The following is a 70,427-nucleotide window of genomic DNA, read 5'->3' as shown; positions in this document are numbered from 1 at the left end:
ACAGTAGTATTTTGGGAAAATGTCCACCTTAAACCATCATATTATTTCAGAAATAAAGTCCAAACCCTTAGCTTTAGCCTATAGCCTTGATAGACGGAGGCTAACCAAACTTCCCAGAAAACGAAGGAAAATTACTATCTTCCAGTAACTTACACTGGCACAGTTCTCAGTTTTCCCTTAGCAAGTGCTTATTGGAGGATTTCTGCTTCTGTATTTTATAGCGTTTAGCAAGCAAACGGCAAGTGACTGTGGACAGAAGCAGCGTGGCTGAAGGACACCATCACCTAACACAACTTCTGTGCAAAAAGAAGGAAAGAGGGCTGCGTCGGCAATCTCTATCGCACCGCAGTTGAATCAAACGACGTCATCCCCTTCTCAGTTTTTAACGTCATTTAATGTTTTGTGTGGCAAAGAAAATACAGGATTTCCTGTTCTGCAGCCACTGTACTGGGCTGCAGATGCCGGCAGGATTCCAGTGCTCCGAAAACATGTGGAGGTTTAACGAGGAGTCGCTGGGGCTGGGATTGCTGTGAAAATCGGTAGGAAATAAAAGCAAAAAGCTCACTCTTGCTCTCTAGCATGGATGTCAGCCCCCGGAAGGATGGGAGTCACAGGAAGGTAAGTTTGATTTCTGCTGTGTGTTTTTAGTAGACTGAAGTTAGTGCAGTTCTGAGCAACATTATAACTTTCTTTTTTTTAGTCCTTCCTCAGGAGATCTAATCAGGCAGAAGCTGGTGCAACATCCCCAGCAGCTTCTGACCATGCCCGTGTATTTCTGCCTCGCTCGGCTCCGCGGGGTGGGCGAGCGAGCGGAGCTCGCTGCATCCGAGCAGGCTGCTGTGTGCGGCAGCACGCGGGGAAAGCCCGTTTTACCCAAAATACTTCCATTTTGTTGTTCCTGACAGAAGCTGCCATAACCGATCAACTCTGTTTACATGTTTCCTGTTAGTGCCTGGATTAAACAAACAAAATTATTGCTTAAAACACAAGTACCAGAAAGCCTCCGCTACTTCAAATCAGGAGCTTATTGCAAGCCAAAAGTGGATTTTTTTTTTATATTTTTTTTTCCCCCTAGACTGCTTTTCCCTCCAGCATCCCAGGCTGGAGCAGGGTTGAACAGAGACAGCTCTGCCCCGGCCCCCCCGCTGCACCCCAGCTCCGGGGCTCCCAGAGCCGGGGGCTCTCCCCAGCCATGCCTGGAGCACAGCTTGATCCCGGTTTGTCCAAACAACCCACGGAAAAGATGAGGGCGAGTTTGCCAGTGAATCTGGGAGTAGTAAATGCAGTACCGCAGCGATGGAGGGCTGGGTGGGGCGCAGAGTGATTCAGAGTAACCGGGCAATTTCCAACAACGACAGCCACGTACGCCTCCAGTAACAGATACTACTAACATACTCAGAAAAAGAAACAAGGGTGTTTCAATAGCTGCCTTAACCTCCTAATTAATTGCAGAGTTACTTGATGCTTAATGAATGGCAGTGCTACATCTGCAACCAGCGGTCTTACCCCTCTGGCAGCGATACCAGCCTCCCCCCTGTAATTTCAGCATGCAGCTGGATAAAACTCAGCTTTACCACTGAAGAAAAGCCCCCCTGGCTCCCACCCATCTGTAAATCCATGCGTGGATGAAGTAGGAAAACAATCAAGGAATGGCAGGGAGTATTTCGTACAAGCTTTGTAAAGGCGCTGAACAAAACCCCTGCCAAAGCCCACGGGAGCATCCCTGTCCCGACATCGGCATCACTGACGGCAAAACACGGGGGGAGCTGGAGGGGCTTGGGGCAAGGCACAGGCGGGAGGGAAGGCTCCTCACAGGGCGAAAACTGAAAAACAATGATAAATTAAAAAATCTGCTCTTTCAGGAAGCATTGTAGGAATGAGCACCGGCCTGAACCCAGACCGGCGGGCAGCTCCCCACCGCTTTCTTGCCTGGTGCCCTGACAAGTCCTGTCACCTAAAAACTGGAAGTGTTGGGTACCAGAAGCGACACCCAGCCCTCCTGCCGAGAAATAGGCACTCCCAGGGAAAGCAAAAAAAAAAAAAAAATGGAGAAAACCAGCAAGGAGGCTCCCTGTGGTCACATCTGCAGGGACAAGGTTTAGGATTCGGGCTGAGATGTGTGGCAGGGAGGAGATGCTGGGACAGGGACACTGGGCACCCTGCAATCTTTTTCACAAGCCCAGGCCAGCAAGTGCCACCTCTGTCGCTGGAAGGCCATGACAAGAGCTGGGAATAGCTGCATTGCCCACACTCCCTGGCAGTTTTCCCTCCCTATTTTCTGCAGGGATGTGGAGACAAGGTGTCCTTGTCACCACTTTTCCAGGGTTAAACATGCTTGGTGCAAAGGGCACCAGCCGAGAGCGGGGCCGGCGCTGAGCACGAGCCCCTCGTGGGTTTTCAGGCAGGCGAGGCGCTTGCAGGGATGCTGCAGGGACCGAAGGGTTTTCTTTCCCCGCTGTCCCCTCATGCCAGACGTCCCCGCTCCCCTGCCCCGTCCCGGCAGAGAAATCGGAAACCTCTGGCCCAGGGCTGCCGGCTCAAGCACAGTGAGCAGCCAAGAAGTGCATTAGCCCAGCAGCCTATTTGTGGCCTGGGTTTCACTTTAGCCTTGCTTTTTTTGTAGCCAAATCCTGGAGAAATCAGCAAACGGGAGAAGGCAGTTTGGCAAGGGCTCGGTTCAGAAAGCAGGGCGCAAGCACTGCCCATGCACAGAAATGTGGGAAAATGCACCGACGAAGTGCAAGTGGTAGACAGCTAGCCGAGAGGCTGCTGGCTATGTATATGTGTGGCTATACATATACACACATATATCTATATATAAAACCTTCCTCCTGAAGCTGAAAACACGACAACCCCCCTGAAGAGCTGCCTAGGTGAGGAGGAGCAGGGTATGGGAGCCTTCACCCTGCACCTCAAAGCAACGCCGGGCTCTGCGCAGAAGCCCGGTCCCTGCTGCGGGCAATTAGCTTTTAGAAATCCATCCCTGTGGCACACACCAGGCTCAGGGCTGTGGGGAACAGCACCACTGGCTGCTTCGTAATTAAATACCGCTGTTGAGGGGCTCGGTGGCAACGGCAAGAGGTGCTCAGGGCTCTGCCAGATCAGGCTCTGGTCTCCTGGAAGGGAAGGGCAGGCTGCCTGATACCTTGCAGGCAGCTACAGGCTCTGGTTTTTTTCCAAGGGGAAAATTGCACTGTTTTATTGCAGACGATGCTACAGGCCCTTGGTTTATAACCTGCTGCTGCTGAATCGCCTCTTCCCAAAAAGAGCAGACCGTTTCCCCGCGGATGGCAAAATCCATCACCTCTCCGGAGAGCCGCCCGAGTACCTGTGAACTCCCCATGACCCGCTAATACCCTCAGCGCTGGCTGGATGAGGTGAAACGGGTAAATGGATGAAAAGAATTTCTGCTCTAACTAAAAGACAGATGTATTTATCTTCCTTCATGTCCTGAACTGTTGCTGGAGGATAATTTCTGTTGCTACAACACGATGTCTGCACAATGTGCCATGAGTGCCAGAATTGAGTTAGCAGGACCGGCAGAGCAACTGGCATATGTTCAGCCAGCTATTAGCTTATAAATCCAGCCTGAAATCTGGAGCCAGAGCTCCGATAGATCTGTCCGCACCTCTCCCACTGGCCTCTGCTCCGGTCAGCTGCCTGCCAGCACCATCATTTGCTAATGCTAATTATTGCCCTCACTGCCGATTCATATCAGACCACTGCGTGGATCTGAAAAGACAACGTCTAGATCCATTTAAAGTCCCTATTTATTTACAGTCGTACCGAAATTGCTTGTAGAACTATCAGAGAGCACCAATTTGACAGGAGTTTGACAGAAAACTATATGCAATTAAAAGTGGTCTTGAAAAAGCCCGGAGAGCTGAAGAAGCTCTCTGGCATTAGCAATAAAGAGATTAATGCTACGGAGCTCAATTGCAATGCCACTGTCATTGTGGCATCGCCTTAGGGGGTGGCAGGATCCGTAATCCCGCAGAGCACGTCTGAAAGGAACTGCGTGGAAGACGCCTGGGATTGCTGGCTATGAGCGGGGTCTGGCTCCGCACCCTTCCCAACACCCCCCCCACCCTCTTGCACGTACGCCTGTGCGCACACACTGTACACACACCTACACGCAACTTATTCTTCTGTACTGAAGCACATTTACTCCATGTGGGGAAATACTGGGAAGTTTGGGGCTTTACAGCATCCGTTTTCACTCCCTACAGGAACCCTCCACCCATCTGAATCACCCCATGAGGGAAGAGGCTCAGCCAAGATGGAGAGCAATGGGTCCTCTGGGAACTGTACCGGTCCCCAGATGTCCTTCCAGTCCACCCTGTACGCAATCACTTACACCCTCATATTCATCCCCGGCCTCCTGGCCAACAGCGCTGCCCTGTGGGTCCTGTGCCGCTTCATCAGCAAGAAGAGCAAAGCTGTCGTCTTCATGATCAACCTGGCCGTGGCCGACCTGGCTCACATCCTCTCGCTGCCCTTACGGATGTACTACTACATAAACAACACCTGGCCGTTTGGAAGTTTTCTTTGCCAACTGTGCTTCTACCTGAAGTATCTCAACATGTACGCCAGCATTTGTTTCCTCACCTGCATCAGCCTCCAGCGGTACCTCTTCCTCCTCCATCCCTTCAAAGCCAAGGACTGGAAGCAGCGGTACGACGCAGCCATCAGCGCTGCCGTCTGGCTCGTCGTCGGGATGGCATGCTTAGCCCTGCCCGCAGTGAGGAGCGCAGACTCGTCCAACAGCACAAACACGTGCTTCTCGGACCTGGGGGTGAAGCAGTTGAGCCCGGGGGCCTCCATCACGCTGGTGACGGTGGCAGAGGTGTTTGGGTTTGTCATCCCCTTCTGCATCATTGCCTGCTGCACTTGGAAGATGTGGCAGTCCTTGCGGGAGTGTACAACGCAGCTGCAAAACACCAGCGAGAAGCAGAAGGCTTTGCGCATGGTCTTGATGTGCGCGGCCGTCTTCTTCATCTGCTTCACCCCCTACCACATCAACTTCCTGTTCTTCATGCTGGTGAGAGAGCACATCATCCAGAACTGTGCCATTCACAGCAGTGCGCTCTTCTTCCACCCCATCTCCCTCTGCCTGGCAAGCCTCAACTCCTGCCTGGATCCGGTCCTCTACTACTTCATGACCTCCGAGTTCCAGGACCAGCTGCTGCACCACAGCTGTGCCGCCCTGCGGGCTCGGTTCGTGCGCCGCAGGAGCAGCCTCTCCGTCACCGAAACCAGCCATGACATTCGTATGAAGAGGAGAAATCTTCTGCGCTTTAAGTTTTGGTCTCTTCCCAAGTTCTTCAGCCGAATAAACAGCATGGAAATCCCCCCCATGCCACCTGACGAGCTTCTGCTGGAGTCCATCTCTTGAAACATAAGCCACTTCTCCCCATGTAGGTGCTTCTCATAGCTTGAGTGGACATTGCATTAGGTCTCCAAATAAGTCTTGAATTACCCTTGTGTGCAACAGATGCTGGGATCTGACCTAGAAGGACATTTTGATGAAAAAAAGGTTTGCTCGTTTTGTTGTCACCATTGGGGACTGTTTGCCTTACAGCGCTCTCCATTGCGTTATTGTTAAAATACCTGAAGCCGTTGCTGATGCCAGTATTTTTCCCGTGCTGAACTGCAGCCAGGGTTGGGTCCCTCATTTCTGTTGTTTCAGTGCTTCTACATATTTGTCATTTTTGAAAATCCTTCTGAATCCCAACTTGTAAGTGGGCAGCTCAGCCTCAGCACAGTTCAGGGAGGCAGCACCAGGGGAGTTTCAGCCCCGACTGCAGCTACCTGCAGCCCACGATGACTTACAGCATCCACCATGCTCATGTGAGGCTCTAGACCACGACAGTTAATTATCTCCATGGAAACTGAACCTCTTTCCATTGAAAAAAAATAATCAATCATCTGGACCTAATCTAGCCTAATCTGGACTGCAAGACTATAACTTTACCAACACATATCAAGCAAAAAGTATTAACCTATGTCCACATCAGTGTTAAAGGGAGTTTTCAAACAAACTGGGGTCCACTCACGCTATTAAAAAGGCACCTAGAGCTGAGCGAGGGAGTCTGCCTGGCTCCCAGAAGCTACGGGATGCTCAGCTAACTATGGGGGGATGAATACTTGGAAGACAGACCATGACTGGATATGCCATGAGCAAAGAGGAGGAAGGATGAAGGATGCCTCCCAGGACACGTCTGCTCGCAGAGACCCGCGGCGAGCTGCAGAAGGGAGGACTACAAGCTGGCATTGTCGTCTCTTGTGCTGTTATTAGGAGTCTTGTGCTATTTGGCGTTTTGCTAAAGCCTGTCATCATAGATCAAGATGTTACCCGAGCCTCTTAGTTTTGCTTTAAAAACCAGAAAAGATCCCAGCCCTCGCTGGGTACCGAGAAAAGTTTACAAAACTGACCCAAGTGCATCCTGAAGACTTCAAGCTTGGAAGGAAATAAAATGATCTCAACACATATTTTGGCATCGTGGGTATTATTTTAAGTGCTTGTAAATAGTCACATTATGCACCACGTCTGCTCTCAAAGCAACGGTACAATCCGCAGAGGGGGGAAACCCCAGTTTGGGGCTCAGAGAGGCCCCGTTGCCCCCAGGGCCCCTCGCACAGCAGCCAGCGCTGGGGCTGCAAGGTTTCCTCCTTGTGGGCTAAGGCATCGACGGCCACAACGCCAAAAAACCCTCGGGAGCTATGTAAGCAAACGTAGGCAGAGGGGGGTTGATAGAAAACAGCTTTGCTGATGATCGGACGCACATTTCCAACCCATGCAGCGTTTCTGGGAAGCGCGGGGCAGGCGGTGGTTTACCCTCGCATTGCCAAGGCTGGTCTCAGAAAGATGAGGGGATATCCAGACAACCTGGAGGAATTTGCTTTGGTACTTACAGTGTGCCAGAGACAGGCAAAAAAACCACTGAGAAAGGCAGAAAACACGCTGCCCTGCAGCTCTATCCCAAATCTCCTCCTCCTCCTCTCACAAAAAATAACAAAAGGACACGTGTTCCTCGTTTGCTTGGCGGGGGGGAGGGATGAAAAAGTTTTCAGGGCTGAAAAAAGCTGCTTCAGATGGCACAAACCCAGCAGAGTGCACAGGCAAAACAGGAAACCCAAGCAAAACCTCGCCAGTGATGTGGCTGGCAAGACCTAGAGGTCCTTTCCAACCTTAATGATTCTATTCTAGTTTTACTTTCACTAAACAAAACGTAATCCAGCCAGGAAACGTGAAATTATTACTCTCCCCTTGATTGGTTTGGTGTGGACTTAGTAGTGTAGGTTAATGGTTGGACTGGATGATCTTAAAGGTCTTTTCCAACCTAAACGATTCTACGATTCTATGACCCGGCTCCGGGCCGCCGCCACGGGCAGGACAAGTCACGCCACCGGCACCTTAACCGGGAGCATGGTTTTAGCCCGCGAGTGCCTTTCAGGAGCGGTACAACCCTGAGTAGCTGGTGTGGACATCTACGTAGCCCTCACTAACCCCGGTGAGATATTTATAAGTCCTGCTGGCTGACCACAAAGCCCGTATTCCAGCTCTGACCTTACTGGCAGCGCCAGCTCTAGGTTTCCCAGTAGCACCAGTTACAGATGGGATTTTGCCAGCTTTTCAGATTGCACAGCTTTTCTGCTATTTCTGCACTGCAGCTTCCCCCTTCCAAAAAGAAAAACAGGAAAAAGAAAGCAAAACAGAAACTCTCACTAATCTGTCACACAGAGACGCAGCAGCAACCCTTACTCGGGCTGCCGCTGCCACCCCTTGGGCTTGCCTGCACCGCAGGTTGCATTGGAAAAACAGCAGAAAAATCCTTTCTGGGTTATATGTACAGGATAGCAAGGATTTTGGTGGGTTTTACCCAGACAAAACCCTGAGGAAATACCCTTTTTCAGTGCAGACCAGTGCTTTCTGCCCTTCAGAGGCCATAAGACACCTGCCAGCTCCCCCCGTTTTATCACAGCCCACCAAGATCCGCTACCACAAACACCCTGGCTGGGCACCAGCACCCAAACCACGGGGATCTGGGGTCAGTGGGAGCTCTGCTGCCTGGACGCTGCAGCGAGGGGGGGACAGATGGACAGGGATGCTGCTGGTCCCCAGCGCAGAGATGCGGGAGCAGCGGGTTTCACCAGTTCGGGTACCTTGTGGGGCAGCAGGTCAGCGTGGGCTAGGGGGGCATGTCTGGCTCTACGGTGCTCCTAAGAAGATTTAGGTAAAAAGCAGCCACATCGAGGATTTGCTTTGCCAAGGCCAAGGTGTGAGCTAACGTCTTACAGTGGAAAAACGCAAGGTTGAAGAGAAGGGAGAGCAAGGGACTGGGAGCTGGTGCGTGTCTGGGGGAAGAGGACAGGGTGAATTAAGAGCTTTTCAGGATTTCTTTCTCAAAGCCATTACCTGCGGCATTAAACCTCTTATTCACACAGCAAAATCAGCCAGTTCTAACCCCAGTGCTGCGCTTTAGCCTCATTAATTTCCAGGTAATATATTACAGACCCTGGCCACGCTCTCGCCAGCGGGTCCGGTGGCAGCAGCACCAAGAGCACGTCCCTTACCCAGGGCACTCGTCCCCACGTACCGTCCTCAGCCCTTCCGCAGAAGATGGGCCCCAGCCAGCCCGGCAGCTCACACTGATAAGCCACTGGTGGCTATTTTGGCTGCGAGGATTTCCTCCCCAGCGAGGTGTGCTGGCAGGAGGGCTTCCGAAACACCCTCACGGCAAGGGTGAGAGGCTGCAGCGGCAGGGAGAGCAGCAAAGCTGGCAGCTCAGCCGGATGTCTGCTGGTACCCGCATATCCTGAGCTTTTCACATGCAATTAATTATTCTATATGGCTTAATCCTTTATGACTGGCTTTGACTAGAACCGCTTAGTTGCCTTTATATGCGTGTCCATCCATATATGTACACACACCGCACACATACTGCGCTTACGTGTAGCTAAAATTATGCAGTACTTGGGAATATCCAAGACATCTCTTGTGCACAACGCTTTCTAGGGCACCGCAAGGAAGGAGGGAAGGCTGCTTTTCTCTTTGTTAAAAATACCTTTTTCCTCCCTCCATGACCGCATGCTTCCAGTCCAGCCCCAAAGTGACTTTGCCTCTGGAAAACCACTCAGCCTCAGCTCTCGGCAGAGCTCGCACCACCTACCCGCTAGCGAGACTCAGACAATTTTTGGCACGGTGCTAATAGCCACCGCTGCTGGCGATGAGCTGCTGCTCCACCCGCCCACCTCGCGCCTCAAAGAGAGGGGAAAGTGCTGTGCCTGGCAAAGGAACAAACACAACAACTTCAGTTCTGAGTGCAACCTAAACGCACAGAAAGCAAATTTTGCTGCTTTAAACCAACCCGAGCCAGGGAGCGGTTCTCCAGACAGTCATGATTTCATCAGACCCGAGTCCAATTTTTTGATTCACAGGCTCAGCCAGGAACACCCTGCGAAGCCCAAGTCACTGGCGTTTGATGGGTGTCCTGGTTTCGGCTGGGATAGAGTTAATTTTCTTCCTAGTAGCAGGCACAGTGCTGTGTTTTGGATTTAGTAGGAGAATAACGCTGATAACACGCTGATGGTTCAGTTGTTGCTAAGTACTGCTTATGCCAGTCAAGGACTTTTCAGCTTCCCATGCTCTGCCAGGGGCACAAGGAGCTGGGAGGGGGCACAGCCAGAAGAGTTGATCCCAACTGCCCCAAGGGCCATTCCATACCATACGGCGTCATGGGCAGTATAGAAACTGGGGGCTTGGCCGGGGAGCAGCGATCGCTGCTCGGGAACTGGCTGGGCATCGGTTGGCGGGTGGGGAGCAATTGCATTGGGCATCACTTGCTATGTATATTATTATTACTATTATTATTATATTGTTATTATTATTATTTTACTTTATTTTATTTCAGTTATTAAACTGTTCTTATCTCACCCCAGGAGTGTTTCTCACTCTTACTCCTCCGATTCTCTCCCCCATCCCATCGGGGCAGGGGGAGTGAGCGAGCGGCTGCGTGGTGCTGAGCTGCTGCCTGGGGCTGAACCACGACAATGAACAGCACCATTTTAGAGACCCAGGACCGTCCGTCAGTCCCTCGTGCACTGCAGGGTCCTGGTTGCGGCACGAGGGAAAGGGTTTTGGGAACTCTGTGTCAACGCCGCAGCCGCGTTCAGCACTGTGAGGGTCAGCTCTCCCCGAGAAACAGCCAAAGCCTCCAGCTTGCGGCAGTCAGCAAGCCCCTTCCAGCAGGAATTGCCACGCCGACCACTCAGTCCTGCTCCTCTTAACGGGAATTTTTGTTTTTTAAAGAAAATTTCCCTGCTGTAGGTGGATAGGGCAGGGACCGAGGCTGGGGAGGAAAATCCAGAACTTTTTAGCCCCCAGCCTGGTGAAAGCAGCACGGCTGCATCCCTGGCTCCACGCGAGCCCCGCTGATGCTGGGAGCTGCGGGCGAGAGCCCCTTCGCAAACACGCTCCTGCCCGGTGCGTGCCCTTCCCCGCGCTCCTCCTGGGTCATCACCGAGCAAAACATCACCGGCCACGTGGAGAGAAGGCAGACATGCAACCTGTTCTCAGGAATTATTTCCATTAAAGCCTGTCAGTGCAGACCAGAAAGACCTCGGCGGTTTGTCTGAGGATTGTCTATAAGGTCATGAACACAAGCTTAGATGAACTGAAAATTTTTGTAAGAAATTCTAAGTATAAGATAAAATATAAGTAATATAAGAGAAAAATACAAGTATTAGATAGAATTTTATCTTATACTGCAAAATAACTGCTTTGTGATTTGGTGCCCAGCTCTCCGTTCTCCTGATTTTTGGCGGCCTCAACTACGGCAGGTTTGGGGAGGGTCCGGCCAGCGCTGCCACTGCGCGGCCCGTGCCAGGGGACAGCACGACTCGGGGACCGGCGTTTGGCTGCTGGTAAAGGTGAGCCGGGGAAAGCACCCTCAGGTTCCCACCCACGCACCCCGCGAAGGGGCTGAGCCGGTGCTGCCACACACGACGGCTCCTGGAGTGACGGGAAACGGGATGGATGGCGGCGGCGAGGCACGCCGGCTGCGCGCAGAGCGCGGCGCCAGCAAAACAGGATATGGTTACGCTCCAAAAGGTGTTTTTCAAACAAAAAGTCTATCTGTACAGTAAATACACTCGCTGCCCCAAGCGCAGGCTATGCTTTCTTATAAATAGGCTGGCTTCTGCGGAAATGAAACTGCAATATTGAGCATCCACCACATGTTTGATTAGGAAAAGAGGTCATCTTCAGGGCCCAGGTGCTGTTGAGCCTTGCGGGGTGGTACCGCCGCTATTCTCGGTACCGGCCTCCACGCTGCTGCCTATTAAAGCGGTGTCCAACCCATCCCCCTTGGCCCCCCGGCTCCCTTTGCGGAGGCAGGGGAATGCCAGGGTCACGCAGGGAAGGGCTGGCGGGACCGGAGCAGAGCCTGGGGAATGCCAGGTTTCACATCACATGATTTTGGGGTGGGGGTGTGAGGAAATAAAAGGTTTTTCTTTAAATCGCTGCGGTGAAAGCACTTTGCAAAGCGTGAGAGCGCATGGCAGAGGCAGCTGCTGGGAGGCATTGGCAAGCACAGGGAAAGTTCTGCATCCCAAATCCCAGTGCAATTATGGAAACGCTCCAGGACTAATGTGAACCGCGCTGGCATCCCCCCGCCCCGAGGTCTCAGCACATCTCCCAGGAGACTCCGCAACAGCAACAAGCCCTGTTTAAGCAATAAATCCCAAACCTCCGCTGCTTCTAGTCCAAAAGCATCAGCAGATTAATCCATCCCTGCACCCAAGGGGACAGCTCTGCGGCAAAGATCCCACAGTGCTGAAAGCTCTAGCTCCCGCGCAAGATTAATTAAAGCACATTAAGTAATCAGCAGGCTTCAAAAAATGGCTAGAAGCTTTAACTAGTAGGATTATTAGCTGCTGAAACAGCCACGCTCCCGCGTGTTTTGGGAGGTACAAGCTGCAAAGCCCCAGCGAGGAGCTGTGCCACCGCAGGGATGACAAACCTGGCACACTTTGAGGCTGTAAGAGCCCGTCATGTGCCCAAGAGATTAATTTCCTATAAACCACAATAAAAAGAAGTCGAGCGTGCTGCAAAGCCCTGCTATAAGCTGGAATTGTTATATGGATAAATCAATAATGTTTTAAAGGAGTAGGTGTCACTGAGGCCCTGGTAGCGGCTGCAAATGTGCGGGGACGGGGGGCACCGCCGCGGACCGCACCGACCGGCCCCCGGGCATCCGTGCGACACCTCCGCAGAGCTGCAAACCTCTCCGTAAGCCGTGCTGCGAAATAAGTCCTGTTCTCCTAGGCAGACACGGAAGAAACAAGAATAAATGAAAATAAAGGGGCTGCAAATAAATTATTTGAAGTAGAATTGCTATGGCAGTGGTTAAAAAAAATAGTCACTTTTTCAAAATAACTGATTGAATCAAGAATCCTTGATCCCTCTTGATCTTAAATTTTTTTTTTAATACTTCGTGAGCTAGAGTCCCCAGATGGATAACTGCAGAAGTGCTGCTTTCCACAGCCATAGAAGCGCTGGGTGCGCGGCGAGCAAGCAGCCGTGCCGCAGCCAGCACCGCCCTCTGCCGATGGCCAGCGCCCGCCCGGCGCCGAGGCCACGGTGATGGGCGACGCCGCTTCGGGCACAATTCATTCGGAAGAGTCGAGTCCTCGGTTCTGGCACTGGTTTGGCTCCGCATGAGCCAAAAAAAAAAAAAAAAGTTTCTTATTCGAGAAAATAACGACCCTGGAGAACCTCCTGCTTTTTGGGGCAACCCAAAGCGGACCGCGGTCAGCTTCAGCACGGCTTTGTGAAGCCCCCCCGCAAAGCGTTGGGTGCAGGAACCTGCAGCGCGGCAGTAAAAATGTCCAGATGAGAGCGAAGGAACCTTTGCCAGAAAGCTGGGGAAGGGAGAGGAAAATAATGGATGAAGCATCTCTCTTCATCAGCCTCGTTAGCTGCATGTCCTTAGCAGAAGGGGACTCTTGCCTGTGGGAGCCTGCTCGCAGGCTTCAGCACCCTTCAGCACCCCCAGCACCCTTCAGCCGGGTGCTGGCGGGACGTCGAGCCCCCGGGCCCCCACCACCGGCAGCGGGGGAGGCAGCAGCCTCGCAGCAAACGGCGACTGCCGCGCCGCATCGGCACTTTCCAAAACACCCCGAAACCAACAGCACCTTTACAGGTACATACAAATAACCACAAGAAAAGAAAGCAAAAGGGTCAGGTCCAGCTGGGACCAAGGGGCAGGAGGAGCAGCGCCGAACGCGCTGCCGGCCGGGGAGGGCCCCGCTCCCCTCCTGCGCGGGCGCAGGCTGCAGCTCCCGGCAGTTGCACTTTTGCTTTGCATGTTGAGAGGGGAGGGGACCTGCTGCCAGCACCCGCAGGGTCACACCAGAGCAACCCGCCAAGACGGCAAAGGTAGGACTGGTATTCTTTTATCCCCCGTTATCTTTGGTTCAAGCTAACGGGTTTAAATTGTATTTTTTTTTTTTTTTTTAATTATTGCAACGTAGACTTGGCGCCTCTTCTTACTCGCACTAGAAGTGCTGGGAGGGGATGGGGCCACCCCACCAAGAGGCAGGAGGGTGCAGTGTTGACCACCAACCCCCGTGAGCCTCCAAAAGTAAATGAGTAGAAGCAAGGAGATGCAGGCTAAGCCCAGGCGCGGGAGCTCATATCTCCATTTATTAGAAGAGCGAGCTCCTGTAAGTGCTCACGAGACGCTCTGTGTGTCTGAGGGAGAGGAGGGGTACGGCTTAAGCCCAAATAGCCAGCCATGAAGCTTCAAACCGGATTTTCTACGCCAGCAAGCAGAAGTTGCGTTTAAGAATAACACCAACTGCGGCGATTCTGAACCTTTGCAAAACCCACAGCTGCTTGTGAAGGGATTTGTCTATAAGTGGACTTTTTGAGGCTGTACAGCCCCATCTCCACAAGCGCGGGGACAACTGGTCCGATTTACTCGTTCCTTGGGGTCTCGCTTGGGTTCGCCCCACTGTATTTGTCCAGTGGATTTTTCTTAACTGGCCCCTTCCTCGCAAGAGGCAGTAACGCTGACTTTCCGCTGGCAATTTTCCACCGCTCTGCAGGAACCGGGGGAGGGCGGAGGCTGCTCGATGCCCGCGCCGCTGCTCAGAGCCTGCTGAGCGCAGGCACGTGGCCGCGCATCCCGGGGGGGCGTGGGCCAACCCTTTGGGTGGAAAACTCATGGCTTTGGGGCTCGGTACTACGCACGTCTAGCGGGGAGGTCAGGGTGGGAGAAGAGGGGTGGGGGATTAGGCTAATACGGAACACTGCTGCTCCGGGTTTATTTTCCCTTTTTAACCAGGATAAATATTGACAAGGGAGGACAAGAGCTTTTGCAAAGGATTAAAAGACACAAGCAGTGTATTTCACATGGCGTTAAACCAGAGCGTTTATTTTTGTCCTGCGTATTCTTGGAATTTACCCAGCCAAAATCCCCCCGGCGTCCCCGGCTGCCTGCCCGCCTGACTCACCGCCCACCACCGCGGCAGAGCCCCCCTTCCCCGTGAGCTCCCCCGGGGCTCCAGCCCCACAGCTCCTTCCCAAAATTTCAGGCCCAGGGAGGGAGCCTCCCTCCAACAGACGCCGGCAGCCCTGCTGCTCCTCCCAGCACGGAGGTGGGTGGAAAGGCAGGGAGCACGGGCAAGGCAGAGGGCAGGCATGCCACAGGAACACTCCGTTACCTTAATAACGAGCAAATGAGAAATTAATGAAAGGACAAATAGGAAGACAGCTTTTCGTTCTGCTGTGCCAATGCCCCATGGTCCTGCCCTGTAAAGGCTTGGCTGTTTCACTGCTTTTTTTTTTCCCCCTTGGAACAAATATTCACCACCTTTAGTGACTCACGTTTCAGGTAACCACCGAAATGGGATGGGATGAGCAGGCACTTGCTCTGGTACTCTGCAGCTGAGTCAGAACGCAAGAGCCACTCTCGTCCATATTGCTTTGCAAATGCAGCATTAGGAAGTCTATTCTGGCAACTCGGAGGACGCCTAGCAGCAAATATATTGTGGCAACTCAGAGTGTGCCCAGTGCGGAACAGCTGCCGGGCGAGGGGGGATGCTCTGGAGGCCGCGGGTACCCGGGCGGGAGGTGACGGGACCCCGGAGGGGCACCGGCCTCCGGGCTGGGGTAAGGCGGGCAGGGAACGCGGCGGGTCAGGGCTCCTGCGGTGTCAGGGCAAGCACAGCAAAACACAGGAGGCCCCGAGGATGCCTAACGAAAGCGCTGTGGCCTCTGCGGGCAGATGCTAGCAAAGAAGATACGAAGAGAGAAATCTTCACGGTTAGCACAGCAAGAGGCGACGTCGCTCCTATTGAAGGAGATCTGAAACCCAAATATCTACAAGAAAACTGCTTCAACGGAGAAAAGCCTTTATCACCCCCTGACATTATTAAAAGAACTAAAAAGCAGTCCCATGCAATGATCAGTTTGTATTTCTATCATTTCGATTCTCGGTTAATAACTATTCATTATTACTACTAGCAGTTATCTCACCAAAATAAGCCAGCAGCACTTCAGGTGACATGGAAAACAAGCGGTTACTGGGAGAAGCCCGACACAGGGCACGGCTGCCCTGCTCTGGTCCCCGGTCCGGCTCCCACAGCCCCGGCTGACCGCGCAGGGAGGGACCGTGCCGCCACCGCACCCCCTCTGCTTAGAATCATAGGATGCTTTGGGTTCATAGAATCATAGGATGCTCTGGGTTGGAAGGGACCTTGAGAGATCATCTAGCCCAACCCCTGCAGTGAGCAGGGATTGCACCCGTGACCTTGGCATTATTAGCACCACGCTCTAACCAACTTGCACACCTTCAGCAGCAAACTAAATTTCTATTTGAAGTCACCCCTGTGCGCATTCTCCTTTTATTTTAGGCCGTAGAGAAGGAGGAAAAACAGAAGAGAGGTGCCAGTCAGCAGCGCGCCCAAGCCTCCCCCCGAAAGGGTAAGTCAGCAGGGTGCCAGGTGCAGCGCCCGCTGTGGCTCTGCCCGTGTCACCTCTGCCACGGGCGGTACGTGTGTTTTTTAGAGCATAGATGCCAGCCCCACGCCAAGCACGGGGTGCCAACGCACCCGCTGCTCACCTGAGCCAGCGGCGGTCCTTGCAAGAACAGTGCTCGGTGGCAGGATCCAGCCAGGCTGATCTTGTCCCCCGGTTCTGTGAGGGAGCAGGAGGTGTTGGGCAGCACCCTGAGTTCCCAAAGGACCTGAGCTCCAAGAGGGGACCAGGCATGATGCTGCAGCAGGGGCAGCTCCAGCAAACAGTGCCTGGCCACAGGCTGCTTTCCCCCAGGCTGGTTTAAGAGCATCTCCTCCACCGAGCTGGGTTTTAAGAGCTGCTGTGGCTTTGCTTCCTGGGGTAAAAATCCACAGGATTTGCTAACGAGGGTCCTGGGTTGGCCGGGTGGTTATAACCACGCTCAGGTGAGGAGCCTGATTGCTCACGGAGGGCGTGATGGGCTCTGCTGTGCCTGCAGGGCAGAGCCCCGCTGCATCCCAGGCCCACGCGCGCTGTGGCTCTAAGTGACTGCTCCCACGTCCCCAGCTCCTGCACTTGATCATACGGAGCGTGGAATCGTCGCATCATTTGGGTTGGAAAAGACCTTTAAGATCATCAAGTCCAACCGTTAACCTAACATTACCAAGTCCACCACTAAACCGAGTCCACTTCAGAGGAGAGCATATGCATATATGGCTGCCCTTCAGCATACAGAAAATACTTTACACAATACGTGCCCAGCTTTAACAAGTGTTAACAGGCCCTGGTTGTAAAGGCCAGCTACCGAGCTTACCGGGTGTTTCTGACTCATTAAGTGCAAACAAGAAGTCTCCATCCAGCGCCCTGACGTGGCTGACTCTGGGGTCTCCTGGGCAAAATAAAGGAGAAACCATTCGGGGGGAGAAGGAAGCCATGGCTGGGGAGAATCTCGCACCTCCCGCCACAGCCAGCCCCCCGCGCCAAGGGGAAGCGAGCGCAGAGCATGTGAAACAAAATTTCCTCTTTCTGGAGCTTTTTTTAGCATCCTGCTGGTTTTTACATAGCACATTTGGCTGAACTTTGCAATGTTACTGCTCGGGATTTCCAAAGCGCGGTTTCTCACATTGCTGTGCTTTTATCCCCGCTCCGAGGGTGGCCGCTCTTGCAGGGGCATTTCTGGGTGCCCTGGGAGAGCACCCTCACTGCTTCCCAGCCTTAGCTGGGCTTTCTGGCACCCCTCGTGCTGCGGGTTTGCAGCCCCAGGGAGAGGCAGAAGGTGCTGCCAGCGCATCCCTGCCCCGGGGCCGGGCTGGAGGGAACGGAGGATGCTGTTGCAGGAAAGTTGCTGTGCAGTGGGGACGGGGAAATGCAGGCGCTGGGGGGGCAGCAGGAAAACTGCTAGTGTGCACGTGTGTGTGCACGTGTGTGTGCACCGGGCTGTGAACAGATGGGCTGGGACTGCACCTTGTCCTTCCCCTTGTGAGTCTCACGGCCCAGCAATGGAGGTAGGGTGGATTTATCCACCTGGGAATGCAGCCAGAGGAAAAGCACCGTGATTCAGCCACCCTGCCTGGGTGATAGGAGTCCCTGGGCAAGAGATGAGAGGAAAGACAAGCTTGTTTAAAATAAAAATTAAAAAAAAAAAAATCACTGGAAGGAAGAGCTGGGTGATGTGGGTTTAGGGCTTTATCTTGCAAAGGCCCCTGTAGATGCTCCCCAGCCAGGCGTAGCCCTGCCCGAGCATCTGCGTCTGCAGGAGCGGGACGCCTGTACGGGCAGCGAGCGATGGCACCGTGAAGTCACCCGCGCTCCTCGCTGCTGGTGCTTCAGAGCAAACTTCAGGCAAGAGGTTGAGACATTCTGGGTGAAAAAAAGTGAACATGAACTCTCGCGAGCCACCCTCGCGCTGCCGGGCAGGCTGCCCACATCCTGCGGGACGGCACTGGTGTCTGGGAAGCCAAGAGGGACAGAGGAGCTCTGCGGGAGGGAGCGGATGCGCCCGGCCACTGGAGCCCTGCTCCCGCTGCCTGAGCACAGCCCAGGGACCTACAGCGCCGTTGTTTTGCTCGGACACCCCAGGACCTGGATGGGAAGCCTGGACACGTCACGCTGAGGCGTTTGCTCCAGTAAAGACATGCACGTCTTCACAGGGCCTCCGCATCGCCATGGAAAACCAAGATGAAGGAGAGCATCCCTCCCATCCTCTGTAAGTCCCAGTCCCCACTAAGCAGCTCGGGATGCTTTCCCAGCACAGCCTGCTCTGCCTGTATCTATACTCAGCATTTTTCTGAGCCCAGCAAGACAGTTTCCGACCACTCGGGGAGGATGTACTGGTTTTGGTCAACACATTTGGCTCGATCCCAGCACAGAGGAGAAGAGAGGAACCCGCCCGAAGCGGGCGCTGCTGTCAGGAAGCCCCAAAGAGGTTAACCAGCTGCTGAGGGCGAGCTCTGAAGCCCCAGGGAACCCCAGGGCATGAGAGGTACTGCCAAAAACCAGCCACATCCACAGCCCCCTCCCAGTTCCTTGTGCCAGTCAAGCGCTAGCAAACGGAAACTGAAGCCCTCAGCCCAAATTACCACCAGTGACAGATAAAACCTAACGAGTAGGTGAGCACCCGTTCGTTTTCCTGCATGATGATATTACTGACATTTCTAGAATTAGTCGTGCAGGTTTGTGCATCGGAAGTTGGGCGGAGAATTAATAAAAGAATTGGAAAGTCTTTGAACAGAAGGCTAATTAACTCTATGGCTTATTAATTCTCGCTTCTGAAGTTTAACGGGATTATTTCACATGCTGTTTTGCTCTACCGGTTATGTTAGATGCTGGCTCCCTGAAGAAAGGAAGACATCTCAGTCTCATTGGACTCGTTACTCAATGGTATGCAAGAGAAACTACACAAATAGACACAGAAAAGCTGCCTCCGCTGAACCGTTTCCTTTTGTAGAAGATTTTCTGTTTCCACCCAAAGCTACTTCAAAGTTTCAGTGCAATCACACTGGCAAGTGTTGAACATCAGCTTTGTTAATAAATGTTCCCATTTTAACACCTATACCTCAAAGCACAGGAAAAAACATCAGGGATTGCAGCAGGATATAATTTTGCCTTTGTAAATGTGCCTTTGGCATCTTGGTTGGTACCTACAAACTTTTCCCACTTAGACCTGTAGGTTAATTCTTCATGCTGAAGCAAAAGGCAAACCTGAGAGAGTTTGGAAAGAAACCTGAATTTCCTCTATATTATCAGATCTGGTTTGGTTTGGTTTTTTTTTTTTTTTTTTTTGCCTGACAGATTCAGATAAGTCCACCTACAGTCACCTTAGTGATGATATCTGGTATTTCCAACAGCCACAGCAGTCACATGCGCAAGACGGGTTAAAGAAAGGCTTAGAAAAAGCAGTTGTGAGAAAGCCACATTCCATATAATGCAGGTAGTTCTGCAGCAAAAAGTGTTTAGTAAGTGGGCCAGTTGTCCCTGCTTGCATGCAAGTATGGTTTATACGCTATTTATGAAAGGTAAATGAAAAGGTTGACCCCGGTTCGGTGCAAGCCACCAACTTGGGACTTCCACTCCGTGCCGCAGCAGTGGAGGCTGCACTGGTGGAAAATGTTCATTTCTCAGGCGCGTGTGTCAGGCTCATATGTAAAAAGGAGCAGATTTCATTCTCTCATCTTCTCGCCTGTCTGCAGCCGTGATGCTGGTGGGAAGTTTCTGAAGGGCTTTCCTGGGAAGAGCAGGGGAGTGTTAAACTCACGAGCGCTGTGCGAGGCGAGAGCGTCCCTCTGCCCGCGGCAGGGCAGCGAGGAGGGATGCAGGCACGGCGCTCGCCGGAGCGACTCTGCGCTGGCCGTGCGCTTGGGCATGGGGAGACCGACGCAACTGGAGGCAAAGGGAGATTCGGATGGAAAAGCTGGAGCTGGGAAAGACGCAGCTGCAGAAACCCGGCAGCAAGTTAAATACGCCCTGCCATCGGGGGTGGCTTCTGCTTGGCAGTACAGCACAGGAGGCTGGTTTGTAGCAGCAATTAAATGCATTTTCTATTTATTCCTCAGTGGTTTTGCGCCTCCCTTCACTGGATGAGGCATGGTACTTCTTAGGCAGGAAAAGAGCTGACCACCACAGATGCCACTAGCAATAGGTTTCTGCTAGAGATGCTCTTGCAAGCTTTCCTGTACCTTTTGCTTTGTGAGACCCTGTGTCTCCCCGCAGCATTATAACTGCACCTTTCTGTCTTTCAGCTGCAGGGCCACGCCAGTTGTCAAGCTCCTGTGTTGAGAAAAGTGGCTGAAATGCCACCCAAAAGGTGACAGAGGTGCAGCTCTGGTGACAAACTGTCGACTGCTTTGGCACACGACGATGCATTTCTCGGTGTGGATCCCCTCCCTGTCAAACCTGCAAGCAACTAGAGTAAGGTCTGGCAACTTCTGACAAAGAGCATGAGCAAAGCACACGAGCTGGACTTTAATGAACTCACTCAACCCACAATGAAGCTCCACCTCAGAGCGGACACGATGATCTGGTAACCGAAGCCTCACACACGGATGCTAGGGCTGAACCTTTTTATTTAAGCGCCAACAACCCGGACAACCCGCCTGCAGGACGCGCGTGAGGAACATGTTATCATGCTGGGGCTGAGCACGGATCTGGAGCACAACCATGACGAACAATTCGACCTGCACTGAAACAGACCTCAAGCCCTACTATGCGATTACGTACACTTTCATCCTGATCCCCGGACTAATAGGAAACACGTTAGCTTTGTGGGTCTTTTACGGGTACATGAAAGAGACTAAAAGGGCTGTAATATTTATGATCAATCTAGCCATCGCTGACTTATCGCAAGTTCTGTCCTTGCCCCTGAGGATCTTCTACTACTTGACCGGGACGTGGGAATTTGGAGGAGGTCTCTGCATTTTTTGCTTCTACCTGAAGTACGTCAATATGTACGCAAGCATCTACTTCTTGGTTTGCATCAGCGTGAGACGATATTTGTTTCTTATGCACCCATTCAAATTCAGTGACTGCAAACGCGTCTGTGATGTGTATATCAGCATCGCTGGGTGGGTCGTGGTCTGCGTCGGCTGTTTGCCTTTCCCACTTCTCAGACTTCACAACAATTTTAGCAACACGTGTTTTGTGGATCTCCCCGTAAAGGACGTTGACCTTTCCAGCTCCATTGCAATGATGACAATAGGTGAATTGGTGGGGTTTGTAACACCCCTACTCATCATCCTATACTGCTCGTGGAAGACTATCTTATCACTAAAAGAAGAAAATTCTGTTTCACATGACCTCGGAGAGAAAAAAAAGGCTTTAAAGATGATCCTCACCTGTGCTCTGGTATTTCTGATTTGCTTTGCACCTTACCATATCAGCTTTCCACTAGATTTCTTTGTCAAAACCAAGAAGATTAAAAACGGGTGTGTCCAGAAGGTCATCTCGGTCTTTCACGTTGTAGCTTTGTGCCTTGCCAGCTTGAACTCCTGTGTGGACCCAGTCATCTACTACTTCACTACAGATGAGTTCAGGAGACGCCTTTCCAGGCAGGATTTGCAGGACAGCATTCAGCTCCACAACCTCAGTTACGTGAGGAAGCACTCCAGAGATGTGCTCAGGGAGGACGCCTCGGACTACTAGCGTTGGCCCTCCCCAAACGGTTGCCAGGACTTCAAACGTTCACTGTATTTTGGGGTTTGGCCCATTTTTTTTTTCCCCCAGGACACTGAGAGCGATGACTCAGAGAAGTTTCTGCTGATTTCAGTGAGGGTTGGAGAAAAACAAACAAAACCTCTTCCAAACCCAAACCTGACTGAAAATACGTTGATTTCATACTTTGGTTGCAAATTTTCTCTGAACATAAGTAACACTGTGTAATTCCCACAGGCCCTACTTCTAAGCCGGGCAGCCAGGAGCAGGCAGCTTTGGCAGCAGGAGGAGGACGCGGACCCGTGGCGAGAGGTGATGCTGTGCCCCATTGTCACCGGTTGGGCCATTACCCAGCCATGTCCTGATCACGCACCTTGGCTTCAGCAAGAGGCAGCAAAGATTTTGCGCTCTTGCTATGCAGGAAGAATTTGATTACTAGTAGGTGACACAGTGTCATGTATTTCTGAAGCAAAAGACAACCCAGCAGTGACTAATTTCTACGGAGAGTGTCAAGAGCCTGCCTTGGGCCATGTTGACTGTGGGGCAAGGAGCATAAGCTGGCCCCAAAGGACTTGCCATTTAAATAATCAACCAAGCCTCCATTTTGGGGTGTAGCAAATGACACAGCCCCAAATCACAAAGTCATTGAAGCGTCCAGACACTATTTTTCTGCCATCAGTTCCCATTTGCGGCTTGCAAGCCATACAGTTTGAAGCCATCTGACTGCATTGGATAAGCTTTAACCACGGGGCTGTGCTTCAAGGGGGTTTATTCAGGCTAGACGTCCATCCAGCCTTTCGGGCTCTCTTCAACCATGGGGCAAATTATTTCCCTTTCACTGATAACTAACCCTGCGCCGTCACATCTACTCTTCATTAACAGCAGCTCGATCAAAACACAGTCAGAGGAACCAAACCTTCCTGAAGTTTACTGTAATGGGAACTCGCTATAAGCAGAGTCAAAGGTGCCATCCAACAGATGACAAGAGATTTTTTTAAGAAAGGCTCAAACGTGGATGTATTTTTAATAATAATTTCTTTGAAATCAAACAACAGAAGCTTTGGGCTTGACTGGTATTTCATCTGCACCTTGTTGTAAAATGTATTTTTCTGTGAACATTTGAAACGTTACCTTTTGAAATGTAAACATACTGTGACAGTATTAGGTTTTATTTAATGCAAATGTTGTTTTATAGATTTAATTTATGGAAAAAATATATATTTTGTAGAAAAATAATGTGAATCTCACAGAGTGTTGGAACACAGAAAGACTTTTTTTTTCTTTTTAAAAAACCCTTCTGTATAATAAAACAAAACTCCACCACCTCATCCCTACAGGAGCCTGAGCCAGTGTGTCTGCGTCTGAGTGTGCCGGCTGAGTAAGCGCTGCTAATTCACGGAAACCACGAAACACATTGTAATTCGTTCACAGCAATGAAAAAAATTTTTTTTTTTTTAATTTCCTGTTCTATATGATAAAAAAATCCTTTTTAAAAAGAATTTTCAAATGTAATTCTCGGCCCACTCTCCCCTCTGTAACTGCCTGCATCACCAAAACACGCTTCCCTGGACCACCGCGGGCAGCCCTCGGATTGCCCACGCCTCTCGAGCACCTGCACAACGCTTTAGGTGCCTTTTCAAAATTATTTTCGCCTCCTTCTTGCACCGGGGAGAAAAGCAAAAGGCTGGCTCGCAAAAGGACCAAAACACACCGCCGCAAGCTGCAGCAGCTCATCGGCCCCCACGAGAGCTTTACTGAGACAAGGCCAATTGCTGTAGCTGGCGGCCAGCACGGGCACAAGCCCATCGCCACCCTTTCTGGCCGCTGTCCCCGGCCACGTGGGACAGGAGCAGGATGGCCACGTACAACCCCCCCGAGCTATTTTTAGCTCCCGAGGGGAAAAGATGTTACACAAAGCGGTGTCAGAAGTTCAGAAATTGTTCAATGAGAAAAACCTCAATAAGCTTAAGTTTTTCCCACCTAGAAAATACTGTGGGTGCAACGCGAGCCGTTTCCCCTGCTGCCGTAGCAGTGCGGTTTATTCATATTAGTATTAACGGTCTCTTTTTACAGGAAGTCGGGTGTAATAGTCGCGGTAGCTCACACGGGCCAAATTCAGGAGAGACCTGCCTGCCTCCCCTGCCACGGCACCGCTGCTCCAGCTGGGATTCGCTGGGGCCGCGCTCTCCGTCGCAGAGGTCTCACAGACCCTTGGCTGATGTTGCCGTGAACATCTGGAGAATCCAGATATTACTCAGATTAAGAGGAGGTGTATTTTCATGCCCTGTGCTCGGGATCCACGATACCAGCCCACGCTTGAGCCCCGGAGCAGTCGCACACCAGCAGAGAGATGCTCTGCTGCGTTTCTGCCCCCCAAGAAAGCCTCAAGTGGGGTGGCACATGGCACACAGGAGGTTTAGAGAAGACAAGTAATGCCCAGCCACTGCAGCAGCAGGGAGCAATTGCTGTTTGATCACTTTTCGGCCCAGCTTTGAGCTCTGTGCTAGGCAAGATCCAATTCTTCACCTGGGCTTTGCTCAGCTCTGGCTGCAGTTCTCCGTTAGCCTGTTCAAAGCCAGCAGAAGCTGACATTCCCACATAAATCTTTTCTCCAGAAAGCCTTTTGAGTAATAAATCTGGTCTGCAGCACTGGACTGGGAATCTGAATGAGAATACTGAGAGAAAAAAAAAAAAAAAACCACAAACAAAAAAAACCCCAAACCAAAAAAACCCCCAAAACCCCCCAAACCATCCCCTTTATTCTGCAGGAAGTATTTCCTCCGGTTGCTCAAGCACCTCTGCCCCGAGAGGGCTGTTATTGCCAAGAAGCCAAGCACCGAAGCCTTTGCCAAGGATCTCGCCAGGCAGACTTTGTGCTGAAGCGACAAGTGGCTTTTTGACCCAGGCAGTTAGTTTTAATTTGTGCTAGGCCAAAAGAAAAGGTATATTCTCTTTTTTTTCGCAGCAGTTACGTTTCAGGAGAGTTATTCTGTATCTGGCAGGGAAAGAAGCCTCTTTCAAGGACTCTGCCTGAAGCTGGAAGGCAGGGGCACACCGAGGGCAGGCTGCATCCCTCCCGATCCCAAAAAAAGCCATTTGTGGCAATAGTGCAGACCCAGGGTAGGTCTCAGGGGATGCTTGGGGACCTTAAGCTGTTCAGATACAGCATCAAGGCAAGGGTTTTTTGGGAAGTATTATTTATACCCAACACGAGGCGAATGATGACACAGTTCTGGGTGGAAGCAGAGCTCTCGGCGTGTTTCCGAAGGCCGCGCGGCGCAGCCCCCCGTTTCCATCGACTCCCACACAGCCGCACGCCTCCGAACCCACACGGCACGAAGCGCAGGCGCTGCCTGCAACAGCTGCAGACAATTTCATCACACCTCGGGCGCCGCTCCTCACAGCTTCCTTTGTGTCATTGTCATCGTAGATGAGACATGACAGGGTTGGGTTGTGTTGGTTTTTTTTCTTTCTTGTTGCATGTTGAGACTTAAAACTGTTCTTGCAAGCGAAAGCTGCTACGGAAGTGGGAAAGCACGCGCCTGCCCCTCTTCCCGTTCTCCTTTTTACACCTTCGCAAGGTGGTTGCGTTGAGCCAGAGCAGGGACCACCGCAGCGGCTCCCTTGCCGCTGGTGTTGGGCTTGGGGAGAGCGTTGCAACACTGGGCTGTAGGCAGCAATCCTGCCCGGGCACAGCTGTCCTCAGCCGCTGCTTGCGGGGCTTCCTGCAGCTGCACTGAAAGCAATCAATCTCCAGAGCTACGGAAAGCTCTTTTCCAACCTGCTTACCGACATACATCTGAACCCGCCGACCCCGGGGGCAACGAATTCCCTATTTTAGTTATACGTACATTGCTTAGAAACGTATCGCTGTTGCTTTGAGCCGGCCACCTGACAGCATCTTTCGGTGTCCCTTCCTCTTGCACCACAAGAGACCAGTTCCCTTTTCACCTCCTCTGCAGGGCTCGTGCCTCAGCGGGGGCGAGCCCTCACCCACGCTCAGGACCCCCAGCCACCTCCCGGTGGGAGCAGGGCCACGTGCTGACGGCCACAGCGCAGGTCCCCCACGGCCACAGCCCGTCACATTTCCAATGTCCTCTTCATCTCCTCTGCCACCACCAGCCATTGCCCACGAGCTATCCAGTAACTCAAAATATCTCCCTTCTTTGTGAAAACAGCTGATTTAAAGCTCCTCTTACCTAAGAAGAGTTTTTCTTTCCCCTTATGCAACTTCTCTTTTACCAGCACTAGATTTTATTTGCTATTTTGTCATCTCGTTGCTCAATGTCCTTAGACTCGTAGAATGCTTTGGGTGGGAAGGGACCCTTAGAGCCCACCCAGCCCAGCCCCTGCAGTGCCAGGGACAGCTTTAACCAGCCCAGGGTGCTCACAGCCCCGTCCAGCCTGGCCTGGGATGTTCCCAGGGATGGGGCCTCCACCGCCTCTCTGGGCAACCTCTGCCAGTGCTTCACCACCCTCAGTGTAAAACATTTCTTCCTTATGTCCAGTCTAAATCTATTCTTCTTTAGTTTAAACCCATTCCTCCTTGTCCTGTCCCAACAGACCTGGCTAAAAGCTTGCCCCCCCCTTCCTGCAGCCCCTCTCAGCGCTGCCAGGCCGCACTCAGGCCTCCCCGCAGCCCCCTCCTCTCCAGGCTGAGCACCCCCAGCCCCCCCAGCCTGGCCCCGCAGCAGAGGGGCTCCGGCCCTCGGGGCATTTCTGTGGCCTCCCCTGGCCCCGCTCCAGCAGCTCCGTGTCCTTGTGCCGAGGGCCCAGAGCTGGGCGCAGGGCTGCAGGGGGGTCTGCCCAGAGCGGGGCAGGGGGCAGAATCCCCTCCCTCGCCCCGCTGCCCACGCTGCTGGGGATGCAGCCCGGGATGGGGTTGGCTTTCTGGGCTGCCAGCGCACATTGCCCGCTCACGTCCAGCTTTTCATCCCCAGCACCCCCAAGCCCTTCTCCGCAGGGCTGCTCTCCATCCCTGCATCCCCCAGCCTGTGTTAATACCGAAGAAGACTCCCCATTTCTCTGTAGCCGGTGTTAAGTTTTCCTGCTCTAGCTAAGGCTGCACCAGCAGCACATTTTTACACTAATTCACTGTTTACTTCCCTTTTCACTTTGCTGTTAGAGGCTAAAAATTAGTATCGCCCCCAGCGTCACAAAAACAGCTCATTGGCCATAAAGGCACGCAGAGCATCAAACACAGCGCTGCTGGACATCACCCCTCAAACCTCAGTAAATTAAAAAAAAAAAAAAAAAAAACACCCACACAGCGAGTGACCCAGATACAAGTCAATCCCATCCAGTACAAAAACAAAACAACAAAAAAAAGATAAAATCTTGTCAGAGATGGTTTGGTAAATACCCTGACAAAAAGAGAGCAGATAAGCTGGAGCTGTCTGGACAGCGCCTGGCTCACGCTGCCAGTTAAGCCAGGGCAGAGGAGCTCCAGCATTTGGGCTGGTAAGCTGAGCTCTGTGTAAATATGAGCTACATGATATACATTAGTGGTCAAAAGATCTGATTTTGAAAAAGATCCAGCTGCTTAAAGCCATCAAGAATAAAATAATAGTAATCACTGAATCATAGAATGCTTTGGGTTGGAAGGGACCTTTAGAGGTCATCTAGCCCAACCCCCCTGCAGTGAGCAGGGACAGCTTTAATAAAACACCAGAACACATCTGCAACAGCTGCTTTGTTACCACCACTCACCACTGTAATGAGTTTGTGGGGACCAGCAACCTCCATCGGATTCACCTGTTTCACTCACCCTTCTCTCTACCACAGCGATTTGCACTTCAGAATTTAACTGCATGGGTAACACTGCTGACATAAATAGAGGAAGACTCTATGAATTGCTCAAAATTCGAAGAAAAATAAGCCACAAAGGAAAGTATTTGGGAAACTCAGGGTGAAAACATGACACTCCAGCTGAAACAAAGTCAGAGGTACAGGGGTCTTTGTTTTGCTTATCATCAGTTCTTTTTAATGTTTTCTGCTCTACTACAAATTACCCCAAAAAACTTTTCATACTTTTTATATCATTCTGTATTTCCTGAGACTGAACTCCATGCAAAAACTCCTGCTGATGCCAGCAGACTCATTAGTTTCCATTACTGAAAACACTGGCCTTCCCAGGAGGAAACAGGGACAGACACGACCGTATTTTTGGATTAGGTCAGCCGATGTGAGGTGACTTTGGTTCAATCTCCTGAAGGTTCAACCCTTGGCCAAGGGCCTGCTCCACCAGAGCCAGGGCAACCACAGGAGAGAAGCGATAGAAATGTCCCCCTCTCATCATGCTTCTAGTAGCTACAAGGGGAATGACCGCATATCTTGTTGGTCCGGCGGGCTCCTGAGCCTTGCACTGCATTTTGGAATAATCTCTCTAACAGAGACTGCTTTTGGACACCAATATATCTTCTTTCAGGATGGTCATCATCCTCTTCCTCAGAGAGCAACCTTCAGCCAACAGGAAAGGGTGCCCGATCCAGAGTCAAGCGTACCCAGCTGATACACTAAGGGCTAGATTTAATGTCGGGCTGGGGTTTCTAAGAGTTTGGCATCGCCTGAATCTCTCTGGGAGGAGTGTACCCTGGTTCTAAAACACGGGGAAGGGATAAAGCTGTCATTGCCCCTCTCTGTAAGTACTGTCCTTGGCTAAGAAGGAAGAAAAATGGTTAAAATTCCTCCTTAATTTAAGAGGAGATTCGAACGCCCGTTTCTTCCTTGCTAGGAAGATGCCCTTGGCTAGTCCGTATGATATGAGGACAGCCTCTGCTCCTCCATCAAAGCAGTGGGAGAAAAAAGAAAAGACCGCAGCCCAGTAGGCTGGTCCTGGGTACAGGGAGCAGACACGAACATAACTTCTGGTGGTTAGCGCTGTCTCCTCAAAGGGGAAGACCTGGGTGCTGGTTCCTGCTTCCAGCTCTATTTCTGTATATTACGTCAAACCAACACGGGATATACTCCGCAAATATCACCAGCTGCTGGTGGGGTTTAGGTGGGGTTTTTTTGGTGGCAGTTAGCGCTCCATTTTAAGGTATCTCCACCCTGTCTGCGTGTGGGTGATGATTGAGCAATGGCTACCCCTAGGACAGACAGTCTGGCAACGTGCCCCAATGTCCCCGGAGCCCATTTCAGCAGGAGTTAGACCTCAAAAAAAAGTCCTCATCCCAGTCAGAGCCAGCGCTCAGTTCTGGGCATACACAGAGGTGCCAACATGAAGTTAAAAGGAGAGGAAAAATGAAGCCTCTCGGAGGTTAGGTACCTCCATGGTCAGCAAGTGGCTGAGCTACAATGATCAAGATTATAATTTTTGATGCCAGTCTGCTTAAGTTTCCTTCCACCCCCACTTTTTTCCCCCCTAAACCTAGAATTCAAAGGGAAAAAAAAAAAAAACCAGACCAACCAACAAAGGCAGGATGAACAGAAACGATATAACCGATTGCCATAACGTATTGTGAGAACAAACCTCTTAACTCATCTGCCTACCCATTTTCCCAGTGGGCTCAGCAGTGATGTAAGAAGGGAATATCTTGGCGGGGCTCCAGCTGAGTGAAGGTCATGGCTTTTACCAACCGGAACGTGCAGCCGCCAGCGGTCGGCTCCAAACACCGCATGGCCAGCTTCGCCTCCCTGCTTGGCCTCCCAGGAGTCCCAAGAGAAAAATTCTATTTTAAAGCTTTTAATCCACCCAAACTTTTGTCTTGGCTGACTCGTTTCTCTAATCTGCTGTCAGCCTGTTTATCAGTCCTGTGATTCAGCGCCATTATCTTGCACAAAGTCCGCTATTACACGACATCGTCAACATTTAAAGAAATGGTAACTCCTTGTGGTCAGACAGAGGTCTGCACAGCTAGAGAGAAAGTTCCCAGGAGACCTATGTAAAACAGAAGCTAAAACTCATATGGCTTTGAGTTTCTAGCTTAATGAGAGGTTTCTCGTTGAAGTGAATTAACGCTAACCATCAAAGCCCCACATCCCAGCCTGTTCCTGTTGGTTAACAGTCTATAAAACCCAGAGCAGCACCCTCACAAGCCCAAAGACAAGAGCAGCACCGCTGCCCAGGCCGGCGCGGTGCCATTCCTGCGAGTTCACCCAAAGCTTCTCCCTCTGGGTTCGTTTGCCCCTCACTGACCCATCCCCAGGGCCTCCCATGGGACATCAAACTCTGGTGGCATCTAGCTCAAAAGCTCTTTGGCTGCTTTGTGGTTCAGTGGAATCTTCTACAGCAGCCACCAGTTTGGGTCAGGGCCACGTTCTCTCGACAGGGCAGCAAAGGAGGTATTGACCCTCCAGCCCCTCGTTATTATACTCAAAGAAAGCCACGGGCTACAACAGGCTCCAGGGGACACGTGGCTGCAGGACAGAGCTGTCATAAATTTTGCTACAAATTCCAGGAAGTCTCCTACAACCAAGCAAGTTGAGCAGTTCCCTTTTACCGGTAAGAGGGATGTAGCACAGCCCTGCTCAGGGATTAGATTGCCCCTCCATGCCTCGGCCCCGGGTGCTCTCCCCACCGGGGCCGGGGCACCACGCTGCACTTCTGCCCCTCGCACAGGAGGGATGCAAGCACCGGAGCTGCCATGGATGGGGACGCAGGATGGTTTGGTGTGGGGCAAATAATCCCACTACTCACTGGGATACAAGACAGCCCCAAACAACCGCCTCACCTCCCATAGGTGCACAACACTTTGCAGTCATGTAACGTGGGCAATGCCGCAAGGCACTTATTTTTAAGGTCTTCTCCCATTACCCAAGAGCTCTTTGGTTGGCGATTGGTACAAAACCCACAAGTTCGGCATACGGGAAGATTGTTTCTGGAAATCGAAACCACTTTGGAGATGCACTGCTCCCCAGGTAGCGCTGCCAGCACCCACCACGGCAGCACGACACCAAAGCCAACTTGACACCAGACTGGTTGGATGTTTAGAAGTTGAAAACAAATAAAAAACCTGACTGTAAGCTATGGAAATAAGTGGGCTGAATATGGCACACGAACCCTGAAGTAAACACAGAAGAAATCCCAGATTCAAGCCCCACTGGCGACTTTGTTACTGAGGGGTTTTTGCCCTCAGACAGCTGTTGTGCTAAAGCACATCCATGCACTTCTGAAGCTTACTCGGAATTGTATTTAGCAACTGGAAAAGTATTCCTACACTGGCTCAAGGCCAGGTCTAAGACCAACGCTGGGCCAAAACACGCACAGGCTTCCTCAGCGCAGTGCCGAGCCCTCGGGGCCTTGGCAGTTACCATTTGCAAGGGCTTCATGAGGGCGAGTTTGCCTCCATTTGCATCAAAAAACCTAAGTAGCCCTTGGCAGAAATACCAGATAGGGGACCACAACCCTCTCTGCTCAAAGGCAAAAGGATGAATGCAAAAGCTGCGCTGCAAGGCTGAGATTTTACAGCTTTGAAGAACGCATCCCTGTTCTTCAGCGTGATAGCCACAACCAGCGTGACCTCTTCTGTGTGGAACAGTGTGAGAAAGCAACGGGGCAAACCAGGTCCCCTCCAACCATCTCCCCTATGAGGGGGGGATGCTTTTCTGTAGGAGGTGGGGGCTCAGCCCCAGAACACAGGTCCCAACTCACCTAAACATCGGTGTTCAGTTGTAGGTCCCAGCTCTGCACCAAGGACCCATCTTTTCTTCGTAGCACTGGAGTTTTTTGCCTAGTTGTTTTTGTTTGTTTGGTTGGTTTAAAAAAAAAATGTAAATGACAACACAGAAGAGAACAAAAAAAACCAAATGATGCTGAGGAAACAAAAAAAAAAAAAAGAGTTTTGCAGAGGGAAACCATTAGCTCCATTAAAAACCAATAGATATTGTAAGTCTGCAAATAGATATTGCAGGTATCCAGTATATCTGCAAATAGGATATTTATAGAAGAAATATGAAAGTTGTTGAGATCTGGAGCTCACTTCTTTCTCTTATGCTCAAGGCACTCAAACTTTGTTTTCCCTCCAGTTAGTACGAGTCATTTCCCTACTGAAAAATCAAGGGTCTTCATCTACAGTGAAAAGAGGGCCTCAGAAATACACCAGCAGTCAGCAAAGTTCTAGGTGCAAGCTCTCCTCAACCCATGTACACTTCTACTTCCTACCAACCTCCACCCAAGCAAACCTTTACTATAGACAACGCTTTCAGGCAGTCAGTAACAGAAGGAGACTGTGTCTCTGGGGTGTCGTTCCTGCCTCTCAGCCTTCCAGATATCCACCTGATTCAGTGGTACTTTGTGAATTGTCACAAGCAGTTGACGCCGAAGGTTTGACAAGAGCAGAAAACTCAGCCATCAAGGAAAGAGCATACACTGCAGCACAGATGCACAAGATAAGCAGAAATGCTTTCATTTCTATTCAGAAATATTTCAACGTTACAGCTCAGCTCACAACCAGGCATGGGCTATGGTTTACTTTGTGTGAAACTCTGATCCCACCTTCTCCCCCCCTTCCTTTTTTTTTTTTTTTTTTTTTAAAATGTGAGTTGAGGAGGCAAAGCCGTAACTGCTTCCAACTTCACACTGGGCAATAAGGCACACTGGTAAGGGTAGGGTAGCCCAAATGGTGGTTTCTACATCTCTCTCATTTTTCTAAGCATTAAGGATTCACTAGTTAAAGAGGCTCAAAATGTGAGACGACAAAGCAGCTAGAACCGCCGAGTGCAGAGAAACCAAAATACCGAATTACTTGTCAAGTGAGAGTGCACTGTTACGACTGATATCACCACCCTGCAAAACCAAGAACCCCTATGCACCCCCACCCCACCAAGGGATTTTTGATCATCAAGTTGAAACTGTAGGTTTCTCTCTCCATGGATCTATTCCTGATGAATCCCACATGCAGGGGCTTTCACTCCAGAATAAAGGCACCTGGTTCCGCTCCAACAAGGGAATAGGTTTGTGGGAAAGAAGTTCCTTGTTCCAGAATCAGGTGTCCACTTAACCCGGGCTTAACCCAGAACAGCCTCAAATGTCAACAAGGCCTAAAATGGAACAGCTCATGAGAACATGAACGCTTCTGTAAGACACACAACGTCTACATCCACAGTCAGAACAACTTTTAAGACAGTAAATTCACTTTCACATTTGTTAATGTGGAACTCTGAGGTACAACAGTACAAAAAGAGAGGAAATATGTTTAAGTAAACAAAATAGTTGAACTATAAGAAATAATTTCCTTTGGAGGTGGAGTGCTAGGTGGAGAGTCTTTAATTATTCTCAAGACAGGAAATACACCCATTTATATTGCCTAGGTAATATCACAAATATACACACATAAGGAAGAAATAATTTAATGAAATAATGTGACTGTAATTATACATATTATAATTATTTTGGTTGCAGTCTTGAAGCTTCAAGGAGCGCTAGCATTTGGGCTCTGTGCCATAGCCGGCAGCCAAGCCATCCCCCACATGGCTCAAAATTAGGACAGTCAAAGCAACTTTAATCCTTCCAAGCCTGACCTCAAGCCTTCCCAGGGTGGCAATTCAGCCACACGGCTAGCTACTGTGCCACCAAGGGGGCTTCATGGACTGCACTGTGTTTATCTGGCCCTGCAAATGTTCTCTTCTGTTCTAGGATTTTTTTGTTTTTTTAGTCTGGGGCATGTTAGGAGAATGTGAGATGAAATGCAACAGATCGGAGAAGCAGTAGGGTGGAAGAGGCTGTCTTTAGTTAAATGTCATAATGTTTTCTTTCTTTCTAGCCTTCCTGAGTACTTCAGAGAAGACCAAGAGACAAAAGCATCAGCCTAAAAAAAAAAAATCTGAAGCCGGCAGTTGCTCAATCATTAAACAAGGGGACTGTCCAATTCAGCCCACCCTGCTGCAAGCAGAGGTGCAGCAGCTGGGGAAGAAAGAATCCCAGACACAGGAGGATGATTTAGAAAGAGTAAACCAGAATTTTTCTCAGGGAAATTCAGAGCCGATTTCAGTGCTCTGATATTTCTGCTGTCACTCACCATAAACTCTGCTGAGCGCGTCTGAATTTTTGGTAGCTTTCCCTGTGATGTCAGGAACTAATGAAGTCTGCAGAAGTAAGTCTAGTCTTGTTGAAGTCCTAGCAGGCTCTTCGTCCTCCGGGTATCTGCATATACGCTGTCACTTTTGCTGTGGGTGCGAAGTGGGAGTTTTTCACTACCATACTAAGTAGAGCTGTGCTGCAAGAGTCCATAGTGTAGAGCTGAGCTTATTGTGAAAAATGTCTCATTTTTAGACAACCAGTTTAGCAACTCTGAGGTGCTAAAGCTCTGTTTCTTACCAGGCTGAGGCCTCGGCATGTCTTTCAAAGGTCTCCACGCTGTCCCCATTTTTTCTTCCCTGGATCCTCATCTCAAGGTATTAATGTATGCAAATAGCAGTTTAATTCCTACGAATTTTTCCAAAGTCAGGCTGGAGGGAGCTGCAGTTCCAGTGTCGATTAGCACCTACTCTAACGGAAGTGTCTCTCACACACACCCCACCACCAGCCGCCCATATCTTACCAGTCACACTCAGACAGAAAGCTATCAGGCTTCTGCAAAGGTCAACAGCATCTCCTCCAAGTAACAAATCCGAGTTTGGTCTTAATTGTGAGTTTTTGATTAGAATACTTACAATTTGAAAAAACGTCACATGTAATGCTACAAAAGGAATCATCCAAAGCACTGGATTGTCAGCTTAACATTCATAAAGGTATTTAAAACTTACATGCAAATATATTGTGTCAAAAAAATAACGTGCAGGCTAGCATGAAGATAACTTGTCGATAAGCAAGTGCACAGACATTGCTGATTGTCCTGTGCATGCTGCTTGCTTTTTCAGTAAATACACCTGTAAATGCAAGCTACTATGGTAAATAAGTTTGCATTTGCACCTTGGTAACGTTACCCTTCAGTTACCACACCCATGTTTGAAGCACAGTCTTACTCAGATATTTAATAGGGTTTTACGTAGGTTACAGTTGTATTACAAAAGTGTTCTTTACTATAGATAAAAAACTAAGCAAAGACACTAAACACCACCTAGACGAAGGTTTCATCAAACCATTTTTAGGTTTAATTTTGGCAAAATACTTGAAAACCTGTATGTCAGAATAAATACACCAAGTATTTATCATTTACGCACACTTTACACCCAAGCGCTTGCTGCCTGTGCCATCTACTGGTGCAAAGGACTCCTCTGACTTGCACCCTCTCTCCTGCTTCCTCCAGACCAGCAGAACACAGGAGCTGCTCAAACCGAGAAACAGCATTAGCAGATCCCAGGAATACCGGCTGCTTTCATAGAAGCAACCTTCAAACTGCAGTCCTTTGATTTGAATGCCCATCCCCAGCATAAAACAATTAGGGACAGATAATAAGCCTAGCACACCGCACGTGTGACCGAAACGTCAGCTACTTTCTCAACGCAAGAGCACCAAGCAGGTAAGAACAATCTGTTCCTTTGAGTATGCTGGCTTATTGCCTAGAACATCTAATAAGCTCTTAAGGAACTGACTTAATTTCTTTTAAAATCTCTACCAAAGGCAAGAGAAACCGTTTCCTATCTGGAAGCATATCTAGCGTTCCTGTTACACGTCTTCAGGCAGCCAGCAGGTTCAAGGCTTGTATAGTGAGAGCCATCCCCGCACCGCCACTCAAAGCTGGAAGGAAGAATTTCTATTTTTTATTTTCAATAAAGACAAACCTCAACGCTGCAAGCAGATGCTTCTTGCTCTCTGCAACCAACACACTTCCAAACCCTTCCACTCAAGGCTACCAAAAAAAATGAGACAGCCAACCCACCCTCGTTATCCTCTCAGACAATCTGGAGGAGCAGGAGGAAGAAGTCACCACAACAGCAACTTGTCCAAGCACAGAGCAAGCCTGTAGCAGAAACTTGTCAGCACGGCTGCTTCCCCCAGTAACGCATACCTGCGTCAGCACAGCGAACCTGGCTCCCAGTGACAGTCGTTAGAGCTCTCCACGGCATTTTATTTCAGTCAAGTTCAGTACATAAGGAAATAATCATCCACCCTTACTATTTTAGGGCCAAGCAGACCAAAGCTCTAGTCTTGGGGCACGTCCTCTGCATCACGTCGCCATACCCCTCGGGAGAAGAGCCCCGTTGGTTTCCAGGACAAGGCAGCAGAATTCCCTGCTGCCCAGGAGCCGAGCTCTGCTCCTTTCCTCTGCACAGTTTCATAAGCGCTGACTGAGAGCAGCTACTCCTACAGTCCCTTCCCACACCCTAGCTCTTAGTGCAGAAAGCCTGCTTTCCTGGTTTACTTCCAGCTGTATAATCCAAGCTGGTTTCCAGGAAAGCCAGAAGGGTTCAGTACTGTCGTGGTTTAGCTCCTGTCAGCAACCAAGCATCACAGAGCGGCTCGCTCACCCTCCCACCTGGTGGGATGGGGGAGAGAATCGGAAGGGCAAAACTAAGACGACTCATGGCTTGAGATAATAATTGTTTAAAAATTGAACTAGTAATAATAATAAAAAGTGTAATGAAAAGGAGAACAACAAGAGAGAGAAACAAAACCCGGGGGGGGTGGGGAGAAAGAAAACAAACCACACACAAGTGATGCAACCGCTCACCACCCGCCGACCGATGCCCAGCCCGTCCCCGAGCAGCAATCGCTGCTCCCCGGCCAACCCCCCCAGTTTCTATATTGGGCATGCCGCCAGATGGTATGGAATAGCCCTTGGGGCAGTTGGGATCAACTCTTCTGGCTGTGCCCCCTCCCAGTTTCTCGTGCCCCTGGCAGAGCATAGGAAGCTGAAAAGTCCTTGACTGGTGTCAGCACTGCCTAGCAACAACTAAACCATCAGCGTGTTATCAACATTCTTCTCCTACTAAATCCAAAACACAGCTCCATGTCAGCTACTAGGAAGAAAATGAACTCTATCCCAGCTGAAACCAGGACAGTATCCACCCCTTATTCTATACCATCTACATCATGCCCAGGTCCTACCTTTTCCAATACATTCCCATTAATCGCCACCACGTTCCCTGTCTTGATATATCCACACAGACATCACCCCTTCGTCTGTGGGCCATACCTCTAAAATGTCCATTGAGCTTGTTTAGTCCATGTCTTTAGGTTCCACCTGTCACCACAGTCTTTCAGGGCAGGAGAGACAGTGTGCGGTGTTGGACTGTCGCATGCTGAAGCCAGTTCTGGTTCCAACACTGCTGCACTTTGCTCAGTTTCATCCAAGTTCATTCTTCATTAATCTGGACGATTCTTACTGTAATACCGTTGATGTGGCATATAGCAACCACAAAAGAGATGACATACAGTACTATATAGCAATTAACATCATACAGTTCAGTTCATTGGTTATTTTCACCCCAAACCAAATCCCCTTGAGGTACCCATCGGACTTCCCCATCCTTCCGCATCACCCACCAAGTGCACCCGGTCCTTGTGCAAAAGCAATCCCACGGATGGGTTTGCCTTTGCCCAAGGCAGGAGTAACCCAGACTGTCTTCCCCAGCATATTTTTCAGAGGCACTACAGGGACTTTATTCCCCTCTATAGTATATAAAAGTTTTGATTGGGCAGGGCCAGCTCGATTGGCAGATCCCCTGGTGTTGACTAACCAGGTGGCCTTTGCTAAATGTGTATCCCAATGTGTGAATGTCCCAGCACCCACTGCTCTCAGGACAGTCTTTAACAGTCCATTGAGGGGTGACCTTATCACTCTCTACAACTACCTGACAGGAGGTTGTAGTGAGGTGGGTGTTGGTCTCTTCTCCCAAGTAGTTAGCGACAGGACGAGAGGAAATGGGCTCAAGCTGTGCCAGGGGAGGTTTAGATTGGACATTAGGAAAATTTTCTTCATGGAAAGGGTAGTCAAGCATTGGAACAGGCTGCCCAGAGAGGCGGTGGAGTCCCCATCCCTGGAAGTGTTCAAAAAACAGGCAGAGGTGGCACTTGGGGACATGGTTTAGTCTAGTCTACCCTTGACTGGTTTAGTGTGGACTTGGTAATGTTAGGTTAATGGTTGGACTGGATGCTCTTAAGGGTCTTTTCCAAACTAAACGATTCGATAATTCTATGATTCTAGGCCATGGTAGTCCACTGCAGAGTCTCCACTCCCTATTAGACTTCTGCTTCCAAGATTTCTTCTTGTGTACAGGGGCGAATGATACCAGCATGGGTCGGTTCCCTGGAGCAGCCGCAGCGCCTGTGGCTTTGTCGTCAGATCCGGAGACCTTCTCTTCCCCCTGAGGGCTCTGACTAGTGTTGAACAGGGCCCGGTAGGCATGGGCCAGGCCCCAGCATGTTGCAGTGACTTGTGTCTCTCTGGAGTTGCCAGGGTGACAACATACTTCTTCCCAAATATTCTACTAATTTTTTGGGATTCTGCACTTGTTCAGGGGTGAAGTTCCAAAACACTGAAGGTGCCCAGCATCCTAATCATTTGCCCATGCTACCCCACACACCCTGCCGCTCGTAATTATCCAGCCTTGGGGTAGATCTCTGGATCATATTCTAAAGTTGCTTATTAACCTTAGACAAAACCAAAACAATATTCCCAAGAAATATCAATAGATGTACCTTCATTACCCAAGGATGTTCAAAATACTGAAAAGCTACTGTAACGAAGGAGGAGACATCATAAAAGAAGGGAGTGAAGGTGCCATTCTGTATTTCCTCCATAAAAAACCCTCTCAGAAGCAGCAGTATAATTGCTAATTGTCTCCACAAGGTGGTACCTGAAGTACATTAATGGTTTTGGTACAAAACCCAAATACCAGATGAAACTCAAGGTCAGTGTTTTCACAGAATCACAGAATTGTTTAGGTTGGAAAAGACCTTTAAGATCATCCAGTCCAACCATCAACCTACACTACCAAGTCCACTTGTTTTAATAACAAGTCTCCCAGGCAAAACATCACTAATCACCACAGAGCACAGCAAACTGCAAAAACAAACACCAATCTTTAACACCCACAGCAAAACACGGACCATTGGTGCAGATCAGATAAACTAAGATCAAGAACAGATGAGCAAATATTGTGACCTGCAACTATTAACAGATATAAATCCATTAATAAGCTCTGGTTAATCTGTTATTATCTTAAATCTTTCATAGCCCCATGTTGGGCACCAAAAAGGACTGTCGTGGTTTAGCCCCTCTCGGCAACCAGGCACCACCCAGCCGCTTGCTCACCTTCCCCACTGTGGGATGGGGGAGAGGATCGGAAGGGCAAAAGTAAGAAAACTCCTGGGTTGAGATAAGAACAGTTTAATAATTGAAATATGATGATGATAATGATGAAAAAGAGAACAAGAGAGAAACAAAACTGGGGGGGGGGGGGAGGACAACACCAAAACAAAACTACCAGCAAGTGATGCAACTACTCACCACCCACCAACCGATACCCAGCCCATCTCCAAACAGCGATCGCTGCTCCCCGGCCAACCCCCCCAGTTTCTATACTGCCCATGACACCAGATGGTATGGAATAGCCCTTGGGGCAGTTGGGATCAACTGTTCTGGCTGTGCCCCCTCCCAGCTTCTTGTGCCCCTGGCAGAGCATGGGAAGCTGAAAAGTCCTTGACTGGCATAAGCAGTGCTGAGCAACAACTAAACCATCAGTGTGTTACCAGCATTATTCTCATCCTAAATCCAAAACACAGCACTATGCCAGCTACTAGGAAGAAAATTACCTCTATCCCAGCTGAAACCAGGACAAGCGAAAGCCATCCACTGCACCGCCACTCAAAGCTGGAAGGAAGAATTTCTGTTTTTTTTATTTCCAATAAAGTCAAACCTCAACGCTGCAAGCAGATGCTTCTTGCTCTCTGCAACCAACACATTTCCAAACCCTTCCACTCAAGGCTACCAAAAAAAATGAGACAGCCAACCCACCCTCATTATCCTCTCAGACAATCTGGAGGAGCAGGAGGAAGAAGTCACCACAACAGCAACTTGTCCAAGCACAGAGCAAGCCTGTAGCAGAAACTTGTCAGCACGGCTGCTTCCCCCAGTAACGCATACCTGCGTCAGCACAGCGTACCTGGCTCCCAGTGACAGTCGTTAGAGCTCTCCACGGCATTTTATTTCAGTCAAGTTCAGTACATAAGGAAATAATCATCCACCCTTACTATTTTAGGGCCAAGCAGACCAAAGCTCTAGTCTTGGGGCACGTCCTCTGCATCACGTCGCCATACCCCTCGGGAGAAGAGCCCCGTTGGTTTCCAGGACAAGGCAGCAGAATTCCCTGCTGCCCAGGAGCCGAGCTCTGCTCCTTTCCTCTGCACAGTTTCATAAGCGCTGACTGAGAGCAGCTACTCCTACAGTCCCTTCCCACACCCTAGCTCTTAGTGCAGAAAGCCTGCTTTCCTGGTTTACTTCCAGCTGTATAATCCAAGCTGGTTTCCAGGAAAGCCAGAAGGGTTGAATACACACTTCAGCTCTTCCAGCAACCAGGCGTAGAAATTTCACCACATCACTCCCATAGCTCTGAGCTTAAAGCAGAGCAAAGCTCATGGGTAAATGCCGAAAGGCGTTACAGTAAGCTGTCAATTAACCCTCTGCTGTCTTGGTCTATTATGATATGCTAAAAAGACTTAACATAACACCATAATCCACTAAGGCAAGCAAACCTTTAATCACCAGCCTCACCAACACCAATATGCAAATGGATGAATTACAGACTGCATCCTTCCTTTGCTGTACCACAACTGACAGCTACTGCCTGCATGCTGGGAATTCCGCCCAACGGATTCACTTTACAGCATTAAACACTGCTGAGAATGGCCTGCTGGGGCATCAAGTTTGAAGTGAGATGTTTTTTCTTCCCTCTGCCCCGCCAAGTTCACTTTGCTCCACAAAACATTTCCACAGCAGCAGGAAGAGGAAATTAGTCTTCACAAGCTGAAAAAGAGGTGAGGGTAAGAGGGGTGAGAGGGAAGGGCACCGTGTGCTGCCGCAGGCCCATAACCATCGCTTCCCCCACGTGGGCCGTATACCAGCGTACCGCACTCTTGCCTCTGAGTGCCATGAAGTCACACAAATGCCAAAGTTTTAGAGAAACATTTATTGTAGGGTTACAGAATTTATGCCAATATAAAGCCCCTTAATAAAACTCTCGAGTTCATCAACTGCAGGACACTAACTCTTCGTTATCTTTATACTGCAGCTTTCAGAAAAAAAGGAACAATGCTCTGACTGCAGTAGTAATGCTACTTGCTCATAAAAAGTTGATCTAAAAAGTGTATATAAGCCAGAGTAGTTTAAGTTTACAGCTACAGTCACATTCACAAATGAGCTCTACCAGAACAGATTCTTGAAATAGGAAGTTACAGGATAAACCAATTCATAACTAAAAATACTGACAAGCTTTAAGAGCAACTCTATCAGAACCTAACAACCAAATACCACAAAACCAAAAGGTAGAAGAATTAAACGTAAGCTTGGGGAAGGTTCCAAATATACATACGAATTCAATACAGTAATTGCACAAAATGAAGGAGGGTAGTGTTAGAGGTTTGTGATCACTGAGCCTGGGTTTTACATGCTTCACACATGGTAGTTAAAATAAACCTTTAATGATACATATCAGAAGGTTTTTGAGCCGGGATTCGGAGTGCAGAGCTATTCTACAGAACTACGCAAGATGTGCAAACCACAGATTATTAATACTAATCATTCTGTGAAAGTTAAGGTGAACAGAGCTGGTTCCAGCCAAGGAATTGGTTAACATTTTTATAGAGATATATATTTTTCTGCCATTCCCAGATTACACTAAATCAAACACATTCAACAGATAAACTGGTATTAACCTTCTAAAAAAACCTTACTCAAATTTAAGTTTTACATGAGACAACTAAAAAGGTATACCAAGGATGAAAGAAAGCTGAAATGGTGACTTTCTCTTTTGAAATACAAGCAATATACAGAAAATGCATAAGGCTTTTGATTATCACTGCACATTTTAATTTAAGAAGTCGATGTCTAATGCTCAGACTTCTCAATGAAGGTGTGAACTAGTCACCTCCCATCCACCACCCTTCACTGTTGACAGATCTTTGTTTCAACAACGAAAGAGTTTTCAAAGTGTCTGATTGAGTGACAGTTCTCCACTGAACGTTTCTGCAGACCTGGGGACGAGAGAAGACGAGAGCCTAAGTAAAGCAGATCTAGAACCCAGCAGCAAGTATTTACAAGTTTTGCATCATTACGAACAGCAGCAAGATACAATGATTCAGTACACAGCATTTCTACAGCCACGAACTGCCACCAGAGCTTGGTATCAGTTTGTTTTCAAAATCAGTGCTTTTTTCATCAGAAAGCCTCCTTCACTTTCAGAATGGTAACAACAACAGAGGGGCCCACGTACAGCGCAGGCAAGCACTTTTTTCTAGTATCCTGCCACCATTTTAGTGACAGAAGAAAAAACTAGACAGACCATTTATGGTAAAGTTTCTCATAGCCGTTCCTAACCACAAAGAAAAGGAAAAGCAAAGTAAATTGAAATTACAGGGAAAGAGTTTAAAAACTGAGAAAGGGTGCAAAAAAGACCCTAATTCTTTTATCAGCACTTCCCCCTACCCAGTACATATTAACTCAGAGCATGCTTCTGCAGAGCAGTCTTTGCTTTGATGAGAGCTCTGCGAGGATTTGCCACTCTGCTGATGATCTTACTGAAGTTTTTCCTAACACTATTAAAGCGATTTATCTCTATTTTGGGACATGCCAGCATTGGATCTGACACAGGCAGTTTACCTGTATCAGCTGTGAATCTTTACTAGGAGACAAGAATATAGTGGTCCAGCCATCAAAGACAAGCTGCTCAACTAAAGCACTTCAGTATACAGCAATTAGAGAAGAAATATTTATAGCTTGTTTAATAAGCAGAGAATTGTTCAGAATAAGCAGGAGAAGCTATCCATCAGAGCCTAGAAGCACTAGCTCTTAAACCAAACCCAGCAGGGCACTGCTTTAGTTTATAAAAAAAACCTTAAAATATTAGTTTATAAAAACTAAAAATATAGGCTGTCCTTCAATTAATGCCTGCACAAGCTAAGAAGTTCCCAATGGCTATCTAACTGGGTACGGAATTGAACAGTCAGGATAACCCGCCTGGTTTCTCCCATGCCTTCAGTTACGACTCCAGGAAACTGCCGCAGAATCTAAGGTCAGTTTGATCTAACAGATGAACCCATGAACTCCACAAAATCCGAGAGCCAATGCAGCACCAGCTAAATGAGCAGACTTCTCCACAGAAGTTACAGGAGTTTATCCATTTTAGTCTAATTATTGATGTGTGCATGGCTTGTACACACCAGAAGAAAGACGTGCTAGAAATTTGATCTGGAAGGCAAGACAAGCCTTGTCCCTGAACAATTTTCTCCTCAGCAGCAGCCTTCCATCTGACAGACTTCCCGCCCCGCTCCCCCCCCCCAAGGGCAAACAAGGTTAGTTACAGAACAGAAACTGTACCAAGCAGCATTACTCATTTACTAGAATCCTTTTGTGCTAGTAATCTGTAGAAGTTGTTTTTTTTTTTTTAACTACGCAGCGAAGGTGTCAACAACATGCTACAGCAAGATGATTTAAGGATACATCATAAACACTCTTCGCAGTATTGTCTGTAGATTACAGTCTTTCAGTCACAGCAGCAGTCGATTTAAACTCGTTCACAAAAGCATCTTCACAACAGCTGAGAGACACATGCCTCTCCCTCCCATAAAGGCAACGTTTACTGTTTCTTCATGTGCCCTACACTGTTAGCTACACAGGACCAGTTCTTTGCTCCCACACACAAAGCCTTCCACCTAGAAACAGGATGTAGTGTCTACCCAACAGCAGATGTGGCTCCTGATGCTGTAACTGGGCTGAGGAAACTCTTGCCTAAGAGCTTGGCAGGAAAACCAGAGCAGAGTTCTGACAAACCAAACATTTGCATTCTGAAAGGCTGCAAGTGACAAAGGAGTAGTTCGCTATGCGTTTGGCAAGAGCAGCGAACTATGAAATGCTTTGAGAACTACAGTGAACTAAAATTCATAGCATCAGGATTTCTGTACCCCAGGCCTCCTTCCAGTACGACAAACCACTGACACCTCAGACTCGATCCTTTTCACAGAATGGTGAAGGGTGGCACAAGTAGACAGGCAATAAAGAAACAGAGCTCAGAAATTCCTATGAAGTGTTCTTCCTCTTTTACAGAGGAAGTCTGGGATGTCTGGAGCTAGTTGTTCAATTTGGTTTTTTTCCCCAGAGCAAGCAAACCAGAAGATAATGCTTTTACTTGGTGCTCCTCTAACCCACTTTTAGATAGGACAGTGAAAGACTAAGCTGCACCTACAGAGACTCACGTTATCAGATGGATTATGTGAATTTCGGGGCCAAACTAACTTACATCTTCAACCAAAAGATGGAACAGAAACAGCCTTAAGTTCAAATTTGGTTTGGGCACGTAACCTCTAATTCTGTAACTGAAACTCTCTTACCATGTTCAGATGAAACTTCAGATACATACTTGGAAGCAGGGGAAAACACCCATCAGTTCTATGAGTAGTCTCAGCTCATATTGAACATACACAGATTTCCAAGTCTAAAAACTCCGAAGGTTTAAGTATTTACCCTTCCCCTAGTCAAACAAGAGATGTATTTTTTTACTGAAGGGAACTTACCCGTCATCTGGTCTCTGTGCTGAAGTCTGAACGTCTCTTTTCCAACACAGAGTTGGTAGATGAAGATACCCAAGTCGGACAAATTATCTATCTCCTCTGTAACCACCATTTCTTCACGGACTAGGTAGGTCTGTGGCAAGTAAGAGCCAGTCTGAAAGAAAAAACCTTGAGATAGAGTATTCTGCTAGCAATGGATAAACATCACTATATTTTACTCTGGTTTAAAAGGGCTTCAAGCCCTTGATTTCAGCCTTCCTTCTTTTTAATACTAAGATATGTTAGCCTTGAACAGCTGCATACCAGAGAAGTTAAAAACTGACAAAGGCTATTTCAAACAGTTGCAGTCGCATCCAAAGTGCAGTTAACCTTCACATTGCTCGCCTCACATGAAGCAAACATAAACAGAAACCTGTTCATTTGCATGCAACAGAAAGTTTGCAGTTAAAAGAGGAGGAAAAGTATTACTAAAGTTTCCATGTTTGAGGCAGTATCTTTCTAATACAAAAAAGGCAGTGCGACCTACAAAAGTTTTCACCACAAGATCACAGCACTACTGAAATGACTTCCCACCCCTCATAACCAACTCCTAAAAACGGGGGCAGGGAAACACACTTAAAGCTTGTCTTCATGAAGCTGAAAAAAATTAAACAAGCTAAGCTAGATCAGGTGGCCTCTAGCACTAGGTGTAGGGGAGTCAATGACTTTTTTGAAAAGTACATTTGACACACACTAGCTCCGTATTGCATTTAATTTCAAAGGGGCAGCAAGCTCTATCAACTTGACCTGTAAGATAAGTTTGCTTGGAAAAATACCACTTTTAGTCATGGAAGAGTCAAAAGTGCTTGCGGTGAGCTCATAACTACAGTGCCAATAAAACAGAAGAACAAGTTAGCATTGTTCTTTTCATTAAAGCTCTCATGGGGCAAGTGAGCTTTCCGGTAGTAACTTTCAGGTTTAGGCTTTCAATGATATTTGGAGCTTTATCAAATTCCTTTCTAATAGCTAAATTTAACCTTATTTGCTAGTTGCTTTCAGCTTTCATAAAGCTAGGTATTAATAAGAGCATTAAGCATGAATCTACTCTACATAATATACACTGACAGCTGGCCTTAACTTCGGTACAGTGACTGAGCCAGGGGGATTATGTACTGTGGTGGCAAGAGGACTGTTCTAGCAAGAGACCGTAGTTCAGGAGCAACACCCAGCATTCTTATCAAAAGGGATCTTGTCAGCATAACTAAACAGTAAGTTTTCCACGTACCGCCAGTTTCGCAAAGAGATCCATCAAATTTCTTGGTGGCATAACTATGGATGTGTTCAGTGGAATCACATAGCAGTTACCCAGTTGCAAGTCAAGATACGCCGTCAAGAGCTATTTTGAAAACAAGTTTTCAGTTAAGCGTGGCCTTTGATTATTAGAACACAGTTCTATGAGGTCTAAGAAGGAAGCTCAAAAAGCTGGATCATGCACAGCCAGTATCAACGTGATGCATTCCGGAACTGTCTAGTGTAAGGCCTTAGCTATTACCACTTTTGCAAACAAAGTGGTTATAGCTATGGTTTACAACAGGACTTCTGTACAGAAGTGAAAGCAGACTATAAAAGTGGTTTCTATCATAATTCTAAATGAGTACAGTTTTTATTAATACAGAGAAAGTATTTGGGAGTATGCTCTCATAACTGAAGGAGTCCAATTAAGCACAATACAAACAAAAGGCATCCAACTGCTGATAAGTGATCACTCCCTGCAAATAGTTCTTCAGAAAGAGTATTAGTCTCTAAAAAGTCACATCAGCATTACCACTGAGTGCAAGAACTGCAGAGACTAAAACTATCAATGTATCTACTCATTTTATTATGGCTTTGCATAGCACTCAGCCAGAATCAACTGTAGTTCTTACATCGCCCGAATCCTTTATGTTTTAGCCAAGATCCTGTCAAGACAACACAGATAAAAGCTGCAAATTCCATGAACACAGGTAGCGCAGCTTGGCTGCGCGGCATTCCATGCTACTGTTAAAGGCGACACGTACATAGGTCAGTTCTAGTGCCTTTACCATGATTATGTCTGCATTGTCAAGGTTTGATTTGCAAACAACCTACAAGAGCTTTTACAGCTGACTAAGGCTAACTGTTAATACTATCAACGCAACTTTTTTAAAAAAGTCAAATTAAAACCATCCTCTCATCTTTGCTTTAGAAAAGCTACATGAAACTAACACAGCATTTTCAAGTTCTAGGTTTCAGCCACTTGAAGTGATTCTTCAATTCACTTATCCAAGGAGAAGGAGCCCATAATTGTTTGGAATGCTACATTTTGCTGTAACACAGTCTGGCAGAATCTTAGACCAAATCCTCGGTTTCCCCATTTCTTAATGCACATTTACAATGTTCTCCTACCCTCACTTGCTTGACCAAAAAGCAAGTGCCAGTTCCAGACATCCTATGGGCAACAATATTTAAAGTCGCCTAGCACTGAGATGCATTGTCCTGAGAAACAATCCAGTTATGACTCACTGAAGGCATGAACTCCTCTAACATTCTGGTAACGCTCCTCCCTTGCAGAAGTTAAGTCTACAATAACAGAGTTTAAAGGATCAGATTTCCCACACTTAAATCCATCCCCAAAGAGAAGCCCGCATTGACAGTAAGCTTTAAAGGTCTCAAGAATTAAAACCCTGGAGCTGTTATGATTACCAGCTGCTCCACAGCTTCGCAGTGAGCAACAAGACTACTTATTTCTTACCACTTCACATATACTCACCCTGTCAAAGTCGTGAACAATTGCTGCTGGATCACTGTCTGAGAACTTTGGAACGGGCACATCAATGATGGCTACGTTATCATCTTCTCGGATGTCAGCTTCTTCAGCAATAGGGAGGAAATAAGGTTCTACCGCACGATCATGGTTTTCATTTTCAAAATAACACATTTCACCACGGAACACCTTATGCTGAAAGCAAGAGCAAGGCTAGTTACTTTTACAGCAAATGTTGCTTTAAAACTGTATTTCTAACACACTATGACAAAGCACAGGTCTGTCACACCTGGAACTTTTATAAGGGACATAGCAGTCTTTGTGTCCCAGTTATTGAAGGTTTTCTACTATAGTGCTAATCTGCTTATAATTACACTTTTTTTTTATTCAATGATGCCTAAAGAAAAAAAAAAAAAAAAGAACTCGCACATTACCTTAGGCATGAAGTACTTGTAGATGCAGGCTCCACCGACAACAACTCCTGCCAAGATGAACGCTAGACCCAGCAGAGTCAACAGACATCTTCCAGATGAGTTTTCACCTCCATGCGTGGCAACTTCCGGATCCTTTAAATAAAGAGGGATGAGAACTTAGAAAGTGTAGCCGCTCTGAATTTCAAGTAAGCCGTTATCTACTGCTCCATTTTGACCTACCATCTTCTATTTCTGCTAGGTGTGCAGTGAGAATTGTAAGTCAAGCATCATATAATAAGAAAACACTTACATGAAATATTACTGTATCATATTAAGATCAGTTTTCAAACAGCACTGAAAGAGGCTGTTTTCTTAGTTAGAGGATGCTTTCTAGAAAAACCTTTATCCAGAAACTATTTGAAGTGCAAAAAATTTAACTAACTAACAAAAGATACAGTGCTGCAGTCGCAATACAGTACAAGGAAAACAAGATTTGTAGTGCAAGGTCATTTTAAGGTACACAGTGTTTTCAGGCCTCTTCCCAAAAGCCTGTTTCCTCACCTCCTTATGCTATCAGATGGATTAAGATAACATTACTTTTCCTGACAAAGCTGGACTAGCAGAAGAAGCTAAGATGCAACTTTGTCTGTTAGCTGGGGCATAGAGATCTGACACAAGTTTTAGAACTTTTAACATGCAGAAGTGAAGTCCACTATAAAAGAACCACTCGTCAGCTTAAATGCAGCTTCAAATTATGCCAAATAAAAATAAGTTCCTGCGGCACATCCCAACTTGCAGCTTCAAAATACACCTTCTTTCACCCAAGGCCCAGGGAAGTTTTGTTTCTAGCAGCCTGAAACTTATCTCTTTGGTTCAGCCACTTGTTTCCCACAGCTGCAGTGTCGTCTCAAACAGAAGATGACCGCATCCAAAAGGAAACTACTACCACCATCCCATAACGCGGTGATGCGTTGTGGGATACCAATTGCAAAGTTAGTGGTTGCATCTGAATGGCAAGTTTAACACTCAGGAGCTCTTTCAGTGCCTTTCTAGGCTTCCAGACAAAAGGCTCACACAAGCCAAGCTGAGAGAACAGCAAAAGTACTGTCAAACACTAAACGATCAGAAGAGACATTCCCTTTGGGCAAACACACACTGGTTTTGGGTCTTTCAGGAAAAAAAAAAAAAAGAAACACCCAAACCAAAAACCCCAAAACAAAAAACCTAAACCAACCCCCAAAAACCCTGCCCCAAACCAAACCTCAAATGTTTAGACAATGTATATAGTTGGTCAAGTATGTCCCTTTAACGATTCATGACTGGTATTTAACAGCTCACTTTCAAGACCTGTTCCTTGTACTGGTCAGGAAGAAAAATGGGATTTCACAGCAAAAGATCTTTTCCTTCATGTTGTTCCTAGAGTCAGTAGCTAGATTTAGCACAGCAGCTTCCATGGCCTTTCTTTATTTGGGTCCCACTATTTGCACCCCTGTAGAAGACAAATATATTTAAGTGACCTGTGATCACGACAAGCCACAGTATTATTACAAAGGCTGCACGTATTTCCACGCTCAGCAAGATACAGCAGTGTAAGAGTCAAATGCATCAGCTATGCAAGTACTGAAACAAAAAACAAGCTGTTTTGTGAAAGTCAATACTCCTACATTCCACTCTTGCATCCTCCAAACAGGAAAATGTTGGTTCAGCAAGACATAAGCCACCACAATTGGCTAGTTAAGCATTTGTCAAAAAAACCAAACTAGTTTCAAGTCATAATTATGCCATATTTATATGCCATTATGTGAAAACCATCTTTTAGAGTTAACTCGCTTTTAAGATCAAGACTAATTCTTTTCTCTTCATATTCTGCCACCTTCATCTACACCTTTCAGTAACTTGCTCATCAACACAGCAGTCTGCAGCAGGTTTTGGCACCAGAGACGTCCTAGTGCTTGGATGATGTCGACACGTAATTAGCTACTCTTGCACTACATGTACTTCAAACAAAGCAAAGGTATTTATCATTTAAGCAGCAATGTAGGCAGCCTGAATCTGAGAAAAAAGAGTTGACAGAGCTGATAAGAGAACACAATACCAAGACTTTGCTCCAGTAGGTTACAAAGCCTCTGCTCAAAAATAATAAAAGTCATTAAAAAAACCTACAAAGAAAATGCAGTTCTAAGCTGTGCAGTAACAAGCAAAGCAAACTAGGAGTAAGAGAGGAGAAGAAAAATCACTTGTGTTAACATCTGCAGCTAGCTCAGGAGACACTGTTGACACAGTCAGCTCCAAAGAATCTGCAGGGAGAGTACTCTGCAAGCTCAAGTGTTTTGTGCAGATATCCTAGGGGACTTTTATTTTGCCGTTTCAGCCAACATTAGCCATTAAGCTTGTTTGCTCTGCACAAATATTCCAGCAAAAGGAGACATTAAAAAGCACTAGAACAAGTTTGTCTTGGAGTAAAATTGTGAACTTGACGTTTACATGCAACTCTAAGCCCTGAAGTCAGAGTGAAGAGTTGTTAAAAAAAAATCCCCACACACGTGCACAAACACAGAATATTCTGACAGGTATAACAAAAGAGCATGAGCAGCTTCTAAATTGAGAAGAGCAGCTATCATGAGAAGAAAGGCTTTAAACGTATATTAGAACTATTATGCTCCGAACACGCACAGTACAGGGCCAGTAAAAATATGTGTAACAAGTTGCCCAAGGAGTAGCTGATGAGTTTGTCCTACAAGAAACTGGCCAGACTAATGACATTTTCAAGATTTAAATTAGTCCTTTACCTACACTGTTTCACTACTTTCTCCCCCTCCTCTCGATCCAGTAATTCAGTGCTATTGTATTAACTGTGCACACATACAACAACTACAGCTCAAAAGAGTCCACTGAGCAGTAACACCACTCCGCACCCCTTCCCCTTTTAAAGGAAGGCTACTTCAGGGGAGGCAGAGGCTTTGTAGGCTGGAAGGCAAGCTGCTTTCCCGATTCCAGCTTAGAAGGAGGACAAAAAAAAAAAAGACAGACACAAGAGTCTAAGTCCACACGTGTTTGCGTTTTGAGGTTTTTTTTTCCTAAATAGTCCCACTCCCTGATTACACATAAACTCGGTCCATGCCATATTCCTCCTCTAAAGGTACTGATTTATTCACCTAGGCGCTGATCTTCATCTGACTAAAAACGTCAGCAGCTAAGCAGGACATCTTCAAAATAAAGTCTCCCACAGATTCGGAAAGTTCAAGTCAAGTCAGCGACATGGCAACTCGTTAGGAAGGAAAAGCCAACCACAGAGTACTTGCCTGGCTTTCTATTTAAAACCCTTTATGGCAGGTTTCTTAATTTAAGCTAGACATACCAGAAGCCCAGACACCTCACCACAGCACCGCTCTCCAAGTCGCTGCCTACGAGGGTTTCGGAGCAGCAGGGAGCGGAGGACGAGCCCTAACCCACTGTGGTTGCCTGGAAGACGCTGCTGCAAACCAGCCCTGTCCTGGGGGGCCCCGGCACCTTCCCTGCGCCTTTCCCCGGGCTGGCCAGGACGGAGCCGAGCCCCGGAGCCCGCCTGCGAGCTACGAAGGTTTAAAACCCCGTCAGGAAACAGGGCCCTGGCACGGGCCCAGCTGCGAGATAAACAGCCCGGCGGGCCCCGAAGCCGTCCGGGCTATGTCACGGCAGCCCGCAGCTCAGCACCGCCCGGGGCCTTCCGAGAGGCAGCCGGGCTGGGAAACCGGCTGTGCCGAGAGAACCGCAACCGGCTGCGCCCGGGCCCTCTCAGACCCGCGGCCCCTCACGGCGGCGGCCCTGAGGGGAGCGACCCCCCGCCGCCGCCGCCGCCACTACCACCGCCACCACCACCCCCGGGGCTGACAGCGGAGCGGCCGGCCCCAGGCTGGAAGGCGGCCCCAGGGCCGAGGGGAGCGGTGGGGCGGCCGCCGGGCGAGGCGGGAGCCCCGCGGGCCGCCCGCTGCCTTCCCCCGGCCCGCTGCCTCCGCGAGAAGATGGCGGCGGCTTCCACCTCCCCCCCCTCCCCGCACCGACCCTCGGCCCCGCTCCTCCCGCCGCGACCCGGCAGCGGGGAAACCCCGCTCCCCGCACCTTATCGGCCACCAGCGCCTCGGCCGCCTCCTTCTTCGGCTCGTCCTTCTGGGCGAAGGGGGAGTTAAAGGCGATCTTCACCATGGCGCTGCCGCTGCGCACCGCCGCCTCCCCGCTGAAGAGCCTGCGGCCGGCGGGGCGGGGCGAGCCGAGCTGGCCACGCCCCCGACCAATGAGGGGCGTGGCCTCCGCCAAGCCCCGCCCCCCCCCCCGGGGCAGGGCGGGAAGCGCGCGCCCTGCAGGCCGGCGGCCCATCTCAGTCCTGAGGACCTCCGGCTTCCCCTCAGAAAGCGACGATAAATTAGAAATTTAATGGTGCCCGGGCGCCATGACAGCGTTGACCCCGACGGGGAGGCCATAAACCCCTCGGGGGCGACCGAAACGTCCTTTTCTCCTCATGTTTGTGCTGAGGGTGGCAGCCTGCCCGAGGCGGTCAGGCCCCTTGAGCGGTCGGGTGTGCCTGCCCCTCGCGCCAGAGCAGCCTTTATTCTAGAGCTTTCTAGAAACACCCCGGCTGTCCCTGCTGGGGCGTTCTGCAGCTCCACAGCAGCACCGGGACCTTCACAGGCAAAAGCAGGGAGCAAACTCCTACGTTAAAAGGCCCGCGCCCTAAAACCTGCCTGAAACGTGGGAGAGGCTGCCTGTGGCGTGGGGAGGGCGAGGCGGTGAGGGATGGCAGCGAGCGGCTGGCGGCGGCGGCCATTGCACGCTTCTCCAGCCTGCCTCCACATCAGCCATTTTCTTTCCTTCTGCCTTTGTGCGCTATTCACGCAGTCATACGTACGCCTAATACTGCGTATTCACCAGTGAAAAGGAGGCATCTCTGGGCCGCCTTCAGTATGGCACAGAGATGGGGATATTTTTAGTCGAGCTACCTGCCTTCTCTTACGAAATACGGCCTAAGGGATCTTTAACAGCCGAGAAAGCAGACAAGGCATCGCCATTCATTTAATGTCTCCAGAGGGGGCGAAGAAGAAAAGGCCTCATATGTTAAACTGTCTGAAACAATCCTCACCTTCATACGGATGAAAGTCTGTGCCCATCTCGCTGGAATGAGACTTTATGGCTCTAGAAAGAAATCTGGCTTGAATCTGGTGCCTACACCACTGAACTCTTCCTCGCAGACAGCTGTAATTAAACAGAACTGAACACTGTGCAAATATTGCAATAAATAATTCGTGTAAATGTAACCAAAATGCAGCGTGTATTTCAGCATTCGAAGCACGTTCCTGTTATTCTACAGATGCAGTAGCACTGTTATTTCCTTTCAAGATCATAGGTTTGATACTGCTCCCTTTCATGTTAATAAGAATTCTGACTTCAGTCAGAGAAGAACAAAGTCTTTTATGTCTATTAACCTGTCTTTGTCTAGTAACAGAAAACACTTTTACCTCACTTTACCAAGAAACCAGCAAAAAACTATTTTTCATACTTCCTAGCTTTAGCATGTTAGTAATAAATTAAGCCATACTCTCGTTAAAGTCCCTGAAACACAGATTTAAAAACAGATTAAGTTAAGTTTCCTGTATGGCTGGTGGAGTATCTGTACTCCACCACCTGACAGCTTATAAACTATATGAATAATTTCCAGTATCTTAATCTAGTATAATTACTTCGTGCTTAAAAAAATTTTTATCCTCCTATTACCTGACACCTTTACTTGAAAAAGAGCACAGAAATAAAACCAAAATAGACCCTTGCTATCATTCAAGACTAGTGTCTGTACATCCTGGCTTGCTCACTGTCTATGTTGCAAGGGGTGGACACGCTTTGAAATATTGTGCTCAGATAAAAATTTAAAACTACAAGTGTTTTTGACATTTGTCTGCACTCGCTGAATTTGCAAAACTGGAACTCTCATAAGATTCGTTGTGATTTTTCTTTTTTTTTTTGGTGCATTTCTATTTGTAGCATCTGTGGCAATCATTTACCTTAACGTGTTCAAAACTTCTTTAAAATGTGCAGTGTCCAGGAGAAAGTAATTCCAGTATCATCAAACTATGTTTCCTATCCTTACACACCTGGTAATAACTGGCAATTCAGTCAGTAACTACTCCTTCCAAAGAAAGCTCCTCCTCCCACAGTCTGACTGTATCTTGTAGAGCAGTTGCAACCTGAAGTACCTGGTCTGGGAAGACACATCCCATCCTGAGATGCATAGACATAAGAAAATTCAGGGGTTTTTACCATCCTGAAATGACCAGGCTGTTCGATGGAATAAATATTAGAGATGTCCATGGGTGACTCCACCACTTCACCTCTAAAATGCTTTTTGCATCAGCCTCTTAGTACTGGCCCAGTTTTCTTTCAGACTTTTGCCATGTGTTGGCTGCAGTTTAGGCCTGGAAATCCCAAGACACCTAAACAAGTAATATCACTTATTCTTTTGAATTCCGTAATATTTCTGATTTTCCTTTCTGCTAAAATACCCTGGGTTTAGTTTACTGGTATTTATTCCGAGATCATCTTTATCACCTTGAAAGGCAAGAGATTATCCCCTTAATTATCCTTTTAATCCTGCTGGTGTTTGTAATGTTAAAGCAACGCTGCTTAAACAGTTAACAAATGTACAGACTAGATCCTCTTAGAGACTGGAGGAGTCTGGCCAAAAAGAAGGGTGAACTGGTGTGCCATAGTGGCTATGATTCTGTCACGTTTAAGCTTACTCACAGAGAGAAGCAAACTGTATTTCTTATATTTCTTATATTTCTTATATTTCTTATATTTCTTAGAAGTGACATTAAACACGGGCACCTCCCTTTTTAGTGGTTGTGATGATGTGAGTAGCCCAGTCGGTCTAAGAATATTAAAGAACAAGCCTTGTAAGGTGAGGTAGTATCTTTTATTGGACCAGTCATTGGTTCAGCAGATAATGCCACTTGAAGCATCATTTTAAGCAATTCTGCATAGCACTAAAATGAATTTTTACTGTGTGGGAATTTTTTAAGTATGCTGATGTGCTTTTCAAAAAACACAAACTTTAAAATACATTCACGTTTGTTCTATCTCCTTCTCATGTATGCCAGGAGAATACTTCCTTACCTTTTGGGAACAGTATGGCATTACATTTGTTCCAGTTTGTAAAGTATTCTCAGACTTTGAAGTCAAAGGTGCTACATATGTGCATAATCTCCAGTCGGGTATATTGTTCAAGTTCAAAGCAAGCTGTGATCAGGAGGGCTATGGTCTGGCAAGACATGTAAGCACACGCTTTACATTTCAGTGGTCACTCACAGCTTCACGTTAAGCATGTGTTTAAGCTTTTCGTTAGACCCGAATCCAAGCGCATGGTTAAGTCCTGAGGCGCGTCCGCACTTAGCAGGAGCTCGATCCTCTCGCCGCGCATTGCACGAGTTCACGGGCAGCAAGGGCTGTCCCCTACGCAGAGCATTGTACGTGTGCAGAGCATTGCACAGCTGAGCCCCAGCCCAGACTCAAGGTGGCACACATAAAGAAACAGTAATTAATACGTGTAATTAATAATAGTTTTAAAAATACGCTATACCTACCAATTCAGGTTTTTTTACGAGTAGCATAATTACTGGAAGAAGGACAACAAAAGGAAAACAACAAGTACGTCACGTAGGACTGTGAAAAATGAAAGAGAAACTACAAACTTTCTCCTTTACGAAAGGAGACCTTCTCCAAGTTTGACGGTTTATGTTTATCCAGATGTCTGAAGTTCTGCTTCTTGCCTCCGGTCCTTTTCCATCTCTCTTGCTAAGACTTCCCCCTTCGTCACCTCCTCGGCCTCTTTTCCCTCACTCTCTAGCTCTGATATTCGCTGTCTTTGTTCCCTCTCTGAACAGTGACCCTTGGACCTCTTCTGCATTTCTACCTCGCTCTTGTTTATAATGCTGTTGCTAAGGAATCTATCTGTATTCCAGGCCACAAAACCGAAATGCTGAGAGCTACCAATATAAATGTTTGTAGAGGAAAGTTTTTCCCACTGGGTTGAGATGAATTTGGGCCCTTCACTGAGGATCGCTCTTTCTGGACAGCGATTACTGCGTTTGCACCACTGACTTCCCTTACTGCCTGGCATGCTTTGCTTTGCTGCGGCAGTGCTAGATTAGTATCTGCGGCAAAGAAAGCATACATGACTCGCTTCTACCGATAGCCTTCTTACAAAGTACTATAACAGGAATGTTAGTTAAACGGTAAAGAGCCTATTTACATTCAGGGGAAAGTGGTGAGTCCATTTTCTCTGTAGTGACAAACTGTGGAAGTGATGAGCAGAAAAGCGAGCCTGAAGGAGACGGAGATGAAGAGGTGATTACCGGTGAAGCAACAACGTCAAGAGCACATCCTCTAATGACTGTGCTCAGACCAGTGTTGAAGAGGACTCGCTACCCACACAGCCATTGCCTCACAGAACAGAATTCCACAAGAAATTCCGGTCCTCCAGAAAATCTGCCGAGCAAGCAGCACGCCCAGAGTGATCAGCAACCCCAGACGATTAAAGGGCCACATTCGCCTCTGGTGTAACTGCAGTGAGGCAAGCAGAGATATATTAGGAACCCAGAGCCTTGGCAGGTCTAAAAAAAAAATTGCTAAACACTACTATTAGAGGAAGAACAATAAACACTCAAAGCTCAAGCTATTTTCTACCGAACTGACCAAATATGCATTTCTGGACACAGATTAATGTTTACCTTGGCATTGAGGGGTGGCATCTCAGGTTTCCCTTTTTTCCTTTCAGGCACACTTCCCCCCAAAACCACCCGGCTGGCCAGTGCGCCCCAGCGATTCTCCCTCTGGCAAGGTGGGCTGGCTGAGGCTCAGGTCGCTGCGCTGCTCGGCGGCACCATGCTGCGAGCCCACCGGCCTGGGGCTGCTGTCGGCAAGGACCCCCGGGCTGAGCAAGAACCATGGGCTGATCAGGGGCTGATACTTGTTAGACACCCTAAATGGGAAAGCGCTGGGGTTAACCCCACCCCTCCATCCCTGGCATTTTCTCTGTGTCCTAATCTCTGCTCTGCTAGCAAGAGTTGCGGGGTGGTGTCTCAGCCAGCCTGCTGGAATGCGGCGCAGCGGCGGCAGAGCCCACACCTACACCCCGCCGCCCGAGACTCGGCAGGCGTTGCTGCAATGGCCAGCCTCTTCTCGACGGCAGCAAAACAACCTGGCGCTGACCGTGCTTGTGACCACAGCTGTAGTTTGAACTTAGTTTAATGACGAGCGTGGGCACGGGTGCGTCTTGTTTGGCTGCGCTGTCCCAAACTGCGCTGAACTTGGCACGTGCTCGCCTACGAACGCAGCTAAGCCAGAGCTGTACATACGCTGCGGCTGTGCGAAGATGTTCCCGCATCGACAGAGCTGTGTTGGCAGAGATCCCTAATGTGCTGTCAAAACTGTGTGTCGACTGGCATAGCTTGTTTGACTTGTTATGTGTGGGTTTACTTTGCAACCTGGTGATATGGCTGCGTTCGCAGGGGCAGCTCTTTTCTGGCATAATGCAAATAGTACCTATAGAGACGGTACTCCCAAACCACGTAAATGATTGCTGTGTAGGCACATCACCAGTTTAACAGCGATGAGGTCTTCCAGTGAAAACACAGTTCCGAAACAAGCCAAGGAAGCAAGAGCTCTGGTTTGGTCTGATTGTTTACATCCGCCTGTGTTGCATGCACACCACTTGTATATAGGGTAGCTGTAACTGTTAATATGACATTAATAAAGGATTTATAACTCGACAACATTCCAGCCGGAGAGTTTTCCTATTTACGGGATGGTGTAATTAGGAACTCAGTCTGAGCGCTGCGCTAAGAGGCTATAAAAGGTTTTGGAGCTGGGGTGAAAAATCACAGGTGAATCTTTATAGGGCTTTAGTGGAGTTTTCTTAATCATGCAGAGGCATATCAGAATTGGAACTGATAGTATATTGTTAGTAAAAAGCTATAGTGCAATTGTAGAGACATCTTTCCTGCAAATAACGCCCTACTTTCTGTCGCTTTCCTATCTAAAAAAGACTAAGTATATATTTTAGATATCATAGCAATAGAATTAATTTAGAAGAACTTTAAAGAACAAAATATTTTATTGTATCACCTTACCTACCGCACTTCAGTCCGTTAACGCTAACGAATATCACCTTGCACTTGCCTATGAGAAAGAATACATTACCGATTTCTGCAGCCAGTTGCACTGCCCTTTTGCTTTCTTTTACCTAACGAAATAATAAGAACTTTCGAAAAAGAAGCACTTATGGAAAATGAACCTGCCTTCACCCTCATCTACTCCTATGGGCATTTTTTTAGAATACAGGTGTCCCTTTTCATCTGCGTGAAGCTGATACTGTCAAAAATAGAAATACCGCAGAACACCTGTCCTAACAGCAGCTCGGGGTACAAATATTGTCAGTTAAAGAGATTTGTTGCTTTTTTTTTTTCCTGCAGATTGTCAGAGAAGTTGTGCAACGGGGTGCAGATTTTCTGTTAAGGAGCAGAACAGGTGACAGTGGTATCCTGTCAGGGGGCTTATCTGTGAGCAAAGGGACTGCCAGCGCGAAGAGGCAAAGCCTCAACAAAGTTGCGGTGTCTGCTCCTGGGTGAAGATGAAAGCCGGTTCTGTAAGGCGCAGGCTGTCAAGCCCAGCTTGCGTTTCCTCTTTGCAATGCAGCGAGGAAGAAGCCGGTGATCGTACACAAACACACGCATGCGAGTTTCCTCTTCACAGTGCAGGGAGGAAGAAACACGGTCGCACACGGGCACTCTCTTATAGGCGCAAGCACGTCCTTACACAAACTACATTTAATGCATATATGAAATATTATGTTGTCAAAACAGCTCCTAACAAAGTTAATTTTTTTTTTAATGTATTTGTTTTAAGAAGCTGGCTTTTGATTTTAAGGGAAAGGACATCTACTGTCTCCAGCATTCTTACAGACTACAGGTTTTACTGCAGAGGGTGTTTTCTGTTCTTATGATAGATACCACATCATGATACAGGAAATAGCTTGCAGTACTTTATTTTCCTGTTCTAAGAAATCTCTTCATACCAAGGAGACACCTGGTGATGATAGAAGTCTTTGATGGGACCCCATGCGATGCTATTTTTGAGTGTCTTGGCTCTCCAGCAGACAGCATTTGCGTTTTGAAGGAGTGGGATTAAGAAAACCCTAAAAAATGGCAGTTTTCTTCTATTGCACTTTTGTATGAAGCCCCCCAGTTTAGAAAGAAAGTCTTTTTAAGGAAAGTGATTCAGGATATATTGGAATCTCACCAAGTTGATGTTAAAGACATGTGCATTGGCCTGAATTTAAGATCACAGAAACATGGGAATGTTTGTTGGAAGAGAATTCTCTTGTTTGTCAGTCCAGCCTCCCACTCAGGGTAGGACTATCACCGATGTTAGATCGGGTTTTGTGTAGATGAATCTTGGAAAAGTGCTAAGGGTGGAGACTCCCCAGCCTGCCTGGGTAACCTGGTCCAGTACTACACTACCTTCCTACTGATTTTTTTTCTCTAATGTCCAACCTATGCCTCCTAAGCCACAATTTATGGCGTTATACCTTGTTTCTGTCTTCTGGCACTGCTGACGGGAGTTTGTTTCTGGAATTTCTGTATCTGCCCTTCAGATAGTCGTGGGCAGCTCTTAGGTCACCCCTTGGCCTCCTCTTCTTCAGGCTCACAAGCCCAGCTCCACCAGCCTCTTGCTGTTGCTCTGGGCCCCTGACCAAAAATGTTGATGTCTCTTCACTGGGTCCTCTCTGGTGTCTTTATGTCCTTCCTGAGCTGCAGGAGGGCCGGACACCTATTGCAGTAAAGCTGAACGCAGCCTCCAGGACTCACTGAGCAGAAGGGGATAAGAGTTTCCGTCATCCTAACGTAGCCCAGTCTGTGGTTTGCCTTACTCAAGATGGGAGCACGCTGCCGGCTCACGTTCAGCCTGGCATCTGCTGTAATCCCCGGGTACTTTCCAGCAGGGCTGCTCCTCACCCAGCAGCTTCTCAGCCTTTACCAGGGCAGGGGCTTTCCCTGGCCCACGTGCAGGGCCTGGCACTTTTCCCTGCCCCTACCTCAGGGGTTTCTGATGGCCCAGAGGTTACTCACGTCCCTCTGGGCTGAGGCTCTGCTGCTCTTTGCATCAGCCACTCTGCCAGGCCACCACTAAAGGTGTCTGATCGCCCGTTCCCTCCCGCTGGATCATGTCTCTTCTCAAACACGACACTTGTTCCACTCATAGGCAGCAATCCTCCCCAGGGCCACTTTTGACCCTTTCTCAAGGCTATTTAGGTGTTATATATTAATGTAATATGCGCTTTAGTCAGACCAGTCACGCGCTAATGAGGTGAGCAAGCAGGAATATCCAACTCACAGCAATATTATCTTATCACTTAACAATGGACACGGTGATTAAGTAAAACGTTCTGACTTTCTGGTTCATATAATTAGTATTAAAAAAAAAAAATCGACCATATTATGGACAGATTGGAATATTTACACCCAAAGTCCTGTGTTGGGATATGTGGGCTTTGCTCCTTGACACCATTTCCATTCCTTTCGTACCTTCAGGCCTCTTAACTGTAATGGTGTGGAGGAGGTCATGTTCCCACTGCCCTAGTTCTAACTCTTGGCTGTTCCTCTGCTATGCAACAGAGTGTATAGGATGAAGGTTGCCAGGAATGGGACTCTTCTGTTGAAGTAAACAAATCTCTGTTCTTCTGCAATTTGGAAATTTCTTAAAATTTTAGTAGCTCTTTCTAAATGTCAGTTGTTCTAGCGCTTGAACCCATTTCTTGGAGGTGGCAATGCAGTTGCCCTAAAGGAAGAACCATGCAGACGTAGCCATGTGTTTTACTTCCACTTCTCTAAGCATTGCATTGCAGAGAAATACATTTCTCAACAGTTATGGTGCAATGTTTCATCTTTTGGTAATGCTCGGATAAACTGGGAACCAAATTATGTCCCAGCTTCATGTAACAACAATCTCAAAATCCATGTGTTGGGAATTCACACGGGACCATTTAACCAAAGGGCTAAAGACTCTTCACAGACTCTTCTCTTGGGATTTCTGATATTTTCCAAAGACATTAGAGCTGCTTCTACTGTTCGCAGCCAGCTGCTCTTGCTGCCAGGTGAAGTGGCATCTGCATGCATGTCATGCTCAGCAGAAAAATTAGTTCAGTCTCAGCACTACTTGAGTTTCCCATGGGACTGTCAGGAGAACGATGACCTTATTTCTAGGTTATTTTCTTCTACTTTTTCCCAAGAGAATATTCCCATTAGTGAAGGACACGATCTCCCCTATTGTGTCCCCCTTACTCTGTGTCGCATGCTGGAGGCCTGGGGATGATGCCATCTTGAATCCAAATCTAACGCTGTGACAAGTGTGCATCACCACTCTCCTGAAATTTAGCCACTTCCATTTGGCAGAGTTGGATGGTGTCTGTTGATATGAGAAGATGCCACTGAAATTATGACAGCATTAGAAATTCTCCCACTTATATCCTGCATAACCTCCTGGGAATAATAAATATGCAGAATATAACAAATAGATATGTCTTTGGAATTGTTTGCTGAGAGCATTGCTTCAGTTTCTTGGATGAGCTGCTTTTTCACCTTAATTAGCAGAAGTGTGTCTGCTTCATTTCAAGACATTGAAAATTAATATGAACTGAGGCCAGTTTCTGTTCAATTACTGTACTAAAAGGATAAGGCGCGGCCTCAGTCCTGGTTTCCATCATGCAGTCATTGGAAATGGTCATTCCACTGAAGATATTGCACAGATTGTTGTTTTCATAATAAAGTTGCTCGCCATGTTTTAATCAGTCTGAAGCAAGGCAGGAGAGGCTGGGAAAGCGCTGGGCATGGGAAAGTGCTGGGTAGGCAAGAAGGACAAGTGTCACAACAGGGAAAGTGGTGCAGGGCAGCACTAGGGGAAGGGGGAAGAGGGGAGGAAGTGTTGCTGTAACATAAAATCCAGTGCTCTTTGAAAATATTTTACCTTTCGGATATCCATTCGGATCTTCTGTGTTGGACCAAGGGCAGTTTCGGAGCCCTGTTTATGCTAAGGAAGTATCCTCAGTGTAGACCAGCACATCACCATCTCCTTGAGTCCCTCTCTTACTGAGGAAGCACTGATGTTTGCAATTAGAAAACAGATAAAGGGAAAGAAATTATTTACAACACCTGAAAATGGTGCGTTTGGGCACAACTACAACTGAGTCATTATTTACAACCGTTTGGGGTTTTTTTTTTCCCCCATAAAAAGGAGCTGGTACAAGAAGCCACATGAAAGGGTGTTGGCTTATTCTCTAAAAAGACAAAGACCTCTCCGAGGGTGGATTTCCCAAGAGAGGGGTTGCCCAATGCCTGGACGTGCCGCAGGGCAGGACAGGCAGCTGCCTGCAGGAAGCCTGCCTGATGCTGCCTCCGCTGCAGCTGCAGCGAGCTACCCATTCACTTCCCAGCCTCCCGCAGCGTAGCCACGCTCCTGCGCTTGTGCTGTTGGCTTGCGACGAGCAGGGGACCGTGGCATATTCTGTATGAAAAATCGGCCAGGTAAATTTGCCCACTCCTTGACAGGGAGCAATCACCCAACAGTTCTGCTGAAAGGATGTCAGCAGACTGAGTTGCAGAGTATTGGGAAGTTTGGAGTAGTGAAACCCAGTGTTGGATTGACCATGACAATGGATGTGCTGATCCAGCACCTCATTCTCTCCACTCAGACTGTGGCAAGCGGCTGGGCCTTCGCTGCTCTGCTCTGATGTAGACGTAAAGTGATGCTAAGGGTGGTCAAGCATTGGAACAGGCTGCCCAGAGAGGTGGTGGCGTCCCCATCCCTGGAGGGGTTCAAAAAATGGGCAGACATGGCACTTTGGGACATGGTTTAGTGGGCATGGTGGCGTTGGGGTGATGGTTGGAATGATGATCTTAGAGGTCCTTTCCAACCTTAATGATTCCTAGTTTTTACTTTCATTATAAATGATCCAGCCACCAAGCCAGGAGGTGTGGGGTTGCTACTCTACCCTTGATTGGTTTAGTGGTGGACTTGGTAATGTTAGGTTGATGGTTGGACTGGATGATCTTAAAGGTCTTTTCCAACCTAAACGATTCGATGATTCTATGAATTCAAGAGGGAGATCATTGATCCATCCCACTCCTTTGGGATCCACATACAGGAGAAGATAGGAGACCAGAGAGAGGTGTGAGGATGACAAGAGGTCCACAGACACTTCAGCACTGTCTGCTCTTGCCTGGGGTCTGGTGGATAAGTTCATGGAGGCTGTGGGCAGCCATGCCGTGATCGTGTTGACCTTACTGCGGAGGACAGGCAGCGCTGCTCTCTTACAGTGAGCCAGGCAAGCCCTGGCTCCCAGCGAAGACCGAAGTGGCCGGGTTATTCATCAGCTTACTGTCTACTCAACAACATTTGCCAATCTGCCTTCCCGTCAATGAATTTAGATCTTTCCTTGTCAGTCCTGAACACAAAAAAGTGCACAGAGAGCACAGCGAGCCTTATCGGCTGCCTGCCTTCTGGCGAACTTTGAGTTGGATCCAAAATTTGTCTCTTTTCTCTTCCAACTCTTTTCCTTGCTGGCCCAAGTCCCTGAAGGGGTGGGAACCACTGGAGCCGGGAAATACTGCTCTCAGGAATAATGCCCAAATACAGAAGATTTCCCCCTCCACCCCTCCCCGTAAAACCCACTTTTGGAGACTTTTCTAGAGTTCAAATGCCCTCAGAGAAAAGTCCAAACCTCACTTCTTTTCCCAGTTTTTCCACAATAACTTCAGCTAGAAAAAAGGAAACAACCCACCAGAAAATCACTTACGAAACAAAAAGTTCAATCCCTCCAGGCTGAAGGGAAGTGAAATCAAGAGAGAAATGAAATTTATACACATAGGCTCTATATTTTGGGGAAGTGCCTGTTCACAAAGGTTAGGGAGGGACATGCTGCTGGCATGGCTGTCTCTTTTAAATTTTGCTGTTGATATCAAATTCTGAAACCCAGTAAAATATTTGCATTGATAATTTTCTATTGTTCTTAGGGGATTTTGCAGAAGTTAAATTGAACTGCAAGGTAAAGGGGAGGGGGAGTGAAGCCTTCTGCCTCCCAGATATCTTCCTTTTTTTCCCTCATTCATGCCTCAGCTTTTCCACAAAGTGCTCTTTCTTCTACTATCTCATCCCCTCCCAGAATATTGCATGGTACTGGCGTATGATTTCTTATTGAAGAAGAAAAGCCGCATTGTTCAATATCTTCCTCTACTGAGTAACTCCAGTGGCACCTATTTTGGCAGAGTCTTCAGAGTTTCCTCATAATCTGACTAATAAGAGATGATGAAAAAATATGCTTCATTAAAAAAACACAGATAATGATCTGAGAAAGTTAAATGTGCATCTTTAAATGTGGCTTAATTTTCTTAAATAGCAATCAAACCTCAAAACACATGGTTTAATCTCAAGGCTCCATCTTGTGGCAAAGTAAAGCAAATTCACTTATTGCGTAATTAATATTTGCCCTGCCTTGATTTCCATAGAACAGTAGACAGAGCTGTGATAGTTGTGACATATCCTGAGTATCCTGACCTCCTGAATATTCGAGTCTAATATGATTGTGCTTGAGTGCCTTTGTGCGAAAAACCTCTTGCAAAAATGTAGGATTTGGCATTTGCTTTTGGCTGGCATTTCTTATCTAACCTCGTTAAGACTTTCATTTAGAATTGCATCAATGGTGCAAAGCATGGCAAAATTGTGATTATTATTACTGTGAATTATTTTTGATCAGTCAGCAGAAATTCTGATCGCTGTTATTATTATTGCTATGGATTATTCTTGATCAGTTAGCAGAAATTCTGATGAAAAGGCTGGTTTACAAGTGGGAAGCTGCAACCAGCCAGCGAAGTGCTGCAGCCCGCCTGGGGTGGGCATCGCCTTGCTCGCACCCAGGGCCGTTTGGCCACTCTTTCTGCTGTTAAACTGCTGCATTATTTCTTAAAAACCCTCTCCCTGGTGCCGTGGCCCCTCACTCGGGAGCAGGAGCTGGGCAGCCCTGCCTTCACCAGATAAAGCATGAACTTCCCATTGGGCGGCCGGGGAGGAAGGAGGACCGCTGCCTTATCTTCTTTCCTCCAGCACCGTGCGGGACTGCGTTATCTTTTTATTTTTGCTAAATATAAAGTAAGGCTGGCTTTTAGCATGCAGGAGCTGGCGAGCTTCCCGGAGCACATCCCGGGCAGGAGTGGCAGGCAGCCATGGGTGCTCGCCGCCTGCTCACCCACCCCAGCCAGCCAGGGAGCCCTGGCTGAAGGTGCGGCTCCTGGATTGGGCTGCCCTGGCTGCTGGTTTTATCCTGGTGAAATTCTCATTTCTCTTTCGTGATGCAGGGAGCAAGGCGTCGTCTCCCAAATCGTATCTTGGCGAGCCGTGTCGGATATGTCTGCAGTAACAGCTTCTGGCGTGGTTTTGAGCTGAGCACAAACTCGCGGACCCTCCTGCCTTCCTGCGCCCACCTCAAAGGGTGTCAGCGAGCGCACAGGCGGCGGCGGCCGCTGCTTTTGCTAAACATCTGGAGAACTATTGGAATTTGGGGGGGGGGGGGTGTAATTGTACTGATTCAGAAGCATTTAACAAACTGAAATATCATTCTGCTCCGCGTCTTTTTATTTTTTCCTGTTCCAGCTACAATGTCAAGTAACTAATGAATGCAACATGATGTGGTATTAGGTTTAAAGCAGTATTTTCCTGTTGCTGTTCCTTACATGTTGGTCACACCCTTAACAATCTTCATAGGAAATATTTACTTTGAGGAGTTTGGTTCTAAGTATGCCAAGTGATCAAAACCAGGCAAGGCAGGGTTTGCTCTCATATGACTTCAGATTTTCCTGGAAAGAAACAGGAACAACAACAAAAAAATCTTACTTTCAAAATTAATGCAAATCAGCTTGAAAATCATCTTGTCCCGATAAATGAACACTCCGTTCTTTCTCAGGCAATCTAATATTAACTTTTATGGAAATAGAAATTCAAGGAAGAATAAACACTGGGGAAAAGTGAGGTCTGTAATGGCGGTGCTGGCAGTGTCTGAATGCAAGCGTTAACGTATAGCGTCCATACGGGTGTTGCAGATATATTCTTGCAGCCACTGATTTTGGGCTATCTGCAACTGGGGTCTTGGCACTGAGAAGGAGGAAACAGCTATCTGTGCAAAGCTTTCTTCTTAGTGCAGTCTCCAGGTTTAATATCCCCGAGCCTTTTCAGTAAGGAAGGAAGCAGCAGCCTCATAAATTGGATATTGCTTAAGGTGAAAAACTGGCCAACTGCTTGTTATTGCTCCTGTTGCTTCACCTAAATGTCTTCAGTCTGAATTGCAAAGAAAACCATGCCCACGTGAAGGTGTATGTGTAATACGTATTTCTGTCGCTGTGTGATGGAACCTCTTCATGCTCCGTAGAGGTTGAAGGACTATGATTTTGTCAGGCCAGAAGTTTCTACCTATTGCAAACCCTTGATGCAGCATGGCCTGGGAAGCAGGGATGACTCCTTCATCACCCTGTCATCAGCCTGGGGCTAAGCAATGTTCGCAATGCTTGGACAATTTTCTGTTACTTTATTTGGATGTTTTTCTTTGCAGGTCTCAGTTTATTAGGCTGAATACCTTGGCAACCCTAAGTCAAACGTACAGCGGCGGGGGTTGCCATAAGAAATCTCTTAGAGATGACCTACAATGATTTCTTTGCATTAAAAACTGTCACACGTAAAGGTTTAGTAACAGGAACAAGGACGGGGGGAGATGCACAGCTCACATTACTGACACAGCTCAGCTGGCACCGCTCTCCAGATCCACTGGCCTTGCCAAGTGTCCTGGCGTGGGCAGGGAAGGGGTGGCACAGGGCTGCTCATCTTAAAACACTGTGGGCTGGGTTTTCTCCCTCACTTCTTTGCAGTCCCCTTTGGCCTGGATCCCAGGTCTTTCCTTCGGAGCCCATCCCGCTGTCACACACCACGCAGGCACATTTGCACAGCCAGCCGGAGCGCGGCACCTCTCCTGCCTCGGCTGCCATCAACAAGAAACATGGGTTTTGGCAATGTGAGGAAAAACCCTGTTTGGGCCATTGCTCTGCGTTTGTACGTAAATGTTTAATGACTTTTTAAAAAATGAAGGAAATCGTTAGCAAAAAGCCTACATTAGTGTGGACTTATGTTTGAGAGAATGTATTAGTAAAGAAAAATAAACTACAAAGCAGGGATATTTTAATTATTCCAACCTACGAGCTATGAATTTGAAACTGCAGCGTTAACGTTAGGCATAACAAAGTAAGAAAGGGCTGAGTTGCCAGAAAATCCCTCGGGAAGCGGTTTGAAGAAATCCCAGCCACCTTACAACTCAGCAGCCCGATGGTTGCTAACCAATATACTGACAGCTCCGTTTTATTTGCAGTCCGGCTCTGAGGCTTCATGGCTCCTGTTCCATACAGGTCAGGGAGCGTCCTGAATGCCGTCTTCACCTCCTTGCGATTTCCTCACTCAGCTGCACCTTACCGGAGTTTGAACCCCCCCGGGGAACACGCTCGTCCCCGTCCTGCCTCCCCTTGGGGCTGTCATTAGACCAGCTGCCTTCGCGTTTGTCTATCTTAAATCCTTACTCTTCGCAATCTCAAATGAGTTGGCAAAGCGTTGGCGCACCATCATTTAGCGGTAGCGCCGTGGGCAGCTGTAGCGGGGAGCCGGGCGTGCGGGTGCAGCGGTGCTGGACCACCCTGCAGCACCCTCAGGTGGGTGCCGAGGGTGAGCGTGAGCACCCTCCTCTTGGGTCTGCGTCTGAGTGAGCTTCCAAGCTCTGGTCTGCCCCTCTCAACCTTTTTGGCCCTAAATTCGTCTTGCAGTGAGTTTTCTGCCCTGTGACTTACCTGTCGCCTTTACCTGCCGCTCCCCAGGGTGGAGACATCTGCTATTTCTCTGTGCTGCACGGAGCCTTTCAAGAGATCCCCGTGCTATTTGCAAAATAGTTTGCAGTTTAATTTTATTAGGTTGTCAATAAACCAGCAGGGCGTAATTACGCACCAAAATTATCTGGACTTGAAAGCACGGCGATCACTCCCTTGTTCTCCGTGAGCGGTAACTTAATGCAAAACCCTCTGTCTTTTTCCATTTTCTAGTTCTTTCATTCATTCCTGCTGAGTAATTAAAAATGGCTTATAAATAAACACTGGGGATGATTTCCGAAATGTTCTGTATTTACTTGCAAGGCTGGTACTTCTGTCAATGGCCTACTTAAGTGATTTTGAAAGATTGTATACAGGTTCCTTTTACAATGTATTTGAAGTTTGTAATCCTGCTTAAATACACAAAAATAGGAAGGATTAACAAACTGCCACGCTGAGGCCAAAAGAAGACAGAGCTAAAAGCAATCAAGGAGCAGCCTATCGGGTACATGAAATAAATTGGGGGAAAAGTGGAAAACTGTCAACAAAAATAATATGTTATGGATCCTCAAGCCTTTGTGTTTATGCTAGAGGAAGCCTAAAATAATCTGTGGTTTCTGATGCTTGATTTAGTTTTCCACAAGCCTAATTAACACCAGATTAAGTTTGCTGCCACTATAGTTTATTGCTGAGATTGACAAATACTTGCTGTTTATTTGTTTTCTAAAAAAATGACTGGAGGCAGTAACAGTATGACACAGTTAATAAGCTTGAAAACAATGCTATAATATTCTTTTTTGTAAACAAAGGCTTTAGGAGAAACCCCTGTGACTTTCCACATTAAATTCTGGCCCTACGGTCCTTACAAAGGAAAAAAATCCCATTGATTGAACGTCCCATTGATTTAAGATATAGCCCTGTAAATTTAAGCTACAAATTAAGCCTGTGCTTAAGTGCTTTGCTGAACAGAGATGGACTGTACCCTACGTTTAAAATAACTCACGTGCTCAGGGGCTTGGCCAGGTGTGGGCCGGCGGCTCTGCAGAACAGAGCTGCACAAAGCGATGACTTACAGACAGAAAATCCAGCACCACGTGCATCGACCCACAATATGGATGTTTTCTATGAAAAACAGACTGGAGGGGCATCAGCCGTTATATGACTCGGTCAATACGAATGTCACGACATCAGGATTGAACCTGATTCCCAGAAATCCCGGCATACCAGTGACCACACAGGTGAAATCCCAAATCTGCAATCGTTTATTTATGCAGGCAACTTTGCTCATGCAGGACGACGCACTAAAGTCACCGGGATTTCTGATGCACGAGCAAATTCCTTGCACGGTAAATGTGTGCAGAAGGACACTTTGCCACGTGAGAGCCGAGGCCGCAGCTCCTCAGCCTGCGGATACGGGCTATTTATGCCAAAAGCTGGCAAACAAACTTTCAGCCACATCCTTTCGCGATCATCCTTGGAAACACATACTCCATCCAATGGCTTCATTGTGGCTCCTTCTGGCGTCCAGCCAAGCCAAAAGACACAGAGGCTGGCAAAAAACAGAGCTCAAAAAGTTACCGAAATCCTTGTAAAGCTCATAGCAAGTCTGGATTGGGCATAGATCAAGATCTGGGCAGAAAGTTGGTGTTTTACAGGGCTGATCTCCTTGATTCATATTTTTCGTTCATTACAGGTCAGCAGAATATTTCACGAAAATATAGAAGCATACTTTTTCTTTCCTTTCTCTCTCTGACATTGTGGAGGAAGTCCTTTGCACCTTTGAGAAACTCCAACTGGTATTTTCTCACTTCTTTTTTCCCCGAAGCACTGCTGTCCTGCTGAGGGAATCATGCATTCACCAAAACGACACAACAGCTCACACCCAAAGTGCCAATTAAAAAAAAATTCCGTGGTTTGCTGTACAGCAGCGCTCCCAGATTTTCTGTGATTCAATCCAAGTTGCTATGAAATAAGACTCAGGATGCTTCTCCTGAAGCTACAGCACGTGGAGGGCAGTGACCATGCGCCGTCACCTCTTGCTAAGATGAACCCACTCAGAAGCGCGTACCCAGTATAGGAGTAAGGAGACAAGTGGGGAAGAGGGAGCCTAAGGAGGGAGAAGTGAACGGCAGGCTGGCAGACCTCGGGCACTGGGCATCATTGAAAGCCTCCCTGGGGATGCTGAGCTCTGGGTCCGAGCTGGTGGCACCCCGTCAGGAGCTCTGATGCTTTTGGGGGGCTGCACGGGGCTCTTGGCAGCCCCTCAGCCTCTAAAGGAGTTGTCCAGGTCGAGGGAATAGATTATATCTGCATGAATAAAATGTGGGCGTAGATGAGGGTGAACAGGTCAGGCAAATACGCATTTTCACTGCAAGTCAGGGCCAACACAGTCACCAAGTTTTCCTCCTTGAGCCTTCATCTCCCCCCAAAGCAAAGGCCAAAATATTCTTGTCTTTGTGCTGACCTGAACCCAGACTATTTTGGGAAAGGCTGAACAGATAATGTTACTGTTTAGTGATAGAGCCGGCAGCTCAGCTGGGAGATAAACAGAAAGGCATAAGCCAGTGCAAATGTCTGACGATAAGGGGCAAATGTCAGGATTTAGTGGCTTTCTGCTCTTTTCCGTTCTATATTACAAATCTCGGATGGCAGCCGCTCACTTGAGTGCGACGCTGGCTGAGAAGAGCCCACCCGCCAAGGGACGGCTCACACCTTTCTTCCTGGCCATGAGAAATTGAGGTGCCACCTCTGAGCACCCTGCGTATGGACGCGCAGGCACCCGTGGTCCCACCTGCACCATGCCTGTCAAGCGTATCTTAAAGCTGGTGCTGTTGTCTGAAATTCACCTTTTAAAGGATTTCTTTTGCAACAGAGATTGCAGCCCCCTGCTCCCCATTGCTCTGCAAAGCTCTCAGTGTCAGGGGCAGCCCCAGGTTCGCTCTGAAGCCACCATCCTGCCACCAGCCACCCTCAACCGCAAAGGACAGGACTTAAAGGCATTGCACTGAAA

The 70,427-nt window shown here is 48.0% G+C and overlaps 3 protein-coding genes and 1 long non-coding RNA gene across 5 annotated transcripts; 2 read left to right on the top strand and 2 right to left on the bottom strand.

Annotated features, from left to right (window-relative positions):
• Positions 1–4,279: 4,279 nt before the first annotated feature.
• Positions 4,280–5,395, top strand: LOC104025645 (putative P2Y purinoceptor 10). Its single transcript, XM_009485622.1, has one exon. The coding sequence runs from the start codon at positions 4,280–4,282 to the stop codon at positions 5,393–5,395; it is 1,116 nt and encodes a 371-aa protein (XP_009483897.1).
• A 15,018-nt stretch (positions 5,396–20,413) lies between these two features.
• On the top strand, positions 20,414–22,874 carry GPR174 (G protein-coupled receptor 174). Its single transcript, XM_009489961.2, has one exon. The coding sequence runs from the start codon at positions 20,681–20,683 to the stop codon at positions 21,659–21,661; it is 981 nt and encodes a 326-aa protein (XP_009488236.1). The 5' UTR covers positions 20,414–20,680; the 3' UTR covers positions 21,662–22,874.
• A 17,787-nt stretch (positions 22,875–40,661) lies between these two features.
• Positions 40,662–51,676, bottom strand: ITM2A (integral membrane protein 2A). 2 transcript variants are annotated; one of them, XM_075720378.1, is made up of 7 exons: positions 51,540–51,676; positions 49,336–49,366; positions 47,472–47,593; positions 47,044–47,232; positions 45,541–45,651; positions 44,280–44,430; positions 40,662–41,744 (listed from the first exon to the last, which is right to left on the bottom strand). In XM_075720378.1, exons 1-7 carry the CDS (start codon positions 51,630–51,632, stop codon positions 41,656–41,658), a joined length of 786 nt encoding a protein of 261 aa, XP_075576493.1. In that variant the 5' UTR covers positions 51,633–51,676; the 3' UTR covers positions 40,662–41,655. The 2 variants fall into 2 exon arrangements, with proteins under 2 accessions (XP_075576493.1, XP_075576492.1); XM_075720377.1 differs by lacking the exon at positions 49,336–49,366 and having other exon boundaries at positions 47,472–47,603; positions 51,549–51,676.
• Positions 51,677–52,538: 862 nt separating this feature from the next.
• Positions 52,539–55,274, bottom strand: LOC142594833 (uncharacterized). The gene is made up of 3 exons (XR_012831606.1): positions 55,058–55,274; positions 54,591–54,735; positions 52,539–52,676 (listed from the first exon to the last, which is right to left on the bottom strand). It is a non-coding gene; the product is annotated as an uncharacterized LOC142594833 (long non-coding RNA).
• Between the last annotated feature and the right edge of the window lie 15,153 nt (positions 55,275–70,427).

This window comes from Pelecanus crispus, chromosome 13, assembly GCF_030463565.1.
Source record: "Pelecanus crispus isolate bPelCri1 chromosome 13, bPelCri1.pri, whole genome shotgun sequence".
NCBI lineage: Eukaryota > Metazoa > Chordata > Aves > Pelecaniformes > Pelecanidae > Pelecanus > Pelecanus crispus.
This window is presented reverse-complemented; position numbering and strand designations above follow the sequence as displayed.

What these genes read in the sequence shown, in the direction of transcription:
- LOC104025645 (XM_009485622.1), top strand. Translation starts at nt 4,280, where the DNA reads ATGGAGAGCAATGGGTCCTCTGGGAACTGTACCGGTCCCCAGATGTCC.
- ITM2A (XM_075720378.1), bottom strand. Translation starts at nt 51,632, where the DNA reads ATGGTGAAGATCGCCTTTAACTCCCCCTTCGCCCAGAAGGACGAGCCG. An exon ending in TTGTTCACGACTTTGACAGG is followed by an intron (nt 45,652 to 47,043) that starts GTGAGTATATGT and finishes TTTTCAAAATAG; the next exon opens with CTCTTGACGGCGTATCTTGA. An exon ending in ATCTCTTTGCGAAACTGGCG is followed by an intron (nt 44,431 to 45,540) that starts GTACGTGGAAAA and finishes TTTTTCTTTCAG; the next exon opens with ACTGGCTCTTACTTGCCACA.
- GPR174 (XM_009489961.2), top strand. Translation starts at nt 20,681, where the DNA reads ATGACGAACAATTCGACCTGCACTGAAACAGACCTCAAGCCCTACTAT.